The sequence below is a fragment of the Apteryx mantelli genome, chromosome 2 (assembly GCF_036417845.1).
Source record: "Apteryx mantelli isolate bAptMan1 chromosome 2, bAptMan1.hap1, whole genome shotgun sequence".
NCBI lineage: Eukaryota > Metazoa > Chordata > Aves > Apterygiformes > Apterygidae > Apteryx > Apteryx mantelli.
The window spans coordinates 52499582-52552641 of record NC_089979.1 but is presented as its reverse complement, the minus strand read 5'-3'; the positions used below and the strand labels follow the sequence as shown (position 1 = coordinate 52552641).

Here is a 53060-nt window from a genome sequence, read left to right as displayed (position 1 = left end):
AATAAAAGCCAAAAATGGAATGATAGCAGTTTTTCAAATTTAAATCCATCATAAAATTGTGTTGATTTTTTTAATTAAAAAAAAAAGCAATATGGAAATATTTCTGGCAATACTGCACTTTTCAAGAGGTTCTATATTTTCTTACGGACATTACATATTTTTAGTTAGAGCTACAGTAAACTCTTCAGACAGGGATAATATTGGAGGACCTGAATGGGGCCTCAGAACAATTCCCATAGGGTCAGAGTTTAGTGTCCTTATGAATCATCTCCAGTGGAGTAAAACAGCAGGGAGCCAGGCTTCTCCCTTCAGTGGTCAGAAACCAACGGATCTGCTGCTTGTGGAACTGTGGTCCAGCAGCAATGACCAGTAGCGGATGGTTAGAGAAAGAGTGTTGAGAAAGGACACAGCATGCATGGAGAGACTGCTCCCTCGAGGGGGGCAAAGGCCCCATGATTTCTGGCTCCCCTCCCAACAAATTAGAACTGGAGGTTCCGGTTCCCTCAGCATAAAGTGGCAGACCTTTTGGGATAATGCAACAAACTGTTACTGGTTATATTAATTTTGCATGCTTAATAACGATCATAATTTATGCCATAATCTTTTCAGCTTCATTTGAGATCATAATTACTCAAATGAAGCAACAAAGGAGAGTTTGTGTTTGGGGAAAGTTCCTAAATCGTTTTTCACTTCAGAGTGAAGAATGAATAAACATAAAATTTATGTACATTCATCAGAATAAGAGTTATTTTGACCAGGAGATAGAGATTGCTCAGAAATGACTCATTCACCAGATGAAAGCATTGACTTTGGAATGATATAGGTTATCAGTAGGCAGGCCTTCAAATTGAATAGGTTCCCAGGTTCTTTTGTCCTACTCTGTTCAATGTGTAATATGTTTTATTACTAAACATCTGTCGTGGGTTGGCAATGGCATAACTGATGCTTGTATTTCCAACTCCTTATTACAAACACGCTTTGGAACAGGATAGACTGCCGTAGAAACCACCTACCTGAAACGTTCTCTTTCTTTGAATAACTATTCTTAGATTGCATGCTTTTGAAAAAGTGTCCAGTCACATAGACCACGTATCTACAGTTTACTTAAAAGCCTGTTGTAGAATAACAGAGAGCGCTTTACTCAGCCCTAGCCTCATCACACGCACTGCTCCCAGCCTTCCACCTCGGGGACAGCTACACCCACCCTGCCAGACAGAAAAGGTCCCGCTGGATGCGCTCCGGCCGCCAGCCGCCCCCCCGCTGCTCCTAGCGCCCCCCGATGAATGTGTTCAGAAAGGGGCTGATAACCCGCCGCCACGGCCACGGGGCCGCCGCGTCCCCCGCCAGGCCCCTCACGGCGCTAAAGTCAGGCGCGAGGCGAGGGGGACCTGTCACAGACACCCACCTCCGCGGCGGCCGCCACGGGTGGGCGGGAGCGTGAGCTCCACCGCGCTCTTCGCCGCGACCGTGCGGGGGAGGGGGGGGCGATGGCGTCATCAGCGCGCGCCGAGGAGCGTCGGACGACTGGGGCGATGTCGCCGCCGCTCTTCAGCCTGCCTGAGGCGCGGCTCCGGTTCACGGTGAGCCCGGCGGCGGCGCGAGCTCGGCTGGAGCTTCTCGCCCCCCCTTCTGCCTCTCGGAGCGAGTCCGAGTCGGGGGGGGCGGGCTGCGTTTCGCGTCGGTGTAGCCGCTCTGCCTCGGCGCGCCGCCCCTCCCCCTCTCTTTCCGCCTCGGCGCGCGCAGCGGCCTTCTGGAGCGCGCACGCCGTGCCCGCCGGGCCCCCTCGGCCGGCCGTTATCCCCCAGCGGCCTTCTGGAGCGCGCACGCCGTGCCCGCCGGGCTCCCTTCTATCCCCGAGGGTCTGGCAGTTCCTCCAGGAGCCTCTCGGTATTGCCCAGCGTCCCGACGTAGAGTCATGATGGTGGGAGGAGAAGGGAGGTTATGCGAGAGGATTTCTCTCGGCTCGTTTGGGTTTCCTGAGTGAACGGGGTTGGGGAAAGGGTGAGCAGCAGTGAGGCAGTGGCACGTTAAATGGCTGCTCGGGGCTCGGGTGTGCAGCTGGACGAAGGAAAGGACCAAGTTCAAAGCTGAACTCACCTGCCCTCCCTTCTAACTGTGCTGTGGAGTTGAACAGAGTGCAGAGGAAAATTTGACTTGGCATGTATGCCAAAGCAGTTAGTGTATTTTATTTTGCTGTCATGAAGAAAGTTGTAGGAAAGTATACAAACACTCCCTTACCTTTACTACTTTGGGTTTTGATGCAAAGAGGTAAACTCGACTAACTGGAGAAACAGATAAAACTCTATATTCATAGTGTTCTAAAGCCACATAGTAATGTTATTACAACAAGAGTTGTTGTTTTATGAGGTCAAGACAAATCTGAAGAACAGAAGAATGTACACTAGAAATTTTATTAATGAACTTATGTTTTGCTATACTTTTGTATAATAAAATATACAATTTGATACCTCACACCATTGCCTACTGCACCTGATTGCTGATTCACTCAGACTGAACAAATCACTGGCCTGGTGCTGTTACCTTTGGTGGGGGAGAGGGGATCTTGACAGATGGCTCTTCCCTTTCCTGTTCTCGAGTGAGTTTACCATCTTTGCTGTTCTGTGTGATCATTAACTCCTATTAACCTGTGTTTTTGCATAGCTAATGCATGACAGGCCTTGTCAGGATATGTATTATATGACAATAAAATTGTCCTAGTTTCAGTTCACCTTATCCTAGTTTCATATCCAGGTTTTTTATCAATAGCAGTTGCATACCAAAGAATCCTATATCAGCAAAAAGTCTCCACAGCAGCAGCTATCAGCAGAACAAAAATTTCAGTGTTTATAATGGATGCAGCTGAGTGATGCTTAGGTCCTGACTAACACTGAGACACGTGTTAGCCTCAGTAGGCCTGTGGCAAAACTTCAGATGTGTTCTAAGTACTGCGGCAACCAGTTATAGCTGGGATATCTTTCTGAAGAGGAAACTGTTTTCATGTCATGAGTGCTAAGCTTGGTTTAAGTAAAATGATACAAATTTTTGGGCAAGACTTTTCATACCAGTTTAGCCTAACCTGGTGAGCTTAAATGAGAAGAGTATCCATGGTTTAGTTAGCTAAAATTAATTTAAAATTAAATTAAAATCTGATGTAACTCAACCTTTGCAGTAAAATGTGCCATAGCTTATTGCCCTTATCTCTTTTGCACCTCTGCTGAATGATGCTTTTTCCTTACCAGAGCAGACTAAGCTGGGTGTGTACCCAGGCCATTCAGTTCTGCTGGTGGTGGTCCAGTTTATTGGACTTTTAAAGTAAGATGTTGAGATTTGCACAGAAGTAGTTGAGGCACAGGCAGTTATTCGATTTTATTGATTTCATTACAGAAATTTTTTAGACCAGCTTGCTGTCAGAAGTAATGTTTTTAAACCACCACAACTTGCCTGTCTGGCAGGTGAAAGTTTGTGTATGAACCTTTCAACTGTTCTAGATGCAGTGTCAGTCATAATGGCATGTTCCTTTATATTTCACTTAGAAATGTTATTTAGCCCTGATTTGAGGTGTGATGATCTGCTAGGTTATATGGGTAAGTTGTTATCAAAAGTTCTTTTGTAAATTGATGCATGGTGTGTCACAAATAGATTCCTTAGTATTTCTGCTTTCTGTCAGAGGAAGAAAGTGATCCATCAGGATAACTTTGGTTGCCTAATGGATCTGTAATCTTTTTTGTTTACCTTCTGTAGACTTCCACCAGGGAGGCTCTGAATAACAAAACTCTCAAACCATTGTTGAATGCATTCAACCAGATTCCTGGGAGGTAAGTAGCTGCCACTTGATTTTAAAAGGTGGCTATTCAGATCGTTTTTACTAATCTTGTCTTTAATAGTTGTTTTTAACTAATGTAGAATGTTTGCATTTGCAGTGAAAATGAAAAAAAGTGCACCTTGGACCAAGCTTTTAGAGTTATTGTGGAAGAAGAAATAGTAAGTACTTCAAACTGCTGCAACCTATCTGTTGAAGTAAATGAAACTTCTGTTTGCAAGCTGACATATAGTAATTTAACAACAACTTAATTTAGTTTTAGAAAATAGTGCTTATTAAAAAATATGAATTATGTAAGGTTATGTAATTAAGATTTAATATAGACGATTAAAGAAGATTGGTAGGTAGGATGAAATTGCTGGTTTTGCAGATACCGCACTGATGAGAGATGCTTACTTAGCCTTTTCCAGCAGTTCTTTGCGATGCTTCTGAAAATCTGCTATGACTTAAAATCGTATTTCATAAATATGCGTTATTCTACAATTATACTTCCAGAGTGGAGTGGGTTATCTATTACTAGCATGTACTGCATGACAGTAGATGAAAGGGCTCAAACTATCCCAGAATGTGGGATACTTGTTTTGAGAGGTAAAAAAACATCTGCACAATAGGTATTGTAGAGTCTTTAACAACCAGAAGAGGTCAAGAAATGTTGCTCATTAAATAAAAAATTTAAAGAGGTAACTGATGGGTCTGATTAATAGAATGCTTGAAATTTTGGGAGGTGGAGTGTCAAAATCTGTTAAAATGTGTCTGGGAAACAAGAATTTTGGTTTCATTAAATATATTAATGTCAAAACAGAGAAGTTCAACCCTGTCATGTGTTTGTTTAGATAAACAAAGCTCCGTGTGAAAATCTTCTGGCAATTATTTCTCTTGCTATTAATGGAGTCACAGAAGGTGAGCAAGCATCTTTTTCTCGAATCTGGCAGCAGTTTCAGGAGCTGGGAGGTTTTGGTTTTTCATTTGTTTGTTTACCATCTTGCTTTTTTTTTTTTTTTTTAGTAGTCTACAGTGCAGCAGTTAGCTTTGATAATATGTGGTTCTTAGGTTAGTGGTTGAATAAATCTGTCGCACAAGAGATGAGTGAAGTATAATATGACTAAATTCAGTTGTATGTGCAGCAGCACATACATATAGTGGAAAATGTGTGGGTTTGGTTGTAACATAACTAGGATTTTCTGCTGCTATTGACCCCTGTAAAGTGCTTAAGTCTCCCATCCTGATTTCAGATGTGAGGCCAATGAGACTATAAGGTTAAAAGGCTTATCCTAGGTTTCTTTGTCAGTCACTGACAGAGCCACAGATAACATCTCCTGAATGTCTGTGCTAGTCTCCCAGATCCTGACCTGTTAGTACACAGCTGTTTTTCAGATGCCTGAGTCTGTTATTACAACTGTCTTTTGTGTCAGAGATCATTGTGCTAATATCATCTGAATGACCTTTGACACTCTCCCATTTGTTTATATGTTTCGTGTACCTATCAACTACAGTTTTGTTTTAGTAAATATGTATTTAATGCATATGTGTTTTATGAACTGTAGAATAACATGACCTATGATTATGAATGTAGACATTACCAAAGTACAGAGCACCAGTATACTGACTTTAGGGGTGCTTTCCTTGAGGAAAAGACATTTGAACTTTTTAAGTTTATAGTAGAACCAGCTGTGGATTTGAAAGCCTGAAAGAGTTCCTTGTGGGCTACAAATGAATGCAAGCCTGACTGTTAAGAACTGTACCATGTAGGTTTTCTGTTGTCAGTAAAATCTTTAAAAGAAGCTCACTTTGTTTCATGGTAATTGGGAGAGAGGCATAAGGCATGTAATCCAGTTTCTGGGTAAGCCAAGAACCATGTGTGAAAGCTCACAATCCATTTTTTGGGTAAACAAAAAACCGTGTGTGAAAGCTCACACTGTTACACTTGGCCTGCATCAAAAGCCTTCTAAGAAACATAACAAAACTTGTTTTGTTGTTACTGGTGGTTGGTGGTGGGTTTTGTTTTGTTTTGCTTTTTTTAATTTCATTTTTTCATTTTGGTGACTCAGTTTTACATCATCTTTGTTGTTTGTTATACATTAATGCAAAACTCTGCTAATGCTCATTTGAATATGTGTACATAAGGAAATAGGTTCAGTGGAAGTGCACACTTTACCTTGATATTTTTGTTAGGCTTTTTAGGAATCCAGGAGAACTTTTTTTTAACATAATGTCCCTTGACTTCCATACATCTTTATTCAGTTCAGTTTAAATTTGCTGAATAAAGTGTTTCCCATTCCTTGTAGGTATTTGCACTGCATCAACCCCTTTTGTGCTTCTGGGAGATGTTCTGGATTGCCTGCCTTTGGATCAGTGTGACAAAATCTTCACTTTTGTGGAGAAAAATGTTGCTACATGGAAATCGGTAATTATTTTTCCAGAATATAGTTATTGCAAAGCTTTTGTCTACCTGAACCATTTTTACAAACAAATTTTAATTGTTTTTGTATCTATTTGTGTTAAAATAGTCGTGTTGAGTATGTTTTATTTTGAGGCTTAAAAACAATGAGTCAGGGCAAAGAGGTCAGAAAATCAATAATCAAAATTATGATTTTTTTTTTTTTTTTACATTCTGTTTTAACTCTTTTTCTGTCCAGTCTACAGTGTGTTTGACATTCAGAAATTGGAAATTTAACTTAGGATGCGTGATTTATATGAGTACCTTCACTCTTCACCTTTTATGCAACTCCTTCCTCTGGAATTGTAGGGGATTCTTCCACTCTCTAATCTGCAGAGAAAGAAGTTGTCTTGGTCACTTCCTTAATTAACTTTCCATTACAAGACTATAGCAAGAATGAATGTGTTGCCCTAAAATATTTCTGCTTTTGAAGAACCAACTGTGTTTTGGGACCTATTTGAGGGTTTTACGCTCTTGCTGTACAGTAGTGTGGTAACAATAGAAGAGCTTCTGTGATGAGCTGCTGCTGAGCTGCTTGTGCTGCAGTTGCTGTTAACTGAAGAGGGAATTCAAGGTCTTGGGCAGAAGTCTTAGCCTGCCTGCATTTTACTTCAGGATCATAAGAAATCTTGGATCTCAGGATCCTTAGTTTGCCGTTTGAAACTGCAGTACTGCCAGAACCACAAATGACAGCAATTCAGTAGGTTGCTTCAGGAATACCCGAGGAGTATTCCAGTTTCTCTCAGTGTTTTCCTGGCCTGAATTTCTTGACCCCCTATTCTATTTCAGATAACTTTGTTTTCCATTCTTTTATTCAAGAATTATTCTTTATCGTTAATTAAAATATCTAACAATTTCTTTCTCCTGCTGCAAAATTTCTAGTGCTGTGAATGCTCTGCATCTTGTATGTTTCTCTTTACAGTTGTACATAAAATGCACCTGGAAGGATAAAGGCAGTCAGACTTAAATTAGTGTATTTCCGGGAGAAAAATGGATGCTGCTGTTGCAGTTCATTGTTGCCACTTTTTGTATGGAGGCTAAATTTAAATTTTGTTTTATGCTTCCTTGAAATTAATGCGACTGCTTGTTCTGTGTTGCCTTTTTGTGAAACCTATCTCTTACTTAAGGGATAACCCAAATTTAGAGCTAACAGTAGGAATGACTCATATTTACTTGTGATATGTGATTGAATTAAAAACAATACGCTCGAGGAGGTTTTGCTATCTCTTAATAATCTCGATGCCTCTAATGCATTTCAGAATACGTTTTATTCTGCGGGGAAAAATTACTTGCTACGAATGTGCAATGGTGAGTTATAGTTTTTCATGGGGGTCACAGGGAGTAAAGAACTCCCTATCACAGCAGTTGAAAGTGAGTTTATTAACTGAATTACTTCAGAATATCTTCAGTAAGTGATAAAGTTAAAAGATGGCTCGCTCATTTTAGCAGATATTCATAAATCTTGCTGTTTGATGTGAATATCATTCTGACCTTACGGTAATCTTTTTCATCAGTGTAGACAGTCATAGAAGAACATCTGAGAAATACTTATCCCTCAGCGATGATAAGGCCTGTATCAGAGACAGTATTTGTTTGAGTAGGATTCCTTTTGAACTTAACTTCTCTAGCCATTGTAGTAATTAAGAGAATTGATAGAATGCATTAGGGAAAAATATGGTTGGTCTGAAGATGTTACTAGTATTTAAATTTATAAAACTTACCGTCCTTTCATTAGCTATATAGGTCATGTAATTAGCAAATCCTAAACAAATGCTTGTGACTGAGAAACTGGAAGGGGGATAAATACTAATAATCTTTACTTTTTACAACATTTAGACCTCCTAAGAAGATTATCTAAGTCACAAAACACAGTCTTCTGTGGAAGAATTCAGCTGTTCTTGGCTAGGTTATTTCCACTTTCAGAAAAATCAGGTGAGATTTTGCATTTCATCACACTAATATATAACAAAGGCTGAGTGTGCTGAATCTTGGAAGTTTACATTGCAGACCAAAATCCTTTGGAACTTTTGTCTTAGTTATTGTGTCTACCCTAGAACTTGTAAGTGGCTTTTGTTTGTTTTGATTTCCAACACAGATTTCAGATGTTGTTTGTTTAAAATTCTTTGTTATAATTTAATAATAGTATCTGATAAACAACTAACTGAATGAACTAACTTATGAACTTCACAGCTTCTCAGACTGACCCTTTGTTTTCCACAGGACTTAACTTGCAGAGTCAGTTTAACCTGGAAAATGTCACTGTTTTCAATACCAATGAACACGAGAGCACTCTAGGACAGAAGGTGAAAATTCCTGTCACTTTCCACTTATCCTACAGAAAACCATTCTGGGAGCCTGTAAGATTGTTTGCACAGAAATACACTACTGTGATTGATACTTAGAATTATATGTTCATAATTTAGTCGCCCCTCTTCCAGGCCAAACTGCTAATTTTGGAGATTGGCATGTTATTCAGTACATTAAAATGTACAATATTTGAGAAAATAAAATTTTGATTTGATTGCGAGGAGTGAGCACTGTTGCTTATTGTAATAAATTTTCCCCGTAGTGTACAGAGTATAAACCTGTCCCTTCAGTTTTTGTAATAGGCTGCGCTTCTGGCTGTAGAAAGCAAGGGAAGTTGTACTTTTCAAAGTACAGTATGGTGTTAAGACAGGAATATGGTGTTAAGACAGGAATATACAGCATAATGATGCTGTAGGGATCTTTTGAATTACGAGCTTAAACTTTGTGATCTAAAGTGTAATAAAATATATAAACAAAAAAACCCCTATGAAAACTCTGTACAAATTACAGTAGCATTTGTATCGATTTTAATTATTTTCTCCCATTAGCACACAGAGGAGAGAGAGGAAGGAATGGACGTAGAAGAAGGTGAAATGGGAGATGATGAAGCACCAACAAGTTGGTGAGCTTATAGCAAGTCTAAAAGATGAAACAAAATCTTATAAAGTGACTGTTTAGAACTAGTTTTGTAAATACCCTTAAATGTTGTATTTGAATTTCTACTTATCTTGAAGAAGTTATACTTTTTATTATTTTGGAGTATATTATCAAGTACTGAAAAATGCACACGTTTTGATTATACAGAAGTTCTACAATGCACAGTTTAAACTGCTTGATACAATGTTCTGATGAATTTCACAAAAACAGTGAATCTCCTCTAAAGAAGGTACATTCATAGATATTTAAGCAGTGATTTTCAAACTTGAGTAGTTATAGCTAGTTCCTAGTAGGAAGCTTTGAAAACCAAATTGAATTTCTGAAAGTAAGAGCAAGAGAAATCCACATCAGGACATAATGGCCTTTAGTTTTTTGACCTACCCAGTGTTACTCAGCTAAAGACTTGAATTTTGAAAACAGTGATAAATTATGTATTAACAAAAATTTTGTAGACCACTATATGACAGTTTGGAGGTTATTTATATTTTCTGGCTTGCCACCTAAGAAGGGATAAACCTACATACTACTTAAAGGTAAAATAGATTGCCAGTACCTGAATTATAATTGGCATAGTGATATAGTGGAAAACATTCATTAAACTGGCTGAAGCAATTAGTGTTCTTAAATTGGCAGAGCACTGTATATGGGCAGATGTATTCAGTGAAGCTTTTTCTAACTAACCACACTCCTAATGGAAAGAGGAAGGTATGCAGCATATGCAAAGCATTGTGACTTTTTGACAGTTTTTTTGGCTAGTGGTAATACACACAACTTTGATTAGACAGTGTATTTTTTCAGTTTGTTTCCTAGCTCTGTTGTGATGCGGGTGAGTTTTTGCCATCATAGGCATCAAATGGCTTACATAATTAGATAGTAAACTTGTTGCAGCATGGGGAAAAAGACTTGTACAAATATGGGCTTTGGATTTTTTTTGTTTGTTTTTGCTACATGCTTTTTGATCCTGCAGGTCTTACTCACCTGCACATTAGGATCACAGTAGTTACTGCTGTACTGCCCAGTCTCCTGTTAGAGAGCAGCCCTGAAATGAAACGGTGCATGGGCTCTTGCTGCTGATGTTTCTCTTCACATCTGTCGTATTTGTTCTATCTTTCACTGTCACTTTGATCAAATTTTATTTCTCTGACAAGATAAATTTCTTCACTCTGTGTTAGTGTTTTCAGATCTTGGAGCTGCTTTGAATTGTTTCTCATAAAATGAATCTGGTTCCAGTAGGAAAGGCAGTGTTGGACTGTAAAAATACTTTGTTATGCTTCTGTGCAGGAAATAGTCATTAAAGCAATCTGTTTGAGGCACTTCTAAATAAAATGAGGAAGGCCACTTTAAGCAAACAGCAGCTGCCTTGGGTAGTCATTTCTCTGTCTGTCATGATTTTTTCCTCTTTGTTCTAAGTTATTCTTTGTTTTAACCAGAAGACCTGAGAAAATCAGTGTCATTCATGCTCATGGTAATTTTCTACAAGTTACCAGTCTAAATAACATGCAGTATATGCAGTTGTTACTGTGGGTGAAATTTGTGCTTTAGGTCATGCTTTGGGAGTGTTTTGGAAAATCAAGTCTGGTAAATGAAGAATATGAACCTAGTGTTGGTTTCTCGTTAAACTGTAAGTGGATAACTCAATTCTATGGAAAATCACTAGCACTAAACTCCATGTTCAAATCCAGTCTCTAGAATCATGTTTCTCCTACCCTCTTAAGATTAGACGTAACCTGGCAGTGTCTCAGTCTGTTGAAGTGGAGGTTGCCTGGAAGAGGAAAGAAATATACAGATTATTTGAAAAGTAATGTTCCCTGGCCAAAAACTATCATTGTTTTCTCTCTTTCACAATTCTCCCAATTATCTTGACAAAATTTGTTCTGGTAAGATGTATTAGGGAGATAATGAATGCATACTGTATATGCTTTTAGGAGAAAAGGCTGTATTCCTCTTTATTCTCCAGATACTGTAAAACTTCTTACCTTTTGTGCTTCTTTTATGGTAAGAAAGTAACAAAAGACTAGATGAAAAACCTCTAGGGAAAAATTCTGAATTACAGTCTTCTCAAGAAGAGCTCACTGTTCGCTTCATTATTTTACTTACAAAATAAATGATATTTTGGGAGATTGAACATTCTTGAGTGGACTTGAGTTTAATATATTGCTTTGAATATGGATTTTCATAACTGTTGTTGTTGTTCAGTTCCATTCCAATAGATTATAACCTGTATAGAAAATTCTGGTCACTTCAAGATTACTTTCGGAATCCTGTGCAGTGCTATGAGAAAGTCTCATGGAAAACTTTTCTTAAGGTAATCAGAGTTTGTTCTTTCAACTCTTAAGCCTACGTAAAAATTGCCATTTACATGAATGAAAGAGTGATTGTGCAAGATTGAACTGCTAATGCAATTGAAAAATAATAGTGTATGGGGAAATGCATTTTGCTGTTTTCTGAAATGAGCCTATGACACTAAACAATTTAATAAGATGTACACTAAATTCTCTAATGCAGCTAAAGTTTATGACTTCCTGTCAGTTACAGCAACACTTCATATGTTGCAACGATGTTAGGAGTACCATTTTTATCATTTGTCAGCTGCAAAAAGCAGAACCTGTGTGTGTGGATATATATATTTTTTTCCTAATAAGAAAAATAGTTTTACCTGGTCCTAGATCTTTTGCACTAAATGCAGATATATTTTTTATTGCTTTCAAATAGAGCCATGTTGATCCCAGTGGGATCCTATGGAGGATAAGATTCTAATGAAACTCAGATTTTTTTATAGAAGCAATGACTTGAACCTTCCCTTGAGCCAGCTGGGTAATTATTAGCAGTGTTTCAGTTTTGCTAACTCTGAATGTTGAGGATGATTTATCACTAAGCTATACTGGTTTCTTCACAATTTACCACTCAGTTTTCATTTAATTGTAAGAAGCCTGTTTTTTTAATTCTCATTCTCTGTGCTCTGGTGATAAGAAATAAAATCCGCTCAGATATCCTACTAAAAATTTGTTTTAAAAGGTTTACATCCTCAGTGTTCAAAAAAAAAAGGGGGGGGGGAATAAGAAAGAATATGGTTCAGAGAGACCGGATAGGACCAGGCTTAGGTCTTTCAGATAAACTTTGTTGACAGTTTTTCTTCACTGCAGTTTTAAGGTTCTAAATTGATTTTAAGAGTAGCTCTGCAAATGTAATTTTTGTTCTGTACCTTTCTTGTACATATTCTGAACAACTTAAGTGATATTTGAATATAACACTATATCATCATATGGATTTTTGTTTCTTGGTAACATCTAAACAAGAAAACATTCATGCACTGTTCACAACGATAACTTTTTTTTTTTTATCCTTAGCATATTTTAAATGCTCCAAAAGATTAGATGTTCTGAAATGATTAAAAAAAAACCCAAAACTTCCACTGTCTAAGATATGTGTGACTTTCAGAGAACCTTTATGTACTGGCCAATGTGGAAAATATGTGTTGCTTTGACAGGCTAATAACAAGTTTACAAATGATTTTCCACTCAGCGCTAAGTCTAGTATAGTTTTCTAATTAACTGCAAAATTGTTTTTTCCATGTGGTAAATAACTTTGTTTTGTAGTACTCAGAAGAAGTTTTGGCTGTTTTCAAAAGTTACAAATTGGATGACACTCAGGCTTCCCGAAAAAAGTTGGAAGAACTGAAAACAGGAGGAGAACATGTGTATTTTGCAAAGTTTCTAACAAGTGAAAAGGTATGTGATTTCTTTTCTCAGAATCACAGAAAAGTTGAGGTTGGAAGGCACCTCTGGAGATCGTCTAGTCCACCCCCATGCTCAAAGCAGGGCCAACTAGAGCAGGTTGCTCAAGGCTGTATCCAGTCAGCTTTTGAATATCTCCAAGGGTAGAAACTCCACAACCTCTCTGGGCAACCTGTTCCGATGTCTGACCACTTTCTTTAGAATGATTTCTTCTCTTCTTTTTTTTTCTTTTTCTTTCTCTGTGAATTCTCTCTGACAGTTGATGATTCAGTGTGTCCTATTTCTGGTGTATTTATGGCATTTGATGTGTATTGTTATGTTTAGGAAGGGAAGTTAAAGGAGAGTAAATATTTAAAGATCTGTTACCTTTTTATTGCATTTACAATTACACATTCTACGCTTGGCAGATGGTGCATTAACAATATGTTCTGCCTCATTATGGTCTTGTTTAAAGTTGTTCGTTTTGAATTTCGTTAACATTATCACAAAAATACGGCACTCTATTGAAATTAATGCTAAAATCATTGTCTGTCTTTTGGAATAATATATTCCTTTAACTCTTAGATCCATGCATTAGCAGATGACAGAAAGTAAGTCTTGATGCAAAATGAGTTTTCTTTTTTCTGGGATTGAAGAGTAGGTAAATTCCCAATAAACTTTTGACTTGTGTATCAACAGTTTTAAAACAAAAAATAACATGGAAGATATAGAACCAGTAGCTTAATTAACACCTAATAATCAAAGCTCCTTTCCTCTAAAGTATCTTCAACTGCTTCCTTTATATGACCTGTCATGCTGCAGCACATGGGTAGAAATCAAGCAGTGTATCATTGTGCAAATTTTGATGAGAGTGCTCCCTTTTCTGGTAGCCAAATTGTGTCATAGCAAGTAGTTCATAGGAAAAGTGAGCAAGCCGTCCTTCAATTATTGAAAAAAAAATCAATATTTGTTTTTCCAAGTTCTTGCTCACTTCAAGGTGAATGATGTCTTAGGTAGAATGTTGTGAAGTCCAGCAGTAAAAAACTAATTTAATAAAAAACTAGAAATTTACTGTTTACTTTTACACTCAGTTCCTCACATTTCTAAGTGGTGGATTTCTTTAGGAGTTTTGATAATTGTCTTCTCTAAACTGCGTTGTATGACAGTTTTGCTGATCCTCGTACTTTGTGGAGCATTGTCTTGGAAGTATTGGTGATACTGAATACAGGTTCTGTGGTGCCTTATCCTCATCTTTCTGTAAAAAAAAAAAAAAAAAATCCATCTGGTTTATCTGAATATCTTTGTTGGATTTTACAGTCATGTATATGTATGCTTAATGTCTTTAAAATAAATGTGTAATTCTTTTGTTTTTGTTTAGTTGATGGATTTACAGCTGAGTGACAGTAACTTTCGCCGTCACATCTTGTTGCAGTATCTAATACTGTTTCAATATCTAAAGGGACAGGTCAAATTTAAAAGGTAATGTGGGAATATTTGTGTTTTGGGGATGGGGAGAGAAGAACTTTGAGTTAAACCAAAATGTTTTTAGAAAGCTTACACTTGCTAGTTCTAAAGCTCTTGTGAAACTTGCGGAGCCTTGGACTAGTGAATATAGGAGAAGACTTGAAGGGCATTAACGGCTGATTATCGCTGGAAATGGGAAGTCTCATTCTTGCCTTTGCTTCTCTCTACATGATTCTCTGCCCTCCCTTGCAGTGGCTCTAGTGTTTGTTGGACTCTCTTAAGTTTGTTCAGCAAAAAAACTGTCTGGTCATCTTTGTGGAGTCAGTTTTCTGCCAGATTAGTGAGTTGAATGGGATCTCAGAGAAGTAGAGGGCATTAGAGCTGGCTTAAGATGAGTGCCAGCCAAGAGAGGGAAGTAGTACCTCTCCTTAGGCAGCAGCAAGCCATTAGACCAGCACAAGCTATTCATATGTGGCTTCATTTTGAATCTATATTGACTCTGAGATCTTCATGTGACATTGTTTGCTGGGTTTTTGCTACAGAATTCTGTCTAAAATATCAGGAAATAGTAATGGCAATTATTGCTTTTATAAATTGATAGGACAGAACAAAACTCTATCCTTTTCTACTTTGTGCTCTAATGTTATGCTGAAGAAATACCTACCAGTCTGTTCATTTCCTGTTCCCTTGACCATATCTGCATGTAATCATTAATATTTAAGGTAGCTGTTTTTCAGCTGTAATCTAGTGCTTTTTATAAACAGATCTCAAAGTCCTTTGCTAACTAGGTTAATATCATTATCCTTATTCTATAGATTATTTACTAAGACAATCCAGTGGCAGAGAAGGAGTAGAATTCAGCTCTCCTGAGTTGCAGTTCTGTACTGTAGACTGACTGTATGACACTCACTAACACTGCAATTCATTCAAAGTACTAACTGATTGGTGATCAACAATGGAATAATATATAAATGGAGTAGCATAACATTTGGTGCAGGTGTTGCAAAATAATGCAGTTTATTCTCTTCCTTAAAAAAAGATAGCGAGCTTTTTTACATCCTGTTAATTAAGAGAAGCTAGTTCTAAAAGTCTTTCTCATGTTATTGGTTAGCCATAATTATGTATATATTTGCCATTTAAGGTACCTAGTGCTTCGTAAAAAGCTGGTTTGTATTATATTGCTATTGAATATTTTAAATGGAGCTTTAATAGGTATGCTTCAAATAGATTCTTGTTTAATTGGTGAAAAACAAAAATTGGATTCTCATCTGACTTCTAATGTCTTTTTAAAAAAATTCTCATCTCTTTTGGGGAACTAAATGAGCCATGTCCTTGGTACTGTATTTATTTTACTGTTTTGTTTCTGTGTCTACTTACCAACTGTATTACAGTTCTAGATATACCAAGAAGATAGTGTCTCTTGTTTAGTGACTTCAGATTATACTATAGAATTCATGTTTTGAGATTTTTCAAGTTCTGTTTACTGCCTGTAAATTAGTTGTTTCTTTTACAATGGTGTTGTCTGCAAAGGTGTTTTAGTTTGGAGTGTGCTTTTTGCAGTAAATCACTTGATTGTACTCACTTGCTATACTTTGGGTCTGCATTAAGGAGTAATCTTGAATTACACAGATGGACTTTCTATTGGTTGAAACTAAACTGAAGATGTATTCCAGGAGCACATCTAGTTGGCTCCACTAGCTAATGAGTGTTCAGTCCATGGGACCAGACTAGAGCCCTTTCAAAGTACCTTTTTCAGTTCTGATCCAGCCCCATCTCAGAAAGTGTGTAGTGTAAATGCTGGGTCCTCAGTGCTGTTTTTCTCTGTAGGTCAACTCCTCACTTGTAAAATCATGTAAGCAATGAGAAAAAAAATCTTTAAAAAATTTGTGTACTTTGTATGTTAGGCCAATTTTATGACTTTTTTTTTTTTTTTGGCAATCCAGTTCAAACTATGTTCTAACAGATGAACAGTCTCTTTGGATTGAAGATACTACAAAAGCAGTTTACCAGGTTGGTACAATAGATACTTCTACAAAAAATACAGCGAAAAATGATTATTGTATGTAATATTAGATCACCTGCTTGTGAAGCAGGATCCATGTTTTTTTTTTCCCCTTAGTATCCTGCTACAAATATCATACAAAAAATCAACATTTTTTTTCCCTCCCAATTATAGCTTCTTTCAGAAAATCCCCCAGATGGGGAAAGATTCTCGAAAATGGTAGAGGTAAGTACTTTGGTGCATGTCTGAACAAAGTGTATACAGAGAGTAAAAAGGAAGTGTCAGTTTAAGCTAGTTTTTGGAACATAGCTGTAACCTCTAAGAGAATTTCATCTTGTCTTAGTTTAAAAAAAAAAAAACTCATAACATCTTTTTATTTTGTAGTCATATTTTTCCCATGTTTTCATTAAACACATTTCCCATGTGTTTTTTATCCTGATCCTGGACCAAAACGGAAATGTGCATATATGTGCACATACATAGAGAGGAGAGACTGGTTATTTAAAAAAAAAAAAAAAAGTGACAGCTTCTTTGCATAAAAGAATGCTGTGTGAAAAGTCATGGAAAGGAATAAGATGCAAGTGGAATATGAAAAAAAAATTGTCTTACTCTTGCTTTCCTTTTTCCGTTTACTTTGGCTGCATGTATTTTCTTGCGTAGAGAAGGAGAAATAAAGCCTTTCCCATAGTTATTAAAGAGAGAGATGCTATTTATAAATAAACCAAACCAGCTGCCTAAGAGTGTGCCTGTGATAGATGTTCAACTGATGATACACAAAATAGTCTGAAATACACAGGCTAAACCAAAGTTTTCTTCTTAATTATAATAGCTTATTTAAAACCCTGGGGCCATCTTTGAAAGTGGTTATGACCCTAATAATTTGAAATATTTTATGTTTCTCCAGCATATATTAAATACTGAAGAAAACTGGAACTCTTGGAAAAATGAGGGCTGCCCAAGCTTTGTGAAAGAAAGGTACCTTTATTATGAAGTAGAAACATGATGGTTATTTGAAATGATGTTTGACTTCAGAATATGTGCCTGTGGTGTAGGTGTACTTAATGACTCACACAACTGTGAGATTTGTATAGGTGGATGTCCCTTCTGTGTGTTTTCAACCAAAAATCTTAAGGCTTCATTATGCCAGCGAAGAGGTGGTCACGTATGTGCAGGTCTTGGGGAGGCATTCCTCACTCTCATGGCAGCATTTGTTCTCTTAATACCAAGGATCCAGTGACTGGGGAGACTGACTGTGATGTCTCCCTTCCTGTCTAAGAACATACCCTAGTATGAAGAAGTTAGGGGCTCACTTTCCTGTATACCAGTTTGGATTGCCTGTGAAGGAGTCTTTGGGATTACAGCTCTGACAGGGCAGCGTACCCAGCAAGTCTTCTCTCACGTGCCTTTTTTTATTAGGTTTGTTATTTGGTGGTGGTCACTTACCTGAAGGGAAAAAATGGTTAGGTGGATATAGCTGTCAAAAGGTTTCCTGTGCAGTTAGTTACTACCTAGTGGCAAAACTTGAACTTTGACTCAATACATTTACTTAACTATCATGATGTGCTGACCAAGCATTCCTCTTCCATCCTTACTCTTTCTGCACACAGACTATGCCCCCTTCGTGGTAAGGAGCAGCCTGGTCATAATCTCTTTGGGAGTTTCTTTCATGGAGAGATCAGGTGGAACACCTCTTCCTGATTTCAGCCTTTTGCCTGAAAGGGAGGGTGCTGGGGAGAAGAGAAGAATTACTACTGGGGAAAAAAGTGTAAAATTCTGAAATTTGACTTTTATAAATATTCTGTCTCCTTCTTTAGATCTCAGCCAGAGTTTCAGCTTGGGTAGGTCTTACCCTAACCTCAGTGGTCTGGCATCTCCATTCTCTGATCCCATAAAATCAGGGACATTTGAGGAAAGAAAACTTGCAATCATAGTGCAGATGATGCCAGCAGCAGGGGTAGATCACACTTAGTATGCGCTGCTGGAATAAATGTGATTTGCTTCTTTTTCTGTAACAGAATTCTGATAGACCCTCAAATCTGTGAATGAACTAATTTTGGTGTCTGGCAAATCCCTTTCCTCATCTTTTCTTTACCTTCTCTCATGTTCTTTCCTTCTTTCTCTCACTCTCTCTCTCTCGGTCTTTCTCTCTCTTCTTTCTCCCACCTCCCCCTGCCAGGAATCTCAGTCCCTTTGCATACTTTTATTGTGATTTAACTAGAAGCCATCTGAACTGAATTGGTCTAATTTTGTTCTCTAAATATTACTGGTTTGATACTAAAACACTTTCCCCCCCCCCCTTTAGACCTCCAGATTCAAAGCCAATGAGGCCTGTGAGAAAGAGGCCAGCTCCAGAGGACTTCTTAGGAAAAGGACCAAACAAAAAAATCCTTATGGGGAAGTACGTTGACTTTTTTCGCTACAAAGTTTTTGGTTTTGTTTTTTATTGTCACTGGCTGCTTTTTCTAGTCAGTAATTTTCAAACTTCCTCACTTTGGAACTTCTAAGAAAGAGTATCCAAGGAATGTGTCATTTGGTTTAAAACTTGCAGTAGGCTTCCTTTCCTTAGTCATCTCTTATAGGTACTTTATAAATAGTCCTTAAATTACAGACTGAAAATCAGTGTTTTTGTACTTGCTGGATCAGTTTTTATTCTTTTGTCTTCGTGTTTGCTTAAAATGTATCTGTGCCATGTTTTTTAAAATAACACCCATTGGTATTTTATCTTGAGGCAAAGAATTTTTCTTGCTGGGTCCTCTCTAACAAAAATGCGTTATTGTGCATGTTACCAAGTGCTACATTTTCCAGTTTTCTCTGTAGGAGAAATTACAGTCTTTTCATCATAACTGTTCACCCAACCCAGATGTGGAAATTTTGGTCTTGTCTTGACCTTCAAGACCTTGTATCGAGTGTTTAGTAAAATGTCCTTTTTGAAAAAGAAAGTGATAAATTATTTCAGGTATCAAAACAGAATGGCCCAATCTTTTCTAGTTTGGAAAGAGAAAATTTCATACTATTTCTGATCACAGATCAGCAAGGGAGTACAATGGAAATTTAATACACAGTTTTCCTACTACTTTGCAACATTGGGTAGGATTTTTGTCACTTCCGGAAATACCTAATATGTTTGTATCACAGACACTGTATGGTATGATTTATTATAAAGACTTTGGGATGAGAATTTCTATAGCATGTCTCTTGTGTCTTTAGTGAATGATGAATGCGGAGTTTAATATGGATTTATGCTTCTCTTTGCAGTGAGGAGCTAACACGTCTTTGGAATTTATGTCCTGACAACATGGAAGCTTGTAAATCTGAGAGTAGGTAGGTAAGAAAGGGAACATCATTGCCTAAAGCTAGTTTCCAGCCCTCTGGTTATACAAAATTACACTTGTTACAAAATTCTATAAAGGAAGCAGGTAGGGTGATCCTGTATAGTATGCCATTTCACTTTGTATTTGAGAGTAGCTAATTGTATGGATCTTTGTCTTGAGATTTTCTTATGGTTTTCTTTACTAGTGTAAGCACTGTCAGTAATTTTCATTGCTTAGTAAAGTAAAATCTAAGCTAAAAGCCAGATAAAAACTTCTATTTTGTGGAGGGTGATTGCAGCTTACATAATAAAGGACAATTGCCAAGGCTGGCTTTAATGAAATTAGCAGGCTGTTAGGCATTGATTTGCGTGCAGGTATGTGCTTTTAATAGTACTAGATAAGAGAAAATTGGCTAACATGCATTGTTTCAGAGCATACTGGATCTACTAGTGATGCAGATGCAGAAAAATACAATTTTTGGTTATCTCTTCTGTTTGCACAGTCACAGGAAATACTGATAATGTACTTTGCTTCATAGCTGTACATAATTCCCTTTTGTGCTGACTTGGTATCTAGTATGGAAATTTGGATAAGGAATGGGACAGTTTCCAGAGAGAACTGTCTTTGTCTAGCAAAGTGCTAAAGGTGGAGTTATGCTTGAAACCAAAACTTCTGATTCCCTGTGTATGATTATGTTGTGCTCCAACTTCCTGAAACAAACTGAGATGAACCAAGAAAATGCATGCCATGGTTAGTAGGAGAGAGAAGATCCCAGGAGATCTGAATTCAGTTCCAAGCTTTATTGTAGACTTTGAGACTGAACATGGACAAGTGGCTGTAACTTTTTGCTTTGATTCCTCATCTCTTCATTCAAATGCGGATGATACTTTATCCGTCTTCTTTATAGATAACTTTTGGGGATAAAACGTAGCTTGTATTAAGATTTTGCATAGTGCTAAATACAGTAGGGTTCAAGTCGGCTGAGTTTTCATGATGCAGCCTTCAATACCAGTAATAAGTGATATTGGTGCACTTAAACATGCACTGCTTTTCTGGACAAAACAAAACAAAAGTGAGTTTATAGACTGGGGCTCGTTTTTTTCCTAACTGATCACTAGGTTCCCTTGTAGAAGGGGATGAGTCTCTGTCAAACATTAGGTAGGAGAAATACGGATCAGGTCATTGGGAGCCTGCTTTGTACTGCTGCACCTGTGACATAATCTTGGCTCACAGTACCCTACAGGTCTAAGGAACATAGTGTAATCTTCAAAGCAGCAGGCTTTCCTGATCATTGTGATTTATTTATTTATTTATTTATTTTAGGTTATGGTTCCTTACGTACTTGTTTTAATATCTTACGGAAGCAACTGCTGGCTGTTTTAAGAACAGTAATACCAGTTGATCTTTCAATATGTTCCCTATGAACCACAAATACTGTCTTTTAAATCACAGAATCACAGAATAGCTGATGTTGGAAGGGACCTCTAGAGATCATCTACTCCAACCCCCCTGCTCAAAGCAGGATTAACTAGAGCAGGTTACTCAGGACTGTGTCCAGTTGGATGTTGAATATCTCCAAGGATGGGGACTCCACAACCTCTCTAGGCAACTTGTTCTAGTGCTCAGTCACCCTCCCAGTAAAGAAGTTTTTCCTTATGCTCAAATGGAATTTTGTGTATTTCAATTTGTGCCCATTGCCTCCTGTCCTTCCACTGGGCACTACTGAATAGAGTCTGGCTTAGTCTTTTTTACTCCCCCCTGCCTCCCCTGCCCCCATCAGGTAATTATACGCATTGATAAGATCCCCCCCTGAGCCTTCTCTTCTGCTAAACAGCCCCAGCTCTCTCAGACTCTCTCCACTATGTCCATGTCCTCCTTGTAGTGGGGAGCCCAGCACTGGACACAGCACTCTGGATGTGGTCTCACCAGTGCTGAGTAGAGCGGAAGAATTGCTTCCCTCAACCTGCTGGCAACGCTCTGTCTCATGCAGCCCAGGAGGCTGTTGGATTCTTTGCCACTAGGGCACACTGCTGGCTTGTGTTCGCCTGGTTGTCCCAGGACCCCAAGTCTGTTTCTGCTGCACTGCTCTCCAGTCAGTTGGCTCCCAGCCTGTACTGGTGCTTTGGGTTATTCCCCGCCAGGGGCAGGACTCTGCACTTCCCTTCACAACATTCCTGTTGTCCCATTTCTCCAGCCTATCAAGGTCCCTCTGAATGGCAGCACAACTATCTAGTGTATCAACCACTCCTCCTAATTTTGTGTTGTCTGCAAACCTCCTGAGGGTGCACTCTGTCCCATCTTCCAGGTCATTAGTGAAGGTGTTAAACAGTATTGGTTCCAGTATCAACCCCTGGGGGACACCACTAGTGACTGGCTTCCAACTTGACATTGTGCCACTGGTCACAATGCTGAAATGACAATTCAGCCAGTTTTTAATCCACCTCAAATCAATTTCTTCTGATATGTGTAGACTTAAACCTATATTGAATGGACTTTAACTGAAGTACATTCAGCAAATGGTACAGGTACTGCCACAGGCAGTGAAATGAACATGTTTGAACAAGTCTGGGAACCACTACGATGCGAACCTTGGCAAGTACAACATCAAGCTACCTAGTATTTTTTCCACTCTAAAATTAGTGACCATAAGTAAATGGAATGGGGAATAGTAGTCTTGCTTTCTCTGATTGCAGATGAAACTGAAATGTGTGTGAGTATGGGGGAGGAAATCGTGTGCTACTTACTGTCCTATTAAATTGTACAAAACTAACAGCCATTTTGATTCCCAAGTGTTCGTGAGCTGTGCACGTAGGAGTATGTTTCTGTTGCAGCCAGCCAGTTGTAACAGACGTTTTTATGAAACTCTCATTTCCTTATTGCCAAAATTCTTGTCTTGCATCTCCCTAGTCCTTTTCACTGAACAGTCTTTACAGATGTTCATGTCACTTTTTAATAGCAGAAGAGTTAAGCGCATTTAATAGGCAGTGCTAGTAACTACTCGTACACTTCAATGATTATGTAGTAAATAATCTCATAGCAACATGTAGCTAACAGATTCTTCACTTAATTGCAAATGTTAAATTTGAATAGTTTTTTTTTTTTTTTTGCCTCTGTGAATATAGTTTGAGAAGTATACGAAGTAACTGAGAAAAACAGCTCTGTTAGAAGAGAGAATGTGAGGAGTATTAAACTCTGTTTTATTTTATAGGGAGTATATGCCAACACTGGAGGAATTTTTTGAAGAAGCTATTGAACAAGCAGATCCTGAAAACATGGTTGAAAATAAGTACAAGTATGTAGATGTTTGTTTTGTTTCTCTTTATTTTCTTCTCTCTCATGTTTGGATTGTTAAAACAGTCTGTTCTCTGTATTACTAATATCTGTGCAGGACTGCAGTAATGTACAAAAAGCTTTATAAGCTTGGACAGAATGATATTAGTTAGGAAATGACTCAGATCTTTTTCTGTCCTTTTATAGATGAAAGATTGTTACCAACCAAACTTATATTTTATTATAGGGCTGTGAACAATTCTAACTATGGCTGGAGAGCATTAAGATTACTAGCACGCAGAAGTCCCCACTTCTTCCAGCCAACAAACCAACAGTTCAAGAGTTTACCAGAATATCTAGAAAACATGGTAATCAAATTAGCCAAGGAGCTGCCTGTAAGTAGTATTGTCCTGTAATTTCTGAATTCATTTGACTTCTTGCTTGTCTTTTTCTGCAGACTGCTTGACATGGGGGGAGAGGAGGACAAAAAAAAAAAATAGGAAAGGCTTGTACACTAAAGTAAAAATGGCAAGTAAAATTGGTCTAATCCATGAAGATCTCAGTAACACTGAACTTTGAAACAGTTAACAACTGTAACATTGACTAACAAATTAACTGTTGAGCTCTGCCTTGTATTCACTGAACAAACAGCTATGGTGATCTGAGGTTTTCTGCACCCATAGCAGAGCTGGTAGACAGGAATATGTTTGTACCCTGGATACTTGAGCTCAGTGCTGTAGTGCAAACCACTTTCACTGAAGGCGTAAGCTGGCATTCTGGATCATGAATAGGGGTAGCTGTGGCTAAGGCTATGCTGCTGACTTGCTATTGGGATGGCAGCCTCTAGTGAAGGGGCAGGGTATGCAGATGAAGATACTATGCGAAGTTGATGCAGCAAGATTTACCAGAGCTCTTCTGTCAGCCCTCTGACTTTTAAAATACATAAAGAAAAACAGAACCTGTAGACTTCTAAGTCCAAGGCACTCACCCCTTTGCATCTTTAGCAATAGAAGTTTGGGGTGTGTGGTCTTTCAGATCTCTTTATACACAATTATAAGAGAGACTACCAGTTGAGGAGGAGCATTTCCTTAAACCTTTGACTTAACACACAGCCCAGCAGTTTGTTATGGGTATGAACCCATACTTCTGTCTTGGAGAGCTTTCTTGTCTGTAAAGCGAAACTACTGAGGTGTGAAGCTTGGATTGTAATGTATAGCTTTTGTGTTTGTTCAGCAATCAAGGTTAACTAGATGCTAAAAAGAGTTTTAGAAAAAATACTGGGGGTGGAGGGGGTTTAATGTCTATTTAAGATATAAGGTACTACTTTATGCAGTATTCCTGATGATACTACTGTCATTTATCAGATGCTGTGGCAAAAAACAAATACATAGGTAAAGCCTGTGATTGGAGCATGGCAATATTCATCTTGTCTGATCGATAGCTAAATCAAAGCAATGTTGTTTGCTTATTTGTTTGTCACATTTAACTACTGTACAGAGAAGTTTGAGCGTACAGATGATACTGAGAGAGGAACAAAATTAAGAAGAAAAAAATGTTCCTCAGTGGTGCGGACTTCTGTAAAGTTGGGTTTGTTTTGTTTTTTAAGAAAGTTATAAAGCTCTGTATGTAACATTTAGTTGTAGTTATTGTGAGAAGAACAGGAGATAATCCTGTGAAGTCAGTGGATACTTTCATTAGACTTTTTTTATTAATACTGTGTTTGTTAGAACATTTGTTACTAGTGTTTTGGATACAGAAGACTGGGGGATTTTAAATTCTCAAGTGGGGCATATCAGATTTTCCATTCTAACACACATGCCAGGGACCATCATACAGCTGTAAAATTTCTCTTTAAACACAAAATTCATCCAATGATATTTAGTTCTCTCATTGTAGCCTCCTTCTGAAGAAATAAAAACAGGCGAAGATGAAGATGAGGAAGATAATGATGCTTTATTAAAGGAAAACAATGAAAGTAAGGTTTGCATGTTCTTGGTCTTTTCACAGTTTCTCTCTTGATGCATATTGTAGAAGCTGTGTTTTATCTTACTTTCTACTTAGGGTCACTTATCCTGGTTACCCTGATGCTGACCTGTACCCATGTTCATATTGAAAGGCGCAGCCTCCGCAGGTCACACACAACTAGTAACCCCATAGTTTCATGATTCATACTGCTGAAAGTGTCCAAATTTTTTAACCTTGGATCAGCACTTTCATTAGGACCTCTACCACCATTCCTGCTGAGTGGTGTATGTTTACGGTGTTGCTAGATGTTTATAGTTAAAATGTCAGCATTGCTGTGTAAATACTCACCTGAGTGCTCCTCAGCCCCTCTCACCTGTTATTTCTATTCTTTAATAGCTGTGGGTAAGTGTCTCCCTCTAGCACCTGCTGCGGGAGGTAGTTACACTGCTTTCAGAAACAGATATATTCCATCTCTGAGATCTTTACTTCCGCTTCATTTAAACGTCTTAAAGGCAAAGCCTTCTCTGTGAGAAGAGCAACCTTCCTGACAAATGTCATCTCTTGTTTCTCTGCGTGAAATAGTCCTTTCACTTTTGTCTCTTGCCTATAACCTCAGTATGTTTTGCTCTTAACTATCCTTCCCTGTCTCCTGTGTCTGTGAATCTGCCTTCTTCCATCCTCCCTCATGCCTCCATCTCATCATACCTTTTCCCTTATGTGATGTATCTCTGTGTGCTACCTCTTGGAATCCAGCATGGGCAAACTGGATATGTAGGGTGTGGAACTCTCACAGCAGATACAACTGGTTATCAGTTCACTTCATGATTTTGTTCAAAGATTTTTTTCTGTTATTGGAAAGCCTTCTGTGGGTCTGTGTAAATATCTCTTCTATTGCCCCTTTCCATCTAGCACTTGACCTGTTTTTTTCCACAGTCTCATTGCCAGTAGTGCAGAAGTTCTTCAGCTTAACACTGCCTGAAACAGCCTTCCTAGTTTCACTGTGTTGAATTTACATCTTTCTTTAAATCTTGTCTTAAAGCAAAGATGGGATAGGTGCAGTCTGCTATACACTCTGTTGCTTAGAAATAATGGAAGTGATCTGAGTGCTTTTGTTGCATTGCTTATGGTCTTCCATTCTTTCCCCTTGGTGTAGCGGCTTTAGTTCAGATAAATGAGTGTGACTGATAAGCATTGGAAGGAGTTAAAACCTTAAGTCCATACCAGCTGGCTCTTCAGGTGGTGCAAGGATGAGATAGATATATTTTAAAAAATTAAGAGTATGATCAACTTCCATGCATAAGTAATTCATCCTTTAGGATTTTTTTTCTTTAGAATAGTGTGAAATGAACATAGGTGGTAAGCCACAGATTATAGACCACGATGAGCTATGTAAATTTGTAAACCCACTTGTGTAATCACTGCAGCAGCTGGTTTCTCAGCAAAGCACAGTATTCAGTGCTTTTTCTTGATGCCAGAATGAGAGCAAATACCTTGAAGTACTGACTACATATTAAATTTAATATCCTCTTCGTGCTCCTGCTGTTAGTAGGAACATCAGACTTGTTTCCTGTTTCAGCCTTTGGCAACACAGTAAAAGGGCAGCAAACTGTTTTTCACAAACTGAGGCAAGTTAACTTGGGGTAACTGCATCAAGTGACTAAAAAAAGTCTAGAAGACAATGAACTGTTAAAGAAAGACCACTCTGCATTTTATTTGACCTATGTATTGAACATTGCAGGCTACTTGTAAAAAAAAAAAAAAAAAAAATCTGTTTTCATTTGGAGGAGACAGTTCTGATGTACTTAAGACTTCAGCAATTGTCAAGTGATATTTAAGAAACAAGTTTTTCATTTCTGTGGGCAATAAGGGATGTTTCTCTTGAAACACAGATAATACATCTGTAAAAATCCATCCATTTGAGAGCACTCAAAGCTATTGAGTAGGATTTAAAGACTAGCTGAAAGGTGTTAGTCAGTCTGTTTGTTAGTGAATAAATAACAGGTTTAAAATGGGGCAGATGTTGCTGTATCTACCTGAGATATTCCTTGAGTCTCACTGTGATTCTTTTTTTTCCAGGTCCGGAGGTACAGCGGGACAAAGCCATGACTGGTGAACAAATTGAGTCGTTTGCTAACAAGCTTGGAGAACAATGGAAGGCTTTGGCCCCCTATTTGGAAATGAAGGACTCTGATATACGGCAGATTGAGTCAGATAGTGAAGACATGAAGATGAGAGCCAAGCAGCTTCTGGTTGCCTGGCAGGATCAAGAGGGGACACATGCAACACCTGAGAATCTGATTACTGCACTGAACAAAGCCGGGTTAAATGACCTTGCAGAAAGCCTAACAAATGACACCGAAAACAGTAGTTAACTCACTTCAGATTCTAACTCTTGTTGTTGTTGAGATAATTATGACTGTTGTTGCTAGGTAACAAATCGTTGGTAGGTATCTTATGTTCAATAAACAATAAAACCTTTTGATAACACTGTTTGTTGTCTGGTCTTTCTGAGAAATTAAGGATTAGTCATCCTGACCCAGAAATAGCAAGCTTTGTGCTTAAATGGTGGAAATGTAAAAGGGAGGATGGAGGCAGAGGCAGCTTTCTGTGCAGACTATAGTAGTAGAATGGCTTGGTATCAATAGAGTCAAGGTCACTTCTTTCAGACAGGGTGGTTGATGGTCTGTGTAACTGCATGCTCTCTTTTGTGTGGTTTCTCAGAGCATGCAGAGGTATGAATGACTGCTAACTCATCATTTGAGGTGTTTGGGATCTGTAGACCATCAAGATGTACATGTTTGCAACTCAACTTTGAGAAAATAGTATTTGCTTTCAGTAAAGAACTGGTGTCCTTGGAAGGATGCTGCCATGGATTCTTCTGTCATGGTGAAGAACTGGTTCTTTTTGGACATTAATAGTCAATAACTAGGGGTGTTTTTATGTATGATGTTTCTAATAATTATTAACTTTAGTCTCTACATATACATTTATGCCTGGTTATGTACAAACTCCTCTGACTCAGGGTAAACGTTTTTTTCTGTCCCAGTTCATTACTGTGTGATGGCTTATTTCATAGTAAGGACATAGCTCTTTCTTTGATGGGCAGAAGTTGTTTCATGTAGCAGGATGTTTTCTGTCAAAAATCAAGGTTTTTTTGTGGTATTAAGTTGTAGCTGGCTGCAGTTTGTTTCATGGATGTTTCTTGTGGTAAAATTTACCTAATTCAGTGGAATTTATCCTAATTGCTGAGTAGTTGGAAAACTACATATCATAGAATTTTTCTCTCTGCAGAGTATTCTGTTTCAGCCATTAAATCATAGCTCTGAATTTCCACAGTGGTTAGCTAGCGACACTGAGGCTAGTTCCTGCCCGCAGACCTATTGATTAAACTTTCTGTGCCTGCCTCTCCCTTTGGAGTTGAACAGGGAGAGCTTCAGTGAGAGCTGGTCTGGGCCAATGGGGTGATTGCTGGAAATAATACAAGTCTGACTCTGTATTTCACACTGCAAGTGAATGGGATAATCAATGAAATTAGACAGGAAAATGAAAATATATTAAAGAAGTTTTTCATGCAGTAGGTATGTGAAACTGAAGTGCTTGATGCAAAGATGTTTCTACAGAGAGCAAGATTGACTAAACAGTGTGCATCCACAGCTCTTCAATTGTCTGCCTTTAGTTTAAGCATTGACTACTGTGGTTTGAGACTTTCACGTACAATAGAAGCATATAGCTGCACTGTCGTATGTTGTATCAGCTCTTTTTGAGCAAATTTCTAACAAACAAACTAAAAACTGGTGTTAGAGCACAGGTCTGATGATTCCAAGACTGTGGTTTTTGTTTGCTTTTAAATCTGAAAGAGACTCATTTTAATGTTGTTAGCCAGACTTGGAACACTAGGAAAAATAATGTGGAAAAATAATTGCTGAATTTCACAGGCAGGTTGCTGGGGAATGTTGTGTGCTGGCAAGATGATTCTCATCTTTTTTAGGGAGGTCATAGCTCTTACCACAGCTTTTGAGAGGTAGAAGGTACAAAAAAGTTGTCAATTGACTAAGGGTCCTGGGCCTGTCATTCAGGTGTGGGGATGACTAACAGCTGGGCTGAGAAGAGGCTGGATTTCTGCACTTGGAACTGCAGCCACCTATTGAATCAGAGCAATTCATCAAATCATGGTATTAATATTTGCAATTTCTACTTAAAATGGGGGAGGGGGTGAGACCCCCCCTATTCCATTACTGAAGTAAAATGAATGTTGCCTATCATCTGATTGCTGCCTTCTTGATGCTGAGAAAAACAGGGATTAGGCAGGCTACAAGAGAAAGCGATTGAGGAAATCTGTGTCTAGTGGTTTGTGTTCTTGATTCTTCAGGTGTGAACTGTAATCTCAGCACTCTGATGTTCAAGACAAGATCTGGGCACTGAGCTGTTGTCTGGTTTGGATTTGGTCCCTTTCTCTGACTTGGCAACAGAGCAGCCTTGTGAGTATCACTTTCTATATTGAGAAGTGCGTGTCTTCTGCATCTGACAGTTTATTCAGAAAGATGTGACTGCACCGGTGTGGCCCTCAAACAGAAGGATAGAAATAAAGCCTCCTGGGCAGAGATACTGAATGTGAGTATCCCTACCACTGATTTATGCCCCACTCCCTGTGCTGTAGATCAGGGGTGCAGTTTGATATACCTAGAAAAAAGTAAACTCCACTGGAAATTGAAATGACAGGACAAACTGAGCTAATAATTTATGCTTCTCCTAAAGAGTTTTTGGAATGCCAGTAATTTATTTAGAGTATCTTTCCCAGTCAGAGAACTTAAGAGTACATTTTTGGATGTGATAAAGGCACACATCTCAAAATTAGAAAAAACAAGGGCAAAAAAAATGGGATGAATTTTTTTTTTTTTTAAATAATCAGGCTATGACCAGTAATAAAGGCTTATTTATTATTCCATAGGGGTAGGTCATGCAGTTGGTACCACTTCCCTTTTCAGAACAGTTGCTTAGAGCAGAAGGCTCAGCCAAAGTCTGGCAGCAGGTGTTTTTCAGCTGCCTAAAGAGTTTTGAGAGCAAGCACTAATCATAGGAACACAAGGGGGAGAACATAGTTCCATGAACCAGCAACTCCAGCCACATGTTCTATCTCCCTTTCTTTTGTAACAGCAGGCAGAAAAAGTGTCTAAAAACAAAGAAAGAGGAACCTGTACCATTTGTGGTGTACACAGAAATGGATTTAGTACTGCACTGGGGCTTCCTCAATGAGGTGGTAATGAAACTTGCCTTTAAACTTTTTTTTTTTCTCTTTTTAAACACCCTTAGGCCTTTCATATGCTCACACTGGAAGCTGTGCTGTAAAGGAGGCAGTACAATAATCATCACCAGAAATTATAAGATTAAAAAAACTATTTGAGAAGTTCATAGTTTACATAATCAAATCACTGCCTCTAGAAAGGAGGTGAGGCACAGCTAAACTCACAATACAGTCAATGTTAAAGAAGACGCAACTTAAGCTATTTCATATGAATGTGGACTAATACTAGTAACGCTCTCCCCCAAGGGCCTGGGACACATGTTAGAAATCAAATCCCCTAGGTGGAAGTTGAATTGAACTAGCTGTTCATGGCCTAGGGCTTTCTGCCTGTAGCTAACACTGAGATGCTTTTTTATTTTAGCCTCACAATTGCTCATATCTGCTATATTCTCATAGGGAAAAGAAGAGAAATTACTGTAAGTGAATCTCAATTTTCCTGATCTGAGCTACCATACTAGACTTCTCATGTAACAGCACTTTTCTTATACAGATTAAAAAAAAAAAAAAACTGTAGGGATTTAAGACCATTAGTAGCTGCCAGCAGTATGCCACAACTGCTTTGAGACATACAGCTCAGTAGTGGCTAAGTAGTAAAGACAAACACATACTAACTACACTATCAAGACATGACCATTTTTTAATGGAGACACATTGTTATTGATCACAATTTATTTTAAAGTCATGAAATGCCAGCAACAGAACAGACTGAATCAGCAGGTCAGGCTGGACAAAATACTTGATCGTAGCCATGGTTGTTGGCTATGGCAGCAGCACTGAGTTATGCAATGAGGCAATAGTTTTACTTCTACCTTCCTGACAAAACTGCCAGGTAAGGCAAAGAATGGACAGCTACTGAACTGTGGTATAAACCATGCAAGAGTAACAAATGTGAGAATAGGTGTGTAATAAATACTTCATGACATTAGAGGGGAAGGAAGCTCATTTAAAAAAAATTTTCTTCTGCAAGACATTAAAGCTATTTTAAGTATTGTCACCACCACAGTGGGCAGTCCAGTCCAGCAGTGACTAATTGGTACATGGATCAGTTTTTAAACAATAACCCTCTTCACATGGTATCCACTTGCTAAAGCTCTGGGGTTAAAGAAGTGATCAGTAATCAACATTTATTTCACACCTAGGCAGAATGACTAAAACTGAAGACTACTGTTCAGCTTCATCTTCAATTACTTCAATTCTGCGAGGCCCATAGAGTAGAACATAAGCTATATGCCAGTCTCCACCCCCGGATAACCGCAAAATATCTTCGGGTGTAACAATGCTGACTTTGTCATCATCAAATTTAATCCATTCATCTGCAAGACAGACAAGAGGATTATTAGCAATTTAGGTACATAAGATTTGAGTGTTTAACAGCCCCTTAAGCACCCTTTACAGCTAGGCTCTTTCTCGAAACACTGCCTTGTTTTTTTTTGTTTGTTTGTTTTACCTTGTTTCCTTTTAACCCATGACACATAATGCCCAGAGGAACTTGATCTGCCTTGGTGTGTTAACACTGCCTGCAGGTCATAATAGCCGCAATTATTAGAACCCGTATCTGAAGGAGGGAAAAAAAAAAGTTATGCAAGACTTGCATGAAGTGTTTTAGCAATTCTAACAGCATGCAGACCAAAGAAGTATTAGACCTACTGTACTGCTGTAGCTGTGTAAAGCCTCATTTACAGCATGATTCTAAGTCATTATGAACTAAAAACAGTGGCTTTCAGACATGCCCCCTAGAGGATACTGTGTATATAAATACAAATATGTATATTGGGTGTAATGCAAATACAGTAAGCCCAAAGCATTAAACAGATGATGCATAGTCAATCACCGTGATACTTTTGGACTGACTTGCTGAGCATGTGCTGTACTGCAATACTACTGAGAATACCTGAATATAGAGATCAACCACTCTGCAGTTAGTTCAGTTAGGCTACATAGAGAAAGCCTAAATAGTTAGGACACCCTAAAGAATGGAAAAACTTGGCTAATTCGGAATGAGGGTACTAAGAAGGGAGTTATAGTCCCTGCCATGTCTTAGCTGCATTTCTCAGCACTCCAGCATATCTTATTTTCACTGTGCGCTTGAGCTAGTCAATGTTCCCCATTGCCTCTAAGATGGTGCATCACACGTCTGACGAAGCACTGCACTGTAACAATTTGGATAAACAGGATCTTCAAGATTATTTTTGCGCAGTATCATTCATCCTCAGCACTGAACTCTGAAGAAAAAAGCTTTGTACTAAAGGAAAAGTAATGAGTTACTTGTTTTAAAACATCTTAGAAGTGGCCTTAGTCCACTGAACTAACCTCAACAGCATGTCACACTTGAAAAGCAGATTTGTCTCATTTGTACACATGAGTTTTGGAAACTGTTTTCACAGCTGTTTTTCCAGTAAGCTAGTGAAAGTATTTCAAGAGTCCCACATCTCTTTTCATCACGAATTTGGACTGAAACATGGAAAATGTTTCAGTATTACAGCATAATTATCAAAAAAGTAGGTAATATGTGGCATCACTCACTGTGGCAACTGCCTCAGAAATCATAACTTTAGAGCTCGCATTGCAGCAAAAATCCCACTGATGTTTTCTGAGCACCAGATGAAAAGCACTCTTATTGAAGCTTTCAGAAAACTGATGAGATTTTTGCTCTTCCATCAACAGCTTGGCAATACAGCAAGCACACATGTGAGGGAACCTGGGTGTGCTATCACAGATATGCCATATTATCAAGTCAAACAGGTGAGCAGAGTTCACATGTTAACAGGAATCATATAAGCTCAGGAGTCATATAAGCCTGGTCATGTGCTGTGATCTACAAGCAGCTCAAGCTCAGCTGGTAACTGCTCCTTCCAGAGCTGGGGGAGTTCTCTGTTTTAATACTGAGCAACCTGAATATTCTACCACCAACCCATCATCTCATCCTTGATCCTGTACAGAACACACAGCCATCCACAAAAACAGCGCAAAAAAGTTGCAAGGACTTGCATAAATATGCTCACTGCCTCATAGGAACTTTTACTGTTAGAACCCAGGCTCCAAGCTCCCCAAATTCATTAGCCAATAATAACACCACAGCAATTAAAAAAGTCCTGTTTATGTTTTTTGTTTTGATTTCAGCTTTCTGCCACTGCCAAGGATGCTTACAACAGAACTGCTCATAACATGCAAGCGTCTTTTGATGTGAATATTTTCCATATATTTAAACTTATCCCACAGATGACAATAATGTCTTTGACTACCTCAGTAGCATTTTGACTTGCCTAATCTATCCATTCCTTACAGTTCTGTCAGTTTTTGAAGATGAATTTTCATAGGCATTAAAAAAAAGGGGGAGGTTCTCAAAATATCCCTACCACAAGGTCCACTTAAGCAAGAGGTATACTTCCCAATACTCACCATCAGGAAAAGAAAATGGTTCATATTTAACTTCTTTCTGTGCACCACCACTTTTACTAGACTAGAAAAGAGAATATGACAAATTAATGTGGAATAGTTTTGAAAAAGCTTTAGTACAACCATATCAAATACCAACTCTACATTCCTCTAAAGACATCTCTAAGCCTAGCCTTTTTGTTGTTCAACTTGAAACAGGTTCCATTACAGTATTTCCAGCTGGACATCAAAAACCCTAATATAAACAAGATCACTTTTTAAAGCAAATATGCAACCATTTTAGCACATGTTACCCACAGAGTGCTTACCCAGCACACTTACAGGTTTGGAACACCAGAAAGATCCTGCAATGGAAGGTTTTATTCCTTGTTACAGACTTCCTAGCAGTAGAAGTAGCAACAATAAAATACAGGAGGCAGATTCTAAGTGCCAATACATTCTGTTTTAAAATAGCCCTCTCTCCATGCTTCTGTCTAAAAGAGATGCAAGCCTTATCCAAACACTTAAATGAAGCTGCCAAGAAACAGGACAGGAAAAGGCTAGCAAACAATGGCTAAAACACCAAAGTTTGAGTTTGTTTAGTTTTTTCTTCATAAAGAAAAGGGCAGTCAATTTTATAATATGCAAGACAGGGCAGCAGATAAAAACAGTTACAAAAAGGTTTAAACAGTATTGTCTTGTAGCTCACTAGTACATATATCCCGAATTTAATCAGTCAGACAAGTGGCAGTACCTTCCCCTTTCAAGCTGGTGAGCAGAGAATAGGTCTACTCCATTGAAGTAGAAGTGACCTGCCAGCAAGCAATAATGTTTGAAGAGATCCTTCTGTGTAATTCACAGAAAACTTTTGTTCTTAACAATGGTAGGCAGACGCTCTATGTTGGAACATACTTTGAAATAAAAATGTAAGTGATGTATTTGTCTGATGACATTTTAACTTTTAAAGTAAGGGAAAAACAAAGTTGTCTGAGGTAAGCTCTAATGTGCTGCCATTTTCTCATCCAGTCATACCGAGAATAAATATTGTACTCATGAAAATACATGAAATAGATCTAAGTTCAATACCAAGGAGTTTAAGTGCTAATGAGAAAGCAATATATTTAAGGAAGTCATGTGTGCTGTAGTCCTTACTCGTATCCTGTGAAACCTGCATCTGTAATGAATATTTAATTTTAATTTCTGAATGAAATAAATGTGTATGTATATGTATGTATATCTATATAGATGTAATATACAGAAAATTATAAATATGTATTTTATATATACACATACATATATTTTAACATATGCAAAAGTGAACTATGCATACTTTTCTCCAAATACATTTGAATTCTCAGGTCTGAAAACTTTCAGAACCTTCAGAGCAGGTTTTCCCACAAAAGACAATTTATTCCCCACAGATTTTTGGCAACTTGAAAAAGGTCCCCAAGTTCTGCACACAGTAATGCTTTGCACCGGTTTCACTAGTAATATGACTATGAAGTACACAAGTAGACAATCATGCAAGCCAGCTGCATGGTTCTATACGCCTACTGGCCCTCGCACCAAGGCAGACCCACCAGGGATCTAGTCAGAGTTTCCTTGAATTTCAGGAAAAAGTATTTCAAAGACAACAGTCAAACTCACTATTTTTCAAGCAGAACATTTTAAACACTGACTGCAATCAGCTGATATCTAATCTTAGCGAATGTAAGCAAACTGGTTTCAAGTTGCTCAAGTATTTCAACACATGAAACCAAAGACCGTTTTATACCATCAATAACCTTATTCAATTCACCAACATTCAATTCTGATTAGAGCATGAAAAGGCTTGTACAGAGATCTTGTAGGGAACACGACAGAGGAATCAGATTAGATTAAAAGACACACAGGAAAGTATATAACCCTGTGGCCCATAGTATCAGTACATAGATTTGTTAAGAGTTTCAGGTGTATGACTCTTATTTGGAATAATATATTAATCAAAATGGTCAAGAAATTGTCAGGAGACTTACATTCTTTGGCTGTTGATTTACTTTTTTGTCTTCTAGGTCTTTGAATTTTGATCGATAAGAAACCATTTTTTCCTGAAGTTCTGGCGTACACAACTCATACACATCCAGCATAAGAGGAAATTTAACATCCTGGGAAGAAAAAAGCATAAAGGTTGTTAGCATAACTGGTATTACAGATTAAAGCATTCTTCCACTGAAAGGCATGTCACCAAGTCCAATTAAATGCAACTAAATCATATTTATGAGAACTTGATCTACTGAAGTGTATAAAATAACACTTGCTGACAGTACTTAACTAGAGGCTACAGTATTTTTACAGAAGAATATCTAACTTGGTATAAACAGAAACTACCTTAAATTGCTACATTCAATATAAACATTTAGATTTTTTGAGTATCTGACACTTTCATACTAGGGAAATACCTACACAGATCTACGGAAAAAAAAATGCAGGCAGAATGACTGTATACATGCAAAAATGCCAATATAAATTATTTGAACAGTCTTCTAAAATAGCTAAAATGCTTCACTCTCTATTCCCTTGCTTGTCTTTGTAAAGAATGGGCATCATCTATTATGATTCTCTCAGGGCAGCCTACGAGGTCTAGCAGCCAGCCCAAAGGAAAGCAAAACTGAATGTGTAGCTGCTTGCAACTGGTTCTTGCATTTGCCAGTCAGAAAACGAGACAATTAAAACAACTAATACAGGAAGCGTTTATTAGCATAAACATTTTCTCAGCAACTATAGAGCACAGTTTGGAGACTGAAAACAAGGCCCTCCTTAATTAAATATTCTCCTCAGAAACACTGGTGAAATAAATAAACAAATAAATAAAAATCCTATCAGCACTGGAGCAACTTAACTTCTCTCCCTCACCAAAAAAACCCTCAGAGTCTACTTTGGTAGCATAGTTTGCCACACATCATCATCACAACTGGCAACAAAGCTGTTTTGTACTCAAGCAAAGAAGCTATACAGTTAATGTTTCTTAGAGTAATATAAAAGCAAACACTAAAGTGTAGATAACTTGCAAGTACTAGTCATCTAGCTCTAATAAAAAAAATGACTGAAAAGTATAAAGAAGGATTAAACTTTAATATGCAGGAAACTGTTACTCACCTTAAGAACTTTGGCATTCACAGATTCTTTCTCTTTGTAAAAAAATCTAACCATCTGAATAGTCAGATACGCTGGCAAGCGACTAATTTTAGACTAAAAAAAAAAAGTTTAGAAGAAGCTGTTACTTCAGATTTTCACAGATCATTTATACCTTAAACACTGCTCAGCCTAAACTACAGGCTATTCTTGGAATATATTTATACTCAAACATATAAGAATACAACAACTCCCATCTTGAAACTCTGTAGTGTATTCAAAGAAATAAATTTCAACTTCTATCTATCTTGGTACCGGATATCTAGATGTTTTACAAACATAAATCACATGCGGTTCCAGCAATAACTTTGTGCTTTGGGACAGAAAACTGACAACAGTAAAAGAAACATAAAAACAGCAGCAGCACCACCACTCACAGATTTGATATAGAGTGCGTTTCTCTGCAAGGTTGGAGAGAGTTTGGTGATTTCCTCTTGAAGACGCTATAAATAAATAAACAAACAATAAAAAGATCTGTTTAATTATAAAGTGCATAGCTTAAAGAAAAGCGCAGCATGGATAAACAAATCACAACCTAAATCTTGTTCTGCCAATCTATTCTACGTGTTGCCATCAGTCATTACATCATACAGAATTTTGGAATTCTTTGGCACAAAGACCATGCACGTTTATTTGTTCAGCTCCATGGTCATTCATGATCCCTAACAACACTAACAATGTTTCTCTCTGCAGAAAATTCAGAAAGTTTTATTCTGCAAGAAAGCTGCACTTCACAAATGAAGTATCTTTATTTAGTTATAAACGCGTAATACCATGCTTGGGACACAAGTAAAGAAAAAAAAAACAATCTAAATTTTCTTGCGACAGCAATATTTGCACGTTTCTTAACTCTCAGTCTTTTAGTTGGTCTTTGAAAAAGGAGACAGAGCAGTAAATAAGCAGAGAGATGGTGATATTCTGCTGGTGAACTTCCAGGGACCTCTCCAAACTCAGGGAAAGACTGGCCTGGTTGTTACTGTTGTGACCCTCTCTTGCTACAGGCAATTCAGTATATGAATTCTGGAAGACCTTTTTTTGACCTGGAAGAGAGGTGTCTTTTTTCATAGTGTTTATAATTTGTTAGGATTACCTAGTCTAGCTCACTTTTCCTTCTAAATTCTATTACCAGTAATAGATGCAAAGATTATCTGAGAGCCATGCAAGCTGGTCCAATTCCGTACAAACTAGAACACTGCTTCCATCTCTACTTTTATACCAATACTCTGTAATAGCAGCTACAATTAAGTTGTTTGTAGTAGCTCTTTTCCTTGCTACTTCAGATGCTCCAGAAAACCTGAAAACTGAGAAATGCATACAAAAAGCACAGACTACTTTAAGACATCCTATTCAAATAGTCAGTATAAAGATCATAATGTGTCCTGAAAAATTTAACACACAAAAAAAATCTGCAAAATTAAATTTAAGTTTATTTGTTTCATCACCTGTATTTCTTAAGAACATAGCAATGAAAATACCACCCTATTGTAAAACTGACTTTTAGACTTTTTTTGGAACCAACTACAGCATGCTTAAATCACAATACTGCTACAGTCTGGAGTGTAAGCCTGCTGAACAAATAGTTTCTGTTAAAATTAAAACCGCAGTAAACTGGCTTGCAGATGGATAACTGCATGGGGGAGACTCTGTCAGGGTCCAAAGGAAAAAAAAAAGTTCTGTTGAATTCTACTTTACATTAATAAGCAATTCATTTTCACTTCCATCTTTGCAACACCCGAAAAAATCTTGAAAGAGATATGGAGTAAAGCTTGGAAACACATGCTGATTCCAAGTCAGAGACAGAAAAAAACCAGGTAATTTAGAATGTCAGTTAAACAAAAAGAAGTTGTAATGGCTTACCAATTTTAGTCCTGTAAACAGATATTTCACTTCTTGATTGATAAAGCAACTAAGCTGAAGCTGATTCTCCTTTCCTTTAGTTACCTCCTCTTCTTCAGCTTCTGTACATTTCATGCTTTGCAAAATTAAGGAAAACCATCATGCACCAAGAGCTGAACTACTGCTCTAGGTAAAAAGATACGTTGAACAGCACAGGAATTCAAGTAATATAACCCTGTGCTTGTGCATCAACAGTACTTTTATTTCTCTTGGTATAAAAACAAAAGATTTGAAACACTGAACAGCCCTACCTTAGTAATAAGTCTGTTCTTGTATATCTAATGATGAGTGGCAGCTGAGGCAGAGGGCACACTAAGCTAAGTTCTTAAGTCAGCATTTAAGCATGCAAAGCCTGCCTGGTTTTTGACTTTCTGCAGGACACTGATGATACTAATTGGCCACCAACAACAAACCTTAGGAGACCCCTACAATATTACACTTAGTTGTTTATAATTACTAGTGTTCTAGTCCTGCTGCTGCCTAGACTTCCCACTTCTTCAGACCAGGCACAACCTCCCTCTCCTGCTTTTCATCTGTCCTCTTCACTGACGTCTGTTTTTTCAGTGTTTTATATTCATTCCTCCAGGCATTCTGTCCAATTTTGTACTTCTACCACCAATCCCTTTCTTTCAACCACTTTAGTAAGATACTTTTCTGACTGCTCTACGTGCATCTATTCTACAAATGTTGCCATTATCACGTTTTTAAGGCTTCCACCACAACTTTTCTACCAAGTCTCTTCCTCCTGCCACTAGCCTAAGCACTATTCCTCCCTCTCCACTATTCATTCTGCTCTTCCCAACTATTTCAGGGATCACAAACACCACAACACGGGAAGAGAGAGGAAGGCCTTTACTCACCATTACTACCACACTTTGAGATACATTACCTCATCTTAGGAGATGATTCCTTATTTTAAAAGGGCAAAGCCCAAAGTATAATTCTTTCTGAAAAGTGGTAGTCAGTTTAACAATGGCCAGCATTTGGGGGTGGAAGAAGGGAGAGAGAATAATGCTTGGGATGAGAGATGTGTACCACATGGTCATCTGCTTTTTGTTCTCTCTAGAAAAACACTACTTGAAAGTTGTCAGCTGTATTAATTTCTTACTCATCTAACTGTGTGTAGCTAATTTGTTTCTTAAGAACTCAATCCTGTATCAAGCCATCCTTCATTCACCTTCCGGCATGCTGCTAAGTATATCAGCAACACTTCTGCAACTAGCAGAAGAAAGGCTATTTAGGAAATAGGAAAGTTCCTCCTCTGGGGAGGAAACCTGACATTTAAATTCAGTATTTTTCTTGCTCTAAATTTTCATTACCATTCTTCCTCCCCGCATCTTCCTCTCTCAAAGTATACCTGATCTTAATTTTAACTTTTGTGTACTCCTGCAATACATCATCCCTCCCCTCTTCCCTGACAAGCACCTTTATTTTCTATGTTATTTTGGATGATGCTTTTCATCCTCCTGGCACTCAACTCCTAAAGTACCATATCATTATCATTCTTTATGTCTTGCCTTAGTCTTTAGGATACGCTGTTTCAAATTCAATGCTGAAGAACTGATCAATTAAACTCTTCTTTTTGGAAGCTGCTGCTGTAGCTCCAGAGTCTGTCTGTAAAACAAATTCTCTTATGCTGTAACTTTAAATAGCATAGAAGAACAGTCTTCTTTACACACAAAAAAGGGTTCGTTTTCATTCTTAAAATTCAGTTCTTCTAAAAGTGAAATTCTTCACCTTTATATACTTACATTTTCTCCTAGTTAATCTCCCCACACAGTGTTTTAAAACAACATATTTACAGCACTGTTGTTAAATCCATCTCAAAGCATATTCGAGATTTCAATCAAAAAATTTTCTCCACCCCCGCCGCAAGGTTAGACTGCTCTAAACCTTAAGACAGATTTATCAGATCTTTGCCACTACCAAAACTCTCCAGATAACAGCTTAGAGAAAGAAGAGATTCAGTCTGGTAAAGTCTTGGAAAAACTTAAAGGAATGTCTTATCAGGTTGATTATGTTCATTCTCTGTTTAAAACAGCATTCACATAGCTAAGAATGCTGTAGCACTAGGATGCTTTTTCAGAAACAAGTTCTGATGTGCTAAATTTGCAGGTTATTAGGGCCAACTGCTGCATGTTCAGAGTCACCACTAGCCTGGTCCAAAACATGCCATGCAAGGCCCAGAGGGATAGTCTTCCTATGGCACATTCCAGAGCATAGCTGACATAGTATAGATCACACTACACTACAGGAAGCAATTTCACTTACTGGACTATAGAGACATCGTAAATAACTCACAAAACTGATAACCGTAACAAAAAATACAGGTGATTCACAAGTATGGTATTGTGAATCTTAACTCTGGTTAGAGTAAGTCTACAATTACCTCCATAACTGTATCACCTTCTATGCCTTCCAGCTTCTGCTGTAGTACCCTCATCATCTGCACCCAGCATTCGTTGGCATCCTAAGAAGGAAAAAGAACACTAAATTTGACTTCTAGTGTTATGATTTAATAAGTAGTATTAAAAGCATCAATGTTCACATTGTAAAACCAAATGTAAAATGCAAGGATTTCTCAATTAAGAATTCCTTCCTATTCCGACACACATTTTTAAAGCTGGCACTTGAGATTACATTCAACTTTTCTACACAATACAAAAGCAAATACATTTCTGGGATAAAAAGAATTGTTTACTTTCACAAGTGGAAGGAATTTTTAACATATTCTTGCCCTCACCTTCCAACATACTGTTTTCCATATTTTCATACTTTATTTTCAAACCATAAATTAAGTGAGCAATCTTTACCTGTTGAAGGTACTGGCCTTGATCACCTTTCTCTGCAAACTGGGGGAAGGCCATATGTAAAAACTGCAGGAGAATGATAGGTGGGATACTGGAGGAAGTTTTATCCATGGAATCAAACAAGTCTCTAAGAGCTTAAAGAAAAAGTGAATGTTTTGAGAAGTGGAAAAATAATTAAAACAAGGCAGGAAGTTTTTAAAAAAGAATAGTAGGATGGCAGCAACATTCAAAGATTGAACATTTAACAGTGTCAAATGCGATCTTTCCACAATAGGGCTAAATTTGCCAGGTGGCATAACAGGTGCACCTAAAAATCTCATTTGTGGACACGACTTTGAAAGCATAAAGATGACAATTCTGAGAGCTTGGCACATAGTGCGTTGTCTTTCCCGGCTGCTAACAGAAAAACATTTTTTGAGGTCCTGTGATTTCATTTGAAACACATCTGAGGAACAGTATTTTCACAATCGGACTACACCTAGAGAAACCAGAAGGCATCCACAATCTATCCTCTAAAGCAGCTTAAGTTTCACCTACTGCTGGAAAAAAATCTTCCATTTTTCCCAACTAAGTCTCTAGACAACACTGGTGCTTAATTTAACACCCAGGAAAACAAGTATGTGTATGCATACATGCAGACAGTTCATAACTATGTGCAATTCAATGAATGCTACTGATTGCATGACAATACACACGGCTTTCTCTCTAGCCCCAGACACACTAATACACATGTTTTGTCTACTTATGTTACAGCATTTTACATTCACAAACCACATCAGAACCATCTGTTAACCCTCACAACAACCCTGTGAGGTAGGCAATGGTCTGCACGGTCACTAATTTACAAGTGGAGACACTCATGAATGAAACTCTTGAACTAGTGAATATACGGAAAACTGCAAGGAACCAAGGTCAGTTTCTTCCTCTCCTTAAGATACATCTTCAACACTGAAGAGTGACAACTGATATGACACAACAATTAAAAAAAATGCCATAAGTGTCATGCAGGAGTTCTTGATCAGCTCAGCACCAAAGGGTTAACTAAGAATCTCAGTTCTTAAACTATCAGGACTCCTAAGAAGCAGAGCTGTCACCTTAAAAAGAAAATAAGGGACACAAAGTAAAGGCAGTGAAAAGGGGAGGGGCAGGCATGGCTGTATAGAGTAACCATTGAACTTACCACCCCAAAATTCGATCAGCAGGCATACCCACAAACTGGACCTTTCCTTCCTTATATTGTTTTGTTTTTCCTTAAATGGACTGGTAGAAATCCCAGTGTCCTGGCCCAGCATCTTAGTGGGGCAATGAAATAGAGTAAAAAAAGAAAAAGTGGACAAGTAGTACCCTTGTTCAAGTGTAAGGGGTCTAACTAGAATTCTAGTTAGAGCTTGGAAATATGGGGCCATCGTGAGCTCCCACATTGTGGGCACCCAGATCACCACAACAAAGAGCAACTTTCCTTTTGAAGATACTACTTTCTTTTGTATTTATGAAATCTGAAGCTTTAGGGTAAAGGCTAAGACCAGTGATAAAGCATCAGCTATTACCTTAATAATGCTCAGCCAAATAAAATATATTAAAAAATATCAGTGAATACGTATTCCAGGAGTATGGTGTTAGCTCATCATTAAGTGAAACAAAGAACTGGCCACTAAAATATTTCTAAATAAAACAGACATATCAAGGAATGGAGGAGTCTGCTTTAGAAAGTTCCAATCACTTTATGCCTACATGCAAAATACTAAGAGATGTAGATGTAAAGCATTCATATCTATGTCACACTTGAATATATTCTTCCCTAGCATGCAGCTAGGTAATATGCAGAGAAGTATGCTTCGCAGACATGGTCAGTCTAACCTTTAAAGACATTAGTAACAGAGTAAAATGAGTCCTCCAGCGCTAGCAGATCTGGAATTCCTAAGACATATGCACTAAAGAAACATACAGAGCTCTGACTACAATTTTCATCTCCAATTAGCAGGAAATTACACACTAGCCACAACCCTTAACACCAACCTGCAGTAATGTACTGAGCAGAGGCCATTTCTCCTGAAGCTCTTAAGGCACCACCATACCTAAAAGAGATGAAAAATAATTCCCATGCAATTAAACTAAAACATGAACAGCAATCTGTTTTTAAACCATAAAGAAAAGAGGCAGCCAGATTAGAAAAAAAAAGTACCAGAAGAAATCAGACACCAAAACTGAAGTAACTGAAGACAACATTTGCTCATACTCACACCAAAATGTCAATTATTCCACAAATACTGCATAGAAGCAAAGAAAAACTGGCTTTCTTGAGACGATAAATAACATGCAAACTGAGAAGCCTGGTAGGGATGCATCACTGTTGCTTCCCGAACCATTTGCCCCAAAGACACAACCTATGTGTAAAGAAACTGAGAAAGTCTGAAAAAAGCTAACCTATTTCTGAAACATCTGCCACAGGCTCTTCAAAGAGCCAGAGAAAACACATTCAAGGATAGATTATGGACAAAATATAATGAAATAGAGGGCAGTCATCCACTCGCCACAGCAGAAGCAAAACAGGGAGAGGTGAGATTTCCCACACTGGAAAAGTGTGGGAGCCCACTCACATTACTAGATCTTACCACTCCTTCTCAAATGGTTTCTTTATTTAACACCTGCATGAGAAACAGATGGCTTTCTCAAAGCCTTCAAGCAAAAGGAGGATCCCATGCTTTCTTTAATCTCAGACTGAACGCTAAAAAAAGTTTTAGTTTTTTTCAAGCTTATTAAGTTCAGTTTATTCCATTTATGGCTGGAGGATGAGCAGGAAACCTTCCTCCTCTCATGCTACTAGAAGGGGAATACCCCTGGAGAGAGTAACAGAACAGCTGATGAGAAGTAAAAATAATAGAAAGCTTCCCCATTTAAGTCCATTCACATATATACAGATTTTCCTAAAATGACAACACTGAAAAACAAAAAAAGCTTTAAAATACAAAGTTTCAGCACTCTACAAATGGTTCTCCGTGCTGATAAACCTGTGTTAGCAGAGTTTAAATAATCAAGGTTCACTTGCTAACAGAATGAAGAAAAATTTCTAAGTACTTCAGTAACTAGTGTTTACAATATCTAGAAAATCCAGTTGGATAACAAGGCATCAAGAAAGCAGTGAAGATGCTTAGATGAGTGAAGCTAACCATGAGTAATGCCTGCAATGCTCTACCTAGTCCTCACAATTTTTAAAATACTGATGGTTCTCTTGTTATGATTCATCTGGAGAACAAGTTCAGGCTCATATTTTCATGCAACTTTTTTTTCTCTGATCTTTATACATTTAGTGCAGGTTTCTTATGGATTGCTCTCAAAAAAGTTGATTATTTCCACCTTTCAGTCCAGAATAACAAAACAAAACAAAAAATCAGAAAAGTTATTCTATGATCAGACCTAATTAAACAGATTCTTATCAGTGTCTTCTGTTCCCTCCACATTCACATCCACAGGACCTCCAGCTTCTTCCAGTTCTCTGCCACAGAAATACCTAGGCTTCTATCCCACAGCTTCCTTCCCTATCTCCAACTACCAGATGTCCATCACCGTAGAATTTCATAGTTGAAAACATGTTATGCAACAAAGCTATGGAAAAAAAAAAATTCTTCAAAGGAACAGCACTCTCGTACAGTACTTTATATAGAAGACCCTACAAACTAATGCCAGAAAACAGGGTTAAGAGTTCAGCAGCTTAAATATTTTAAACAAGTCTTGATAGGAATTAATTTTTAAACTAGGTGAAACTACATCTCTCTACTAAAATCTAGTTCCAACAAATATATATAGTCTTAAGTTTTTTAAAAAATAGATTATCACAGCCATAGGATAAACTTTGATGGAGTGTTACATTAATCTGTAATAGGTATATTGAATAACAGATTGTTACGTTAAACCATAGCAGTATAAAGATGACTACTGCACAAAATGTCTATTTCATAAGCTAAAGAAAACATTTTAGTCATATTTTTATACTGAATCCTACCTTTTAAGGGCCTCTTTTACTTCTGGCACAGAGCGAATACACTGAACTGTAGCATTCATGTAGCAAGTGTTGCCAAGGTTTGTCAATCCACATGGTAATTCCATCTACAAAAAAAATTTACAAGGGTGCTTGAAGGTCTGAGAGAGATGTGTAACCATTTTTGTACAAGTACCATAATTTGACATCAACCTGTCAGAAAAGAAATGCCAGGTTTGGGGCATCTCGGATCATATTCCATCAAACTTTATTTTATGAAGCTTTCCAGATCTATTTTCTGATTATATTAGTCTATTTCACCATTCAGTGCTTTTAAAGGACATTCAGAAATGCTTTGTATTATTTCTGTGCATGTTTAGTTTAATGAGCATATTCTTCAAACAGGCAGTTATTCAGAAAGTTCAATTATCATCTTAAGGTCAAAACTTGAATGAGATTAAGCTTTACGTGAAATTTCCATGTGAATACATTTGTATGCAACACTGATGTTTTAATTAAAATCAGTTTTCAGAAGAACTCTGAATGGGATGACGTCCGTAGTTAGAAACAAAAAGCATTATTTAAACTTTTCTCCAAAAGTCAGCAACAGATCATCTCATCTTTTTGAACAGCTTGTGAATTGCTGAAATGTTGACAAGTGTGAAGGCCAAATAATAATTAAACTAACCAGTTTCAGAAACAACTATAAATCACAATATAATAGCACAGATTTTTTTTTTTGTAAAAACCCACATATCTGAGTACTCGTCAGTTATAAAAAACTGTTTAATGAAACTGAAGTAGGACAGCATACCAACACCACTCAATTATTTTACAAAGGGAGAATTAATTTAGCTGTGCACCCCATTTTTAATGCATATATATATAGTACAGACACTTGAATTCCAACATATCAAAAGTTTGAATCAGAGAAATGCAATGTGACTTTTTCAAAATGTTATCTGACACTGAATTATCTCCTATGTTTGCCTTACAGTTAACCCAGTCTACGTAAAGGTTTTGTCTCAAAATACATGAATATCCCTCACCTGCTGCTGCCACAGGAAGCATTAAATATTGAAGTAAATAATCAGTCCTAAGCTACAGATCCATTTTCATACAGACATGCGTAAAAGAATTATTGCTCTGCACGCACAATAAACAAAAATCCCAAAATCCTCACCCAAAGCCAGCCCTAGTTTCCCTTCACAGCTGTAGATGAGTCAGGAAACAATTTTGCACATCTAAGAGCTCCTATTCAGGCAGAGTTCAGGATATTAATATACAGCCAGGGCAATAAAAGGTTGTCTTTGAAAGCATCAGCAATGCCATTTTTATTTTAGACAATTTACTAAGCTGTCTGCTTCAAGAAAAAACAGCATTAGTTATATGAGTTATAAGTTAAATTCCAGACTTTTCATCACTGCTAACAATTGGGTCATCAGTGTAAGTTTGTTTTAGTTTGAGAAACTATAAGCGCTAAACAAACATTAGGTTTAAAATCTACTCTTAAGCAACTGCGACTATTTACAAGTATTTAAAAATTTGACATTATTCAAAGGTTTACAAGAGACCAAAGTTTAGAATATGCTTACAGCTGAAGCTAACTGTTCCTCTGTCATGTCTTCTACAAAGACAGGTCGAGAAACTGGCTCTTCTGGAAGTGCATCTGCAGAACCCATCATTAATAAGGTCATCCCCTGGAAACACAGTAAAAATAGTGATTAATATTTAAGGACAATTGTTTCCTTAAAAATAAATAAATAAGTCTGTAACACAGTTCAGGTATTTCCCCAGAGATGGACAAGATCTTTCTCTTTAGTTTACAGAATTGATACTGCACTGCTGTTTCTTAAGACTATACCTTTCTTAAAAATAAAGAAAGAAGAAGCTGGTCCATCAATCTGTCTCCAAAAAAAAAAAAAAAAAAAAAAAAAAAAAAGCGCTAAAACTTTCTCATGTAAAAAGTACTTAATGAAAACAATTCCACAGTATTATCTTTGTTAGATGTTTCCATTGATTCTGGTCAGCTTGACACTAGCTGACAACTCAACATTTCCAATTGGGAATAATCTAACAATAACAAAGATCCTGATGTGAAATTTTCAGGAAGGCTCCCTTCCTGATGGACCATTAGGGATCAACTATCTTAAAGATTTCAGTGCAAACACTTTTACTTCTCACTTAAAAGACACCTTGGAACCAAGGATAACTGAGCAGTTACCTTCCAATTTGAAAAAAGCTGCAACGTTTGAGACTGTCAACCAACAGAAGTCTCAAGTCCTCAAATTCAGAATTCTCTGCATAACACAAAAAAATACCCTCATCTTTGGCCAAAGGTCTAGAGAAATGTTTCAGGTGAATGTTGGTGAAAGTAGGAACACAGCTCTGAGTTTGGAATAGCCTTTTCATTTGAAAAGCAAGTGGGAAAGGGAAGTGCCATCCTTTGGTCTAGCAAGTTCTGAGGACATGAAACTAAATAAAAAATAAATAAAATACAAAAAATAATCAAAATGGCTAAATCAGTTTAGGCATGAGGGCAAGAAAACATTCAGGAAAAAAAAAATCATGTTACCATGCTTCCTATAATAGCATAAGGAAAAGGAGTTTGTCAGCATTCAACAGGAGTACTTCTACACCGTAAGACCCACCAAAGGGGAAAAAAAATACCTGGTGGTCCTGAAAAACACAATGCTAAGGAAAAGGGACCATCCAATAACAGAATGGAAAGAAACTTCTTTGATAGTACAAATAAATCCCCTAAAGTTGCATAAAACATTATTAAGACAATAAAGGCAGCTACTAGCATTACAGTATGCAGGAAGGGACAGGAACATCGCGTACTGGGGTTTTGCTGAATGACTTTGCTACAAGAGCTGCAATTTATTGCTACTGGCCGCTAATAGATGCTGGGGAACTAATTACAAGGATAGGAGTCATGCAACCTAGCTCAACTCGCTCTGATAAAGAACTGAAGTAAAACCTGTACCAAACAGAGTTACAAGATTCCTACAGAAACAAAAACAATCAAAAAATACAAAAAAAAATCTTTGTGGTTCCCAGTTACGATACTACAAAGGTAAGAAACACAAATACATTCATTTTTGGGGGGTTTTTTTTTGAACTATTCAAGGCTATGAATACATGACCATCACTAATGGCACTGTTTTTAAACAAACCTATTTAACATGGAAGAAAGAATTTCAGCAGGCTGACATGAAAGGAAACGGGCAGAGCTGTACTTTCCAACGTTCCTAATGCAATGGTTTTCCACGCTGAGGGAGTACAAGTGCAATGGACCACAGAGAGTGTCCAAATTCACAAGCTCTCTCTAAATAACATCTCTGGCTATTATGATCATGGACAAACTGCACAGATGGACTACTGTTTTGATCCAGCACAGCACTTCTTTTAAGTACTTCGAGTATATTTTTCTTACTTCAGGAAGATGTTGCAATTGCCTCACAGCTGCTAGAAAAATTCTTACAAATCAGTGGTGAGGACTTCATAAGAATGCTTAGGTATGACAACCACACTCTAAGATTATTTTCATTGGGGTCTTGACTTTTAAAAAAATAACTACTAACAGAAACAGCAAAAATTTCATATCCTCATTTAAATCCCAGAATAAAAATCAAGCCAGTAAAATTTAGTTATTCCTCAAAACTTACATTCTTTATTTTTATGTTCCCCCAGTCATCATCCTGTATTTGAAGTGAAATAAAAGACAAGTTAGTTTTCTTACAGCAAAAAGCAAGTGAGTATTTTCATTAATATTAATCATATATTTCTAAATATACTATCGTGTTTCATTCAAGACTCCACAATATTGAATTACGAACATATTATGAAGTCTTGTCTGGCAAAATGGAACCAAGTCACCTTTTCAAGAAGGTTCTTCGCTTATTGTTTAACACTGCTTAGACATAAACAACTTTTTTGTAGGAAAGTTGTCCATATTCCATTATACTGAGATAAGTCTCCAGCAAAGAAATGCCAGAGAACTGTCGTGTCCGCTTTGTTTTCACTGGCCCACAACACAGAAGCTTTTCTTAAACAAGCTAAAAAGAGTTGCACTCAGATACTGAACATTAAAAACAAAACAAAACAGAACAGAAACACCAAGCAGAGTAAAGTCTGGTACAAAACAGTGAAAAGGTTTTAAAATAGCAGCCTGCATCTCCCAATCATTCATCAACACACTTTTGTCAGTATTTGCTAGTAGCAAGCAATAGATCATGCAGAATTCTTGCCGAAAAATGGTAGTCAGTTTAATACATACCATGAAAGATCACCTAGAGGAATATTCTAAATTACTGTTACTGCTAATTATAATTGTAACAGAGTTAGAAATAATACACAAGCATGGGTTTCTACCTTCAGAGTTCCTCCTTTAACCATAACCTTCTGTCTAGCTGGCTGAACTCCAGTCAGTGCAAACAACTGAGCTTTGAAGACCATTGGAGGTTCATCAGTGTTAAGCTCCACACCATCGAATTTCTCTTTTCCCCATTTCACGTTAACTGCAAACAAAGTAGTTTTAAACTAGATTATTTCCTAACATACAAAAATGTAAATCCTAAGGTTAAAAGAGTATTTTAAATTCTGGTCTTTATACCATTCAATTTTCCATTCTAAAACTTGTCAACAATCAAGTTAAGGTGCACCTTTATGGTAAAGTGTCTCAGCCATCAGAATATACTATTTCCAAAGCAACGTATATACTGAGAAACCACTTTGCAAGCAATAAATGCATAAAACAGAAGCAGAAATTCTTTACGTAAATATTCACAAAAGCAGTTAGAAAGTTAACTCTCACAATCTCTTGGCGCTGTTAATTGCAACCAAATTTCTGAAGCAAATTCAGTTGTATGCTTTCAGTTAAGTTTTCCATAGCATTTCCATTCTTCTTCAATGACAAACTGTACGATGTTTTTTAGAGGCAAAGTTACTGTTTGATAGCTGTAGTTTTGGCTACGGGTAATACACGAAGGTACGTGAGATGCTAAACATGCATCACGACACACTCCATAAAATCAAATACCTTCTGCTTTCTTTGAATGGAATGTTAACCTTACAGTGCCCTTTACAAAACAATCACTATTATATTCTTCAGTTTTGATGCTATTCACACAAATAGCGTTGTTTATTAAAGTCGCATAAAAACATGGACAATCAGCTGCCACAGGTTTCAGCTCCAAAAGCCCTTACCCGCAGTAAGGGCACAGGGCTGGAATTAGGAACTCAAACGAAATTTGCAAGTGGCATCACCAGCAGAAATGTTAGGCAGAATGACAAAAAGGCATATTAATTTCACTGTGGTAAGGCTATTACTAACCAAGAGCAAACAAAAATTTCTAGGATAAATAGCATGTTTTTAAGGAACAGTTTATAAGTCCTCAGTCATTTCCAATCACTCTCATATGTTCAAAAGGCTACTTTAGCCAGCTACAGCTTTGCTGAAAATCTGCAAAATATAGCACACAGAAATATCCAGCTCAAGTGCATTGTAAGTGGTTGAAACATCATGCTTTGAGAAAGTCATATGCTTTCTCTTGCCTGTACTTCTGTTTTAAGTAAATCTATTGTGGCAACTCTAGTTTTTTTCCCTGCAAAGAATTTTTAGAAGTCGTGATTAAAAAAAAACTTCCAGAAAGGTTAAGGTTTCAGGTGTACACAGTACTTGGGAAGGGAAATAGGAAGAATAACCAAGATTTAGTCTAAATTATTAGCCTGCATAACAGCTCAAATTATTGGCATTTCAGTATTTCTATCAGGATGTCCCTTTTAATTTGCCTGACCTGTAATACATTTTTTAAATGTATTTACTATTTTGCATTTTTAATATTTACCAAGCACAGGTCCTTTCCCATTTCCTTGGGAGACAACACACTCAGTCCCTGAACAAGTCTGCTGCACACATTTAAGTTTTGCATTTTTGAACAGTCATCCATCGTCACTAAATTAAATGCGCGGGAGAGTAAGTGGTTGTTAATCTATACCATCGCCGTTTCTGAAAACTCAGCACTCAAGAGTAGATACGAGATGAGCATCAATGCCTTTGTTTCAGAGATCACAACTAAAATTCCAGCAAAAGTTTCCGAAATAAGAGAGAGAACTGCGTTATTTGAAAACAATGGAAACTAAGAAAACAGACTGATATATTTGCCACACTGAATGGAAAACACAGCTTATATAGATGTGCTAAGAGTTTAGGAAAAGCGTTATTTTATTAGCATCAAGATTCCAGTTTGCCAACCACAATTCAAATGGAAGTGAAAGAGGAGCACAACTGAGTACTGATGCCTTCTAAAATCCGTTCTTCTTCTCCTAAAATGCTTCAAGAGGCCCGAGCTGCGAAACACAGACACACCAGTAACTGCTCCTAGTAACTGCTCCTAGAAGAGTCACTGGTGAGCGGGAGGCTTTGCTCTTGCAGTCTTCACTAGAAACTCCCACTAGTGGAAACAAGGGTGAGGCAGATGCAATGCGATTTTACAAAACTGTAATTCCTCTGGTTTTAACTAAGAAATAACAGGTTTAAAAGAGCAGAGGCAGATGAACCTCAATTTGTAGGAACTGATGCACAGTTACAGTTCATCTGACAGACAGCAGCACTCATCTTCGTACAAAACGAAAATAAAGGCTGGCAGCGAAACATAATTCTGTGTAACATTTGCCCGACACGTATCCGCACAGCTCCGTCTTGCCGAAACGGCCCGTCCTGCGGCGGACAGAGCTCTCCAGCCTCCGCAGCAAGGCGATACCAACCCTCCCCCCCGCGAGGCCAGGCGGGGCCCCGAAAACAGCTCCCGCCGCAGCCCCCGGCGCGGTAACAAACCGGCGAGCGGACGCTGACACGTGCTGAGCCCCGCAGAGCTCCCTTGGGGGGAGCTTTTCAGGAGGGAGGGAGGAGCAGGAAAAAACTCTCCTCAGCGTTTTGCCCCCCAACTCGCAGCCCCGGTGCCCCTCGGTGGGGCCCCCGCCCCCACAGAGAGGCGGGAGGGGCCGCGCGGGGGGGAGGGGAGGAGGACGGCGCGTGCCTGAGGCAGCGGCAACGGCTCCCGGCTCCCAGCTCCCCCCCCCCGCCCCCGCCCCGCGCTGCGGGCGCGGAGGGAAGGGCCGGCTCACCTGAGAAGAGCGGCATGGCGGAGGGACGGGCGGGCGGCACGTCCCGCGAGGTGCGGCGGTGCCGGGCGGGGGCGAGCCGCGCTAGCGGGGCGGGGGCGGGCGCGGGCGCGGGCGGGCGATGGCGGCGGCGGCGGCGGCGGCTCGGACGCGGCCCCCCCGCCCTCGGGGTCTCATTCAAACCGGCCCCTGAGGATGACGCTGCAAGCGGGGCCCGCTCGCCGGAAGCAGGGCGCGGTGCGCGCGCAGCACCGGAAGGGCGGGGCGGACCCCGCCGCCAGGCCCGCGGAGGGGCAGGGGTGGCGCTCCCTCTTTTCCACCCCCGCCCCCCCTCCCCCCCCCCCCAGCTCCGCGCGCCGCGGCGGGTGACGGCCGCAACGGCCGCCGTGGCGAGAGCCGGCCCCGAAGCGCCCAGGCGGCCTCCCCTGCTCCCTCGGGCTGAGCCTGGCTCTGCGG

General features: G+C 38.3%; 2 protein-coding genes across 4 annotated transcripts; one reads left to right on the top strand and one right to left on the bottom strand.

Annotated features, from left to right (window-relative positions):
- The first annotated feature begins 1472 nt into the window (after positions 1-1472).
- On the top strand, positions 1473-27433 carry THOC1 (THO complex subunit 1). 2 transcript variants are annotated; one of them, XM_067290664.1, is made up of 22 exons: positions 1473-1580; positions 3742-3815; positions 3921-3981; positions 4654-4720; positions 6106-6224; positions 7517-7565; positions 8094-8189; positions 8478-8560; positions 9113-9186; positions 11418-11526; positions 12818-12949; positions 14313-14413; positions 16342-16408; positions 16575-16625; positions 17305-17375; positions 18215-18238; positions 18703-18798; positions 19656-19721; positions 22920-23003; positions 23229-23376; positions 24878-24956; positions 27023-27433. In XM_067290664.1, the coding sequence occupies exons 1-22, from the start codon at positions 1488-1490 to the stop codon at positions 27316-27318; spliced, it is 2040 nt and encodes a 679-aa protein (XP_067146765.1). In that variant the 5' UTR covers positions 1473-1487; the 3' UTR covers positions 27319-27433. The 2 variants fall into 2 exon arrangements, with proteins under 2 accessions (XP_067146765.1, XP_067146767.1); XM_067290666.1 differs by lacking the exon at positions 18215-18238.
- Positions 27434-29864: 2431 nt separating this feature from the next.
- On the bottom strand, positions 29865-52689 carry USP14 (ubiquitin specific peptidase 14). 2 transcript variants are annotated; one of them, XM_067290662.1, is made up of 16 exons: positions 52608-52689; positions 49854-49999; positions 49148-49180; positions 47072-47176; positions 45501-45604; positions 43517-43575; positions 41504-41634; positions 41080-41160; positions 40225-40304; positions 38652-38766; positions 37172-37237; positions 36759-36851; positions 35639-35767; positions 33648-33708; positions 31696-31803; positions 29865-31561 (listed from the first exon to the last, which is right to left on the bottom strand). In XM_067290662.1, exons 1-16 carry the CDS (start codon positions 52621-52623, stop codon positions 31410-31412), a joined length of 1479 nt encoding a protein of 492 aa, XP_067146763.1. In that variant the 5' UTR covers positions 52624-52689; the 3' UTR covers positions 29865-31409. The 2 variants fall into 2 exon arrangements, with proteins under 2 accessions (XP_067146763.1, XP_067146764.1); XM_067290663.1 differs by lacking the exon at positions 31696-31803.
- Between the last annotated feature and the right edge of the window lie 371 nt (positions 52690-53060).

Coding starts and splice junctions, on each gene's coding strand:
- USP14 (XM_067290662.1), bottom strand. Junction 40,305..41,079: donor AAGGTGATACAGTTATGGAG/GTAATTGTAGAC, acceptor TTTGTTTTACAG/ACAGACTCTGGAGCTACAGC. Junction 38,767..40,224: donor AGCATTGAATTTGAAACAGC/GTATCCTAAAGA, acceptor AATTTTGCAAAG/CATGAAATGTACAGAAGCTG.
- THOC1 (XM_067290664.1), top strand. CDS start 1,488: ATGGCGTCATCAGCGCGCGCCGAGGAGCGTCGGACGACTGGGGCGATG. Junction 1,581..3,741: donor AGGCGCGGCTCCGGTTCACG/GTGAGCCCGGCG, acceptor TACCTTCTGTAG/ACTTCCACCAGGGAGGCTCT. Junction 8,561..9,112: donor AGAGCACTCTAGGACAGAAG/GTGAAAATTCCT, acceptor TTCTCCCATTAG/CACACAGAGGAGAGAGAGGA.